This window comes from Cetorhinus maximus, chromosome 3, assembly GCF_964194155.1.
Source record: "Cetorhinus maximus chromosome 3, sCetMax3.hap1.1, whole genome shotgun sequence".
In the NCBI taxonomy this organism is placed as follows: Eukaryota; Metazoa; Chordata; class Chondrichthyes; order Lamniformes; family Cetorhinidae; genus Cetorhinus; species Cetorhinus maximus.
In genome coordinates this window covers 68882373-68954461 of record NC_135881.1, presented here as the reverse complement: position 1 = coordinate 68954461, position 72089 = coordinate 68882373, and positions in this window count along the sequence as shown.

Sequence of the window (72089 nt, the reverse complement as noted above, 5' to 3'; positions counted from 1 at the left end):
TCTTGTAACCATGTCCCTGTAATGGCTATCATTTACTAATTTATTTCTACTTGTACTAGCAATGTATCAATCTTGTTCTGAATGCTAGAACATTCAGATAAAGAGCTTCTAATTCTGTCTTTTTACTATTTTTCCTATTCTGACCTTATTTGCTGGTGCACTCTTATGTTTATACACTCCGTGCCTTCCTGTCACCGTTTGCTTGTCATTACCCTTATCGCTGCCCTGCATTATTGCTTTGTCCTTTCTCTTTAACTTTCCAAATCTACCACACGTGAACCCTCCATCACCATTATTTACTTTAAAGCCCTCTCTAAAGCCCCAGTTATATGATTCATCAGGACACTGGTCCCAGCACAATTTAGGTGAAGACCATCCCAACAGAGCAACTCCCTCTTTCCCCTGTACTGGTGCCAATGCCCCAAGAATCAAATCTCATTTCTTCCACACCAATCATACATTTAGCTCGCTGACCTTATTTACCCTGTGCCAATTTGCTCAAGGCTCATGTAGTAATCCAGATATTATTACCTTTGCGGTCTGCCTTTTAATTTAGCTCCTAGCTGCTCATAGTCCCTTAGTAGAACTCCTTTCTTAGTCTTACCTATGTTGTTGGTACCCACATGGACACAACAACTGGATCCTTCCACTCCCACTGCAAGTTCCTCTGCAGCCCTGAGATGTCCTCAACCCTGGCATCAGACAGGCAACACAGCCTTTGGGACTCACACTCTCCCCTGAAGAGAGCAGTATCTATCTCCTTATTTATACCATCCCCTATTACAATTATGTTCTTTTAACTTTCCCAACTTGAATGCCCCCCTGCACTATGGTGTCTTCGTCAGTTTGCTCATCCTCCTGCAGTCCCTGTTCTCAACCACAAGCTGCAAGAACAGTCTACCCATTTGAGAAGTGCAAGGGCTGAGGCTCATTCATTGCTACTTTCTGGGTTCCCATACCTGACTCGCTTGCCATCACACCCCCTTGTCCCTGCCCGTTGACCAAATCTGAACTTCTTAACCTAAAGCATGTGACTGTCTCCTGGAACAAACCACCCAGATAACTTTCCACCTCCTTGACGCATTGCGGTGTCCAAAGTTTGGACTCCAGCTCATAGACTCTGAGCTGAAACAAAAATAAAAATACCTGGAAAAACTCTGCAGGTCTGGCAGCATCTGCGGAGAGGAACACAGTTAACGTTTTGAGTCCGTATGACTCTTCATCAGAACTAAGGAAAAATAGAAAAGAGGTGAAATATAAGCTAGTTTAAGGGGGGTGGGACAGGTAGAGCTGGATAGAGGGCCAGTGATAGGTGGAGATAGCCAAAAGATGTCATAGACAAAAGGACAAAGAGATGTTGAAAGTGATGATATTATCTAAGGAATGTGCTAATTAAGGGTAGAAAGCAGGACAAGCAAGGTACAGATAGCCCTAGTGGGGGTGGGGTGAAGGGAAGGGATCAAAATAGGCTAAAAGCTAGAGCTAAAACAATGGATGGAAATACATTTAAAAATAATGGAAATAGGTGGGAAAAGAAAAATCTATATAAATTATTGGGGAAAAAAAGGGGGATCGGAAAGGAGGTGGGGATGGAGGAGAGAGTTCATGATCTAAAATTGTTGAACTCAATATTCAGTCCGGAAGGCTGTAAAGTGCCTAGTCGGAAGATGAGGTGCTGCTCCTCCAGTTTGCATTGAGCTTCACTGGAACAATGCAGCAGGCCAAGGACGGACATATGGACATGAGAGCAGGGTGGAGTGTTGAAATGAATATTGAGTTCAACAATTTTAGATCATGAACTCTCTCCTCCATCCCCACCCCCTTTCCGATCCCTCCTTTTTTTTCCCATTCTCTTAGTTCCTTTGCCTTCGTCACATCTGTTCTGATGATGCCACTTTCAAAAACAATTCCTCTGACATGTCTTCCTTCTTCCTTAACTGAGGTTTTCCACCCACTGTGGTTGACAGGGTCCTCAACCCTGTCCAGCCCATCTCCCGCGCATCCATCCTCACACCTTCCTCTCCCTCCCAGAACAATGATAGGGTCCCCCTTGTCCTCACTTATCACCCCACCAGCCTCTTTTGGCTATCTCCACCTATCACTGGCCCTCTATCCAGCTCTACCTGTCCCACCCCTCCCCCTTAAACCAGCTTATATTTCACCTCTTTTCTATTTTTCCTTAGTTCTGATGAAGAGTCATACGGGCTCAAAGCGTTAACTGTGTTCCTCTCCACAGATGCTGCCAGATCTGCTGAGTTTTTTCAGGTATTTTTATTTTTGTTTTGGATTTCCAGCATCCGCAGTTTTTTGCTTTTACTCTGAGTTGAAGTTCCTCGGGCTATAGACACTTAATGCAGATGTGGTTGCCTTAGATCACACCAGGCACCCACTTGCTACAGCTGCAACAAATTATTTACTCTGCAATCTTTGTTGTGCTTTATTTAAGTAAGTAGGTTTCAAGTTTAGAAATATCACTCAACAATTATTTGTAGTTATATTAAGTAGTTTAACTAGTTAAGCTATAAGTTAATGCAAAATTTTTATCTCCACTGTACTAGATAAACCTTCTGCCCTATTAAGTTAATACCCCTAGTTCTGCTCTGTTCTTATACTCTTATTCATACCCTTTCTGTTATAGTCACCCAATTGAAATATTTAATTTCCCAACTTAAGAGTTTAGACAGAGAAGAGGAAAAATACTCACCAACCAATTACCTACTTCTCTCTAAGTCACACTTAGATTTTTTTTTTCAAACATAGGCCTGCTAGCTCTTTTATGCTCCCTGTTGGTCTTGTTCTAATCACACTCTCCCTGCTGCTGCCATTCTTTTATGCTACCCACTGGCCTCGCTGTCACTGCTTCCAATGCTGTTTTATGCTCCACGCTTTGCATTTTGCTGAGTTATTTCTGTTGCTTAATTCAAATTATTGGATAAGAACTTTCAGGTTGCATTATCAGGACCTGACTGTAATATGTTATAAGGGCTGGTTAACAAAATGAGCTTGATAAACATCGAGGAGAAAATGATGAAGTGATGTCATTTGTAATTTTAAAACACTGTGAGGCAGTGGTAATGTGAGCAGAAAGATTTATTTAACTTGTGCTATGGTTATAGCAATTCAGAACGTGGGTGTGTTATTCACAAACAGCAGTATAGTCTAGTGATTGGAGGAAATTAAAAGCAGTTAATGTTGCATTATTTGATAGTAGGAACCAGGGAGTAGGAGTTAAGTATAGCTACTCAAACTGGGCAAAGGTGGGAAGTTGTGTTCCACAGAAATTGGTGCTAGGACCACTATTGTTTACAATTGATTTGGAAGCAGAAGTACAATTGAAAAATTTGCAGACCAAACCAAATTGTGGAGTATAGTTGACATAAAGGAAGACTGTGACAGAATACAAGATATGGGTGGGGATTTCCAGCCCCGCCCACCACCAGGATCGTCTGGTACCGCCAAAAATCAATGGACTTTTTGCTGGGCCACTGAATCTCCCGCAGCGGGTCACACCATGATAGAGCCGGAAAATTCCAGCCATTGATAAACTAGCAGAATTAGCATGTATTGGCAAATGAATTTAATGTAGATAAGTATGAGGTGGTGCCTTCTGGTAGTAAGAGTATAGAGTAAGAGTAAAGAGTTAAGTATACTGATTGAATAATAAAAGTCTAAAGGGGATAGAGGAGCAAAGGGATCGGGATGCACATTCACAAATCACTAAAAGTAAAGACGTAGGTTAGTAAGACCATAAACAAGCAAGCCAAGCTCCGGGGTTCATTTATGGATCAAATTGAAATGCGGAGAAATTATGTTAATTTGTATCAAATCTTGGGAGTACTGTGCATAATTCTGATCTCCATATGATAAAAAGAGTGCAGATAGTCTAGATACATTTAAGAGGAAGCTAGTTAAGCACGTGAGGAAGAAAGAAACAGAAGATTCTACTGATAGGGTTAGATGAAGTGAGTGTTTTTCAGGAACATTAACACCAACATGGACCGTTTGGGCTAAATGCCAGTTTCTGAACCATAGACATGATGTAACTCAATGTATGGATTAAAGGGTGACAAAATGCCAAATATTCATTGAAAACTCTGCCTGGAATTTTCTTTGGAGACATAAGCTGAAGTCAGGCCTGAAATTATGCCCATTACTTAACCTATTTTGTCAATGCCAAGTTCCTGCCAATCACATTAGCATATTCACGGATGTAAAAATGGGAGTAAATCAGCATAACTGGTCAGCGTTTTTGGAACATAACCAATGGAGTATCAACATGTTAAGATGGAGCACTATTGTTATGACATGACAGCTGATGTGTGCGAGGCGAACTAAATAGATGAGGGAAACTTGATCGCGCTATCACAACAGTTTTGCAATTTATATTTATTTCGGTTTGCGTGAACAGAATTTGGAAGTAATAAGTCCACCAAGACTTATAGAGATTTTTATCATTAAAATATTTATTAACAAAAGAAAAGATTTCAAGCATATACATAAAACTACAAATTGCTTCTATAATAAATCCTAAAATTCCTAATTAACCCGACTCCCAGTTTCACCCCCTTTAAAACAACAGTCCAAAAATAGATTTTAGATTTTAAACAGATCCAGCAAATTAACACAATACCCTGGAAAGTGGAATTCCAAATGGCTTTCTCCAGCTTCAGTTTCAGTAGACAACATACTTATTCACAAAAACTGGAAGCTTCATTAAGGCTATTTCACACACTTCTGTTAGATCTCACAATGCCTTCTCCTGACACAGAGCCTCATTCTCCTTCAGATTATGTTTCTCTCTTTTTAATAAATTCTATTATTTCATATGTCTTTGAAACTGTTATCTTCCTCGCAATGTAAAAACTTTCATGTTGCTCCTACTTATTGTCAGTAACCTTTGGGAAAAATAAACAGATTCCTTGGCCTTGCTTATCTGGCTAGTTGTAAACAGACTGAGATCCTTTTGAAATTCAAGTCTCTCTTCAACAATCTAAAAATGCAAATTCCCTTCACACCTTACATGCTAAGCCAACATCCATGTTTACTCATTAGCATATCAAGCATCTAGCTTCTTTTGATGAGTTAAACCTTGCAGTTTAAGTGACTCCAAATGTAATTAAATCACACACAGACAAACCTAACTATACTTACCCCCATAAACCTACTTTACAATAAACCAGGAAAATATTATGAAAATTATTATACTTTCATGACACTATCAAACACCTTCAGACTGAGACCAGGTAAGTGAGGAGTGCAAGGTAAGTGGCAGAAATTGGTCATAAATGCTTTTCATTACTTCATTTAAGTTGCTCAGTAGAATCTCTATCATCCCAAATCTTACAGAAGACTGGTGTTGATTATTGCGAATGGCTGTCAGGAAGAAGGCCATCATGGCTGGTGACCTGCAGGGGTGGAGACCAAACTTCTGCTCTCTGACCCTTATGAAGAGATGGCAGCAAAGTATTCGGGTGGCTGTGCAACTGCAGTCACAGTCAAGGCTGAGGTGGGGGGGGTGCAAGTTGGGGGGCGGGTGGGGGTGGTAGCGGGATAGAACGTTGAGCTAGATGGATACCTGTGTATTTGCTATTTTTCAATGCTCCTAGACATAGGCCCAGCCTTCTCCTAGAAGACCACTCCTTTGCCCCACCATGGAGCATTTCAGCATAGGCAGAGCAACCTGTTTCTCTTCTCACTGCTCATTCATGGCGCCAGAAGGCAGCCATTGTAGAAGAAGGTTGGAAAAGGAATATAGAAGGTGAAAGAAAGAGGGTTGGAGCAGCTGTCAGAGGACCTGGAAGGCTGACCCTGGCATTGTTATGCAGCTTGTCCCCATTGAGCTGCCAGATGCACTGGTGATCCAAAGTCAGTGCGTACACTCATCTGTCTTGGAATTGTGCCCTACCATCCCACCCACTCCCCCATCTTTATATCAGTTCAAAGCAGAGGCAGATAATACCACCTCTCCAGAGAGATAGGCTGGAGGGTAGCCATGGATGAGTGAATTAATGGAGTCTAAGTTAACTGTTCCAGGTCTGAAGAGGTACCAGCTGTTGGACCATCGAAAGGACACAAAGACTCTGAAATGCTTCAAAGTAGCATGGAGCTTCTTGAGTTATGGTCTCTGAGCACACTGCAACGCTGAGCACCAAAATTACAGGCTGTGAGAATAAACGCAGCCAGCGGCTGACGCATCGCGAGCGGTCAGGCCTTCCACTGTAATAGAAGCTTAGGCTCTGCTCTTGACAATTTGAGTGACAGGCTGGATGGTGCCAGGAATTGGGGCTTCCAGCCTCTTACTGAAACCTTGCAGGATCTGACAGCTGCTTCATTTCAGTCATCAGGCTGATCACTAGGGCTGCAGAACAATTGTGGAAAAGCAGAAAGTGTGACCCAGTGGTTGCTGTTGACATCTCTGTGGGTGTCATAATCAACATTCCAACTCCAGTCTTCCAACAACAGACATGGTGCCACACTGCTATTCAAAGATGGGCAGGGGAGCTTCCTGGCATCTTTGTCAACATTTATCTCTCAAGCAATATCATGAAAAGAGATTACCTGGTCAGTTATCTCATTGCTATTTGTAGGGTCTCGTGGTGCACATATTGGCTGCTGTTTCCTACACCACAACAGTGACTACACTTCAAAATTTATTCATTGGCTGTAAAGTGCTTTGGGATGCAAGTCTTTTTTTTCTCTTTCAAAGGGGATATCTAATATAATAATGCAGCAGACTGATTAGGTTGAATGGACTACCAGGGCAGGATTTTTCTCTCCAAATGAATGCGGGAATCAGTTCTCAAAATGTAGAAGAGTTTTTTCTTGCAGGAAAAATAATTTTCATGTGCCTTCCCAAAACCATGGCATTATTGTGTGGCCATTTCATGGGTCGGGAAGGCCTTGGTGAAATTTTTTTCAATTATTAATTCTTCATGAGATGTGGGCTTTGCTGGCTGGCCACCATTTATTGCCCATCCCTAACTGCCCTTGGGAAGGTGGTGGTGGTCTGCCTTCTTGAACTCCTGCAGTCCATGTGGTGTAGGTACAAACACAGTGGTGGTGTTCCCATGTGTCTGCTGTCCATGTCCTTCTAGATGGTAGCAGTTGTGGGTTTGGAAGGTGCTGTCTAAGGAGCCTTGGTGAGTTCCTGCAGTGCATTTTGTAGATGCTACACACTGCTGCTACTGTGTGTCGATGGTGGAGGGAGTGGAAGTTTGTGGATGGGGTGCCAACCAAGCGGGCTGCTTTGTCCTGGATAGTGTCAAGTGTCTTGAGTGTTGAAGCTACATTAATCCAAGCAAGTGGAAAGTTTTCCATCACACTCCTAATTTGTGCCCTATAGATGGTGGACAGGCATTGGGGAGTCAGCAGGTGAGTTACTCGCTGCAGAATTCCTAGCCTCTGACCTACAATATTCATATGGCTAGTCCAATACAGTCTCTGGTCAATGGTAACCCCCAGGATATTGATCGTGGGGGAATTCAGTGATAGTAACGTCATTAAATGTCAAGAGGCAATGATTAGATACTCTCTTGTTGAAGATGGTGATTGCCTGGCACTTGTGTGGCATGAATGTCACGTGCCACTTGTCAGCCCAAGCCTGGATATTATCCAGGTCTTATTGCATTTGGACATGGGCTGCTTCAGTATCTGAGGAGTCATGAATGGTGCTGAACATTGTGAAATCATCAGCAAACATCCCCACTTCTGACCTTATGGTGGAAGGTAGGTCATTGATGAAGCAGCTGAAGATGGGCCTGGAACACTACCATAGGGAACTCCTGCAGTGATGTCCTGGGACTGAAATAAGAACATAAGAACATAAGAGCTAGGAGCAGGAGTAGGCACTTCTGCCCCTCGAGCCTGCCCACCATTCATTACGATGATGGCTGATCTCATTTCAGCCTCAACTCCAATTTCCCGCCCTCTCCCCATAATCTTTCAACCCATTACTAATTAAAAATCTGTCTATCTCCTCCTTAAATTTATTCAGTGTCCCGGCATCCACTGCACTCTGAGGTAGTGAATTCCACAGATTCACGACCCTTTGAGAAAAGTAATTCCTCCTCATCTCTGATTTAAATCTACCACCCCTTAGCCTAAAACTATGGCCTCTCGTTCTAGAATGCCCCACAAGGGGAAACATCCACTCCACGTCTACTTTGTATATCCCCTTTAGCATCTTATATACCTTAATTAGGTCTCCTCTCATCCTTCTAAACTCTGGCGAGTATAGGCCTAAACTGCTCAATCTCTCCTCATAAGACAAGCCCTGCATCTCTGTAATCAATCTAGAGAACCTCCTCTGAACCGCCTCCAGTGCAACTACATCCTTCCTCAGGTAAGGGGACCAAAACTGTGCACAGTACTCCAGGTGCGGTCTCACCAATGCCTTGTACAGTTGCAACAACACTTCCCTATTTTTATACTTTATTCCTTTAGCAATAAATGCCAATATTCCATTTGCCTTCCTTATTACCTGCTGTACCTGCATACTAGCTTTCAGTGATTCATGCACAAGGACACCCAGATCCCTCTGCACTGAAGCATTCTGAAGTTTCTCTCCATTTAAATAATAAGTCACGTTTTTATTCTTCCGACCAAAATGGATAATCTCACACTTATCCACGTTAAACTCCATCTGCCAAATTTTGGCCCATCCACCCAAACTGCCCACATCCATTTGTAAATTTCTTATTTCTTCATTGCAACTTACTTTCCCACCTATTTTGGTGTCATCTGCAAATTTAGTTATAGTACCTTCTATCCCTGATTCCAAGTCATTAATATAGATTGTAAATAGTTGGGGCCCAAGGACCGAACCCTGCGGCACCCCACTAGTCACAGCTTGCCATCCGGAAAAAGACCCATTTATCCCGACTCTTCTCTCTGTAGGTTGGCCAATCCTCTATCCAAGCTAATATATTACCCCTAACTTAGATGTGATCTTATCTTATGTATTAATCTTTTGTGCGGCACCTTATCAAAGGCCTTCTGGAAGTCCAGATATACTACATCTACAGGATCCCCATTATCCACTTTGCTTGTCACATCTTCAAAGAACTCTAGCAAATTAGTCAAACACGATTTACTCTTCATAAAACCATGCTGACTCTGATGGATTGCATTTTGACTTTCCAAATGCCCCATTACCACTTCCTTAATAATGGATTCCAACAATTTCCCAATCACAGATGTTAAACTAACTGGTCTATAGTTTCCTACTTTCTGCGTCCCCCTGCCCCCTTTTTGAATAAGGGCGTTATATTACCATTTTCCCAATCCACTGGAACCTTTCCAGAATCCAGGGAATTTTGGAATATTATAGCCAATGCATCCATTCTCTCTGCTGCCACTTCCTTTAAGACCCTGGGATGTAGGCCATCAAGTCCTGGGGACTTGTCAGCCTTTAATTCCAATAGTTTGCTCAGTACTTTCTCTCTAGTGATGGTGATTGTTCTAAGCTCCTCCTTCTCTATATCCTCTGCACTACCTGTTACTATTGGGGTGGTACTAGTGTCCTCCACTGTGAAAACTGAGGCAAAATATTGATTAAGCGTCTCTGCCATTTCTGCGTTCTCCACTATTAACTCCCCAGTCTCGTCCTCCAAGGGACCAACATTCACTTTAGCTACTCTCTTTCCTTTTATATACTTGTAGAAGCTTTTGCTATCAGTTTTTACATTTTGCGCTAGTTTTCTTTCATAATTTACCTTTGTTCATTTTATTATTTTTTTAGTAACCCTTTGTTGAACTTTAAAAGTTTCCCAATCTTCCAGCCTGCCACTGACCTTTGCAATTTGGTATGCCTTAGTTTTTGCCTTTAAGTTATCTTTAACTTCCTTGCTTAGCCATGGATGCTTTTTCCCCCTCTTACCATCTGTCTTTCTCATGGGATATATTTTACTTGGGAGGAATTGAATATCTCCTTAAATATCTGCCACTGTTCATCAACTGTCCTACCTTGTAGTCTTTCTGCCCAGTCCACTGGGGCTAAATCTGCCCTCATATCTATGTAGTTACCTTTATTTAACTCCAGAACACTAGTGTGGGACTCAAGTTTCTCACTCTCAAACTGAATTTGAAATTCTATCATGCTATGATCACTCTTCCCTAGAAGATCCTTTACTATGAGATCATTAATTAATCCCATCTCATTACACAAAACCAAATCCAGAATAGCCTTCTCCCTGCTTGGTTCCACAACATATTGCTCCAAGAAACAATCTCTAATACACCCAATGAACTCTCCTTCAAGGCTACCCTTGCCAATTTGATGAGTCCAATCTGTATGCATAGTAAAATCATCCATGATTATTGCCATGCCTTTCTTACCTGCTCCCAGTATTTCCTGGTTTATACTGTGCCCTACTGCTAAACTATTGTTTGGGGACCTATAGATTAGTCCCACCAGGGACCTCTTCCCCTTGCTATTTCTTATTTCTATCCAGACTGACCTCCAACAATAACAACCATCTTCTTTTGTGCTAGGTATGATTCCCACCAGCGGAGAGTTTTCCCCTGCTTCTGAGGTTGGGTTCCTCATCATGAGGGCTATAGGGAAATTTTATTTCCTCCTGCACACTATTTTCGTGTGCTGGTGTGGGTTTTGGAAGCCCCAAATAGATGTGTCTCCTTAAAAAGTTCATGACCACTAGGGGAAACCTGCTGAGGAGCAGGGAACGTTCTGACAGGCAAGTGCAAAATGTTCTGGCATCTTCAAATTTCACTGTTAGGTACTGCATTGTTATGCGTATGCACTATTAATACAGCGATTCATTATAGGGCTCTGTCCTGCAAAGATAAGTTGACCGTTACATTGACCAGCATTGTGAAGTGTTGACATGTACGACAGTACTTTTGCCATTGGAGAAAGTGCCACAATGCATTCAAAATGTAGAAAAATGTGTTGGTAAACCCTCTTGTTGTGTTTGGTTCTCTGTTTTAAATGATGTGACAGCTCTGATTTAGAAAAAATTGTCTTGTTATTGAATGCAAAATCAAAACTAAGTGCCTGCGCCTCTCCGTTGATTGACATGCAATCTACTTTGAAATAGAAATGTAACATCATCTGTTCTTTAAATTTCTGTGTCTTGTAATGGTTTGTTTTGATAGCTGTGGCTATTATGAATGCTTTGCTCAGTTCCAGAATTTGGAAATGACCTGAGCTTAGCAGGTAGCCTCTTAACATAGTTGCTCAAGGGAATAATTGACAGTTTAAAGAGGCGGTTATAACATATTCTGCTGTTGATGTGATTTCGAGTGCATGGCTGTTCTTTACACAACTTAACGGCCATTTAAGCAATTAAGCATTTTTCTTTAGGAATTTTTTTTTCTTTGTAGTATCAATTACATATTTCTGAGTGAGAGTTTTATTAGATTGTATAGTCCTCAGGAGACACGTAACATGGTGGATACTGGGTTAGTGGCTATGGAAGATGCATGTTGGGGCATGGGGATTTGAGGGGACATGGGATGGCCCTGGGGATCTGAAGGGCCATAATAAGCCATGGGGGATCCAAAAGGCATGAAAGCGGCATGGGGGATGAGGGTGGAAGGAGGGGGCATGGAGGGGGAATGGAGGGGACATAGAGAGGGAATGGGGTGCATTGGGAATATGAGAGGACATGGAAGGGGCATGGTGGATCTGAGGGGACATGAGGTGAATTGTGGGGAATGAAGGATGAGATTTATGGGGCCTTCAAACCATGTTAGAGCTGGATTGTTGTCTCCGAAAACTAAAGCAGGTCTTCTAACCAGCCCACCCCCAAACCCCCCACTTCTCCCACACTCCATCGCAGCTCCCAAACTGCAGTGAACCTGAACCTAACTTGAAAGCACAATAATCATGGGCAAAGCCAGTTATGAATCAGGTGTGTGTTTTGGAAGTTGGGATAAGGCCTTTCACCAACGAACACAAAAATTCAACTCTGGGTGTGTTAATGGTCCTTCAACAATTGAAGTTTTCTTTCTATTGCTTTTGTATTATTGGAGCTAATTTGTAACTTTAGCACCTGGCAGGTCTGCCCCTCACATTCCCTGATGCATTCTAAAGACAGTGAGCAACCTGCCCATCAGGTTTTCGCCCAAGCTGCAGTGTAGAAAATGATTTACACTGTGTTCAATTACTCATTTTAGTTTAATTGCTGCAGAGATGTAAGCAAATGATAAATCTTTAAACTTCTTTTTATAGGGTGGAATCGTCCCAGATTTGCATAAAGTCTGGTAGTAGGCAGTAAAAAAGTTGTTTTACCAGCCGGCCGCAATGGCGGGTTTTCATGCTGTATCATCACATTTCCGCCTCATTAATTATGGAGCCACATGAAAAACGCTGTCTCACTGGTGGGTGGCCTCCGATTTGCCCGCCACACCGCTACCTCGCCATTTCCTCATGCAGGGCGCCACATTTAAACTGCAGACGCAAGCACACTTCTCAATGTTTGCAGCCCAGGACTTCTCCGGTGAAGACATGGTCCTGAAAGCCAGGAAGAGTGCAGCCCCCTAGTTCAGTAGCACATTCCTGGATACAGGAAGCTCAGCAATCTCACCACTCCGGCTTGGGAGGCAGTGGCAGAGGTGATAAGTGCCAATGCTGCACACAAGAGGTTGGCCATCCAGTGCAGAAAACAGATGAATGACCTCATCTGTGCCGCCAGGGTAAGGCAACCATTTTATCACTCTAATCACTCACACTCACAAGGCCATCATGCATTCACTTGCATCTCACTCACTGCCAACTCAAAGGACATCAGCACTCACTCTCTCACACACCCTCACATCTCCATCTGGCCTCATCTCCTCTGGAGACTGCCTCCTCAGCCCTCACTATCCTGAGGCCACTTGCACATATCAACATGTACCCCCCCACAGATACCCTGGGATACCCCCCTTCCCCAGTACAGCCCTCACCCTGCAGCCTCTGCCCTTGCCTGATGGCACTTCGCCCCCTTCCCTAAGCAAGCCCTAGCCCTGCAGCCGTTGAAAAGCCCCCCCCCCACCGCCTTACAGTTGATCTAGTAGGTAGAGACCTGCCCATGAGCCCCCCTAAAAGTGATGCAGTGCTGCCTGAGAAGCCTGGCGCTGTTGACCAGTGCTACCTGAAGCAAGGTAGGCAAACAAACCTCAAAATCCCAAGCAGAGTGTACCTTGCCAGGTACACATCATTTATGTACAACTGTGAAACACTTCGACGTGATTGTGCCCGGATGATCCAGAATGGGGGATAATTCCAGCGAGTAGGGCTTATAATGAGATACTAAAGTATTGAAATCAGGTTCCTGACATGTGGCAGTGGGAAACACGACCCACCATTGATAGGTGAAGTGGACGATCGCAAACTGGAGTCACGATGGCATGAAACCGATTTTTGGCCTTCTTGCCATATTGTCCCCCTTTGCCTGCCATAATGCCCGACACCAATGGGGCCAAAAAGTTCCAGCCATAATCTTTGAATTATGAATAATTAAACTACAAATAAGTTTCAAACTGACATTACAGAGACTAGAGAGTAATTGACAGCATCTGCTCACTTTACCATCTTCCCCATTGCCAAGGTGCTCTGCTGTGGAACTCAATTGAGCCCTGTAGCTGCAAATAATAATGACATTGCCTCTTTTCTTTTTTGTCTTGGTCTGCTTGTCTGTCTTCTTACCTCGCCCTCTATCATCTTCCACCTCCAAACCTCCACATGCCTCTGCTTATCTTCTGTGCTTCCTCATTAACTGCCCAGTCTGTCAGCAGCCTGTTGAACTACTGCTTTAATTGTAACTATGTGCCAAAACAAGTTGTCGCTTCAGGCCCCAGCTAATTTGAAGAAATCCAGATAAACTCACACATGTGTCGTCTCATCAGTTCATTTCATTTCAATGGCCTATGTGTGCACATCTCTAACATCCTTACTCAGCCTTTGTTATGCTAAATTGATTGCTCTTAAGTGCTATTTGATAGTATGTTCAATATAACAATGAGAGCATTCCTTTCTTTTATAGTTACAGTTTTCTTGTCAGTTTATTTTTCCATTTTAGAAAAGATTTATTATACTGAAGTAGCGCTAGGAAGTTGTGCAATGATCAGGAACTGTCATTCCTGTACGTTCAATATAAATACAATTTTAAAAATATGAACATATGAGTTAGGAGCAGGAGTAGGCCAGACAGCCCCTCGAGCCTGCTCCGCCATTCAGTAAGATCATGGTTGATCTGATTGTAACATCAACCCACATTCCCACCTGCTCTCAATAGCCTTTCACCCTCTTGCTTATCAAGAATCTATCTGGCTCTGCATTATAGATATTCAAAGGCCCTGCTTCCACCACCTTTTGAGGAAGAGTGTTGCCCAAGAATTCCCTTCTGAGGCAATAATGTTTGGTTATTGAGTGCTGTGTGTGCACAGAGTTAGATGAATCCAATAATCACAGTGGCTGGCTAAATAGAGTGGCAAGAAGAATTTGGTGAGAGTTGGAAATCAGTGCAGTGTGGGAAGGAGATGAGAAGTAATTTAAATCAAGGGCAACAGTAAATAAGTAAATAATCGAACTGGAGGAAATAGGAAAAGTGACACCCAATCAACGCAAAGAGAAGAGAAACAGATCCCGAAAGAATTAAGTGCAGTATGTAGGATCAGTATCTAATACCTCTTTCTGTAGTTAGGATCTTTAGTGATTAATGTAAAACCTGGGATCTAGTTTAACTTTTGAGTGGAGACATCAGGTCTAAAGCTCTGTTTGTATACCTGCATTTCTAATGTGTTTTACAACTCTTAAAGGAAGTTAAAGCAAACACAAGAGTAGAAAAAAACTGCTGTTGTCTAGCAACAGTGGTCCAGAGAAGAAGGCTCACCCACAAACACATACACACACACAGGAAAAAACGACAGTTTGAGTGCAGTGGGAAGAAGTTGCCAGGACAGGCAGGACATGAAAAGGGGCAGATAGAAAGTTCAAAACTAAAGAAAGTCCCCAAAATCTAGAGGAATCGAACAGGGGAAAGTCCCAAGAAGACCTTCTAGTCAAAGAAAGGACAGGAACTTGGATAACATCCTGTTAAGTGAAGTTAAGAGTGAGGAGCACAGGAAGGCTCCAAGCTTCAAGCATGAAAGGAAGGAAAGCTGCAGGAAGCAGATTTAAAGCAAGAGACCAGAAAGTCCAAAGAGATGGCACAAGGTCTGTAATTCTTTGTTTGTGGAAGAAAGCTTGAATGCATGCGGTGATCCAGGGGAGAGGAACATAGGAAGGAGAGTTTGAAATCCTGGAGATAGACCCTTGCGGAAAGCGTCTGAGAGAAAGTGTTGGTTTGGGAGAAAATTCCAAAGCAAGTTCTTAGAAAATGGAGATTGGAAACCCTCATGTGAAAGATGGAGTTCAGTGAGACTGGTTGGCTCACAGTGTGACAAGCGTCTCGGGAAAGCTGATGAGAGATTCATAGCATTTGATGGAGTAGCATCTGTCACTCGATTTCACAGTGTGGTGCCTGATCACAGGTCACCAATTGGTTTACATGGACTGGGTACTTACTGTGAACATTACAGTATAAGATAGTTTTTGTAACTTATGTTACCCTTACAAATCTGTATATGTCTGTAAAGGTATAGCTCTGGGTGAAGGAGTATTGTAATATAGTTCATCTTTCCTTGTTAAATAAATGTTTTATTTTTGTTAGAAGTTCATCAGCTGACTTCTGTAACTCTATTCAGTAGCTACTCTCCACGCATCTAAACAAAAAGTAAAAGTTAGGATCTATCAACCCTGGGATTAGGTTTGTCCAGTAGTAACATCAGCTGGGATCGTAACACACTATCTACTTACTAATTTATTAGATATCAATTTTAAATTCACCTATTTCACAAATCTAGAGCTCAAGTGACCAATTAGTTCAAGAAATAAATGACAGTTAATTAACAAATAAATAAATTAATAAAGGCATGACAGTGCAGACAATGTGTTGGGATTGTAGTATGTGGGAGTTTGTGAACAACAAGCCTGTCCATGGCTGCCACAAGAAATGTCACTGCCTTGAGACATTCCGACTCAGAGTCATTGAGCTGGAGTTTGAACTAGCAACACTTTGACACATAAAGGAGAAGGAGGAATTACTGGCTAATTTACTCCAGAGTACAGTCGCATACCAGCTGAAAATACAGATGCAGGAAGGGGAGAGGGTGTATCTCAGCAGTGTAAGGGCAATGCAGGAGAGGTAGCGAAGGAGGCCTAGAAGATGCTGCTCCTGTCCAACAGGTATAAAGTACTCGTTAGGCGTGAAGATAAGAAGGTTTGTAGGAAGGATAACCAGAATGCCAATCAAGACACCATGGAGAAAATGGCTGTCCAAGGGAAGGAAGTGCAGCATAGAAAAATGTGGTAATGATAGGGGATTCTATAATTAGGGGAACAGATAGTATTCATTTTCTAATCAAGACAAAGGGTCCCAAAGGGTATATTATCTACCCAGTGGCAGTGTAATGAATATCCCAAGATAACTGGAAAAATATCTGGAAAGTGCATGAGGAAGAATCCAGTTTTTGTGCTCCAATAACAGGAAAGAGTGATAAGGAATCCAGCTAAGGGAGTATCAGGAGTTACAAGCTAAATTAAAAAGCATTAGCTCACAGGTAATAATCTCACAAAAGCCAAGTGCAAAGTGACATAGAGGTGAACAGGTTAGGTAAGTCATATGTTGACTAAAGGAGTGATGTGGATAGAAGGTATTCAAATTTTGAGACACTTGCACCAGTACAGGAATAGGGAGGAGTTGTAACATTGGGATAGGCTGCTTCAGAACTGGCTTGGGACCAATGTAGCGGAAATGATAACTAGGGCTGTGAGTATGACTTTAAACTAATAACATGGGTGGGCGTAACTGTTAGCAATTACAGAAGCCTAACAATAGAAGAATCAGGAAAAGAGAGTAAAAGGACAAACCTGAAGGAAGGAATAAGGATGACACAAAAAGCCAAAGATTGGATTGAGCTTTGGAGCACAAAGTCAAATACTATTGTCAGGAAGTTATAATAATTTCCACAGGACAGAAGTTTTCGCTCGGTAGGCGGGCATGCGCCCGACCCGCTCGAGCATGAAATGACACGCATTGACGTCAGCTGAGCGTCAACGCACAGTCGTGCAACAGTTCGATCGACAGCATGCGCTGGAGCCAGCAGCATGCCTGCCGATAATTAAAAGGCCTGTTAAGGTCATTAAGTTATCAATTAACGTAAAATTTTCGCTGGTGAAAAGGCCAAGCGGCCTTTGCATTTTTTTGGAAAACTCATCCAAGGGTGGGATGAGGTTTCCAAAAGCAAATAATAACAAAATAAAAACTTCAATTTTTTATTAATAACATGTCCCTGCTCATGTGACCAAGTCACATGAGGGGACATGATTTATTACATTTTTATTTTTAATGTTTTTTTTATATCTCTTCATCTCCCTGAGGCATGGAGCTGCCTCAGGGAGATTATGGAGTGCTCACTTGCATGCATGCGCGAAGTTTGCGATCGGCCAGCTCAGACCCCTGCCCCTCCACCCCCACTTGCACGGGCAGCGCTTAGCACTGCTGCTCGTGTTTCAAGCTGGGAGGGCCTTAATTGACCCACCAGCGTGAAACCGCGGTGTGGTGCTGATCATGGGCAGTGGTCAGCTTCCCAACTGCCCCTGCTGAGCAGCCCTACCAAAGGTAATGTTATTGGAATTTATTGTAAAATAGAGTAATAATGGGATGTGTCTATGGGGAGAATTTTTAGGTCGGCAAGGTGGGGTGGAGCCCGCTCGCCGACGCATAAAATGACACGGGGTGATGTCGGGCGTGCGTCCCGACCTCACCCCACATCATTTAGATTTTCAGGTCAGCGAGCGCAGCCGAGTCGGGTGTACACCCGCCGACCTGATTCTTAATAAAGGAAACTACGGTGGTATGAGGCGCGAGTTGGCTATGATGGATTGGGAAACGTTACTTAAAGGGGTGACAGTGGATAGGCAACAGCAAACATTCAAAGAGCGCATGGGTGAACTGCAACGATTGTTTATTCCTGTCTGACGCAAAAGTAAAACAGGAAAGGTAGCCAAACCATGGCTTACAAAGGAAATTAGAGATAGTATTAGATCCAAGGAAGAGGCATACAAATTGGCTTAAAAAAAACAGACCTGAGGATTGGGAGCAGTTTAGAATTTGGCAATTCATAATGGGGAACATAAAAACTGACTGTAAAAAGTTCTATAGGTATGTGAAGAAAAAAAGATTGGTGAAGACAAATGTAGGTCCCTTACAGTCCAAAACAGGGGAATTTATAATGGGGAACAAAGAAATGGCTGACCCACTAAATATATACTTTGATTCTGTCTTCACAAAGGAGGACACAAATAACATACCAGAAATGTTGGGGAACACAAGGTTTAGTGAGAGGGAGGAACTGAAAGAAATCAGTATTAGTAGGGAAATGGTGTTGGGGAAATTGATGGGATTGAAAGCCAATAAATCCCCAGGGCCCGATAATCTATATCCCAAGGTACTTAAGGAAGTGGCCTTAGAAATAGTGGATGCATTGGTGGTCATCTTCGAGATTCTGTAGACTCTGGAACAGTTCCTACAGATTGGAGGGTAGCTAATGTAACCCCACTATTTAAAAAGGGAAATAGAGAGAAAATAGGGAATTATAGACCAGTCAGCTTGACGTCTGTAATGAGGCAAATTCTAGAGTCCATTATAAAAGATTTAATAGCTGAGCACTTAGAAAACAGTGGCAGAATCGGACAGAGTCAGCATGGAATTACGAAAGGGAAATCATGCTTGACAAATCTACTGAAATTTTTCGAGGATGTAACTAGTAGAGTTGATGAGGGGGAGCCAGTGGATGTGGTTTATTTGGATTTTCAGAAGGCTTTCAACAAAGTCCCACATAAGAGATTAATGTGTAACATTAAAGTGCATGGGATTGGGGGTGGTTGAGATGGATAGAAAACTGGTTGGCAGACAGGAAACAAAGAGTAAAAATAAATGGGTCTTTTTCTGAATGACAGGCAATGACTAATGGGATACCGCAGGGATCGGTGCTGGGACCCCAGCTATTCACAATATATATTAATGATTTAGATGAGGGAACTAAATGTAATATCTCCAAATTTGCAGATGACGCAAAGCTGGGTGGGAGGGTGAGCTGTGAGGAGGATGCAGAGATGCTTCAGTGTGATTTGGACAAGCTGAGTGCGTGGGCAAATGCATGGCAGATGCAGTATAATGTGGATAAATTTGAGGTTATCCACTTTGGTAGCAAAAATAGGAAGGCAGGTTATTACATGAATGGCTATAAATTGAGAGAGGGGAATGTGCAACGAGGCCTGGGTGTCCTCGTACACCAGTCGTTGAAGGTAAGCATGCAGGTGCAGTAAAGAAGTCAAATAGTATGTTGGCCTTCATAACCAGAGGCTTCGAGTACAGGAGCAGGGATATCTTGCTGCAATTATACAGGGCCTTGGTGAGACCACACCTGGAATATTGTGTGCGGTTTCGGTCTCCTTATCTGAGGAAGGATGGTCTTGCTATAGAGGGAGCAGAATTTTCTGCCCGACCCAATCCTTGCCGGAGAAGCGGGACCCGCCGCCATTTTACGTGGGCGGGCCAATTAAGGCCCGCCCATCGTGACGTCCAGCGGTAAGTGCTATGCGCTTCCTATGCGGGCAGGAGGGGGGGGATTCCCCAAAAGTGAGAGTGCGCTCTTTTGCGCATGCATACAAAAGAGCGCACATCTCCCTGAGGCTAAGTGCTGCCTCAGGGAGATCGCTGACACTTTTAACATCAGTAAAAATAGAAAAAAAAATTCCTTAACATGTCCCCCTCATGTGACAATGTCACATGAGATGGGACATGTTCATAATTTACATAATAACTTTATTAAAATGTTTAAAACCCTGCATGAAACCTCATCCCGCCCGCCACTGGATGCGGTTTCATGTTTTATCTATTTGCCACCAGGGTTCCTGACCGACCCGCCAACCTTAAGGTTGGACGGGCAGGTCCTTTAATTGTTTAATTGATCCTGTCAATGGCCTCAATTGGCCATTGACAGGTCGGTGGGCCGGCAGCTGATTTTGCTGCGGGCCCGCCTTCCTGAAAATTTAAATGGGGCAGGATGACATCGGGGGTTCCGCCCGACATCATCCCATGTAATTTTACGCGTCAGTGAGCAGGCCCCGGTGCTTACCAGACTGAATCCTGGGATGGTGGGACTGACATATGAGAAGAGATTGAGTCGGCTAGGATTATATTCACTGGAGTTCAGAAGAATGAGGGGGGATCTCAAGAAACCTATAAAATTCTAACAGGACTAGACAGGGTAGATGCAGGAAGGATGTTCCCGATGGTGGGGGAGTCCAGAACCAGGGGTCACAGACTGAGGATACAGGGTAGACAGGGTAGGACTGAGATGAGGAGAAATTTCTTCACCCAGAGAGTGGTGAGCCTGTGGAATTCGCTACCACCGAAATTGTTGAGGCCAAAACATTGTATGTTTTCAAGAAGGAGTAAGATATAGCTCTTGGGGCGAAAGGGATCAAAGGATGTGGGAAGAAAGCGGGAGCAGGGATCCTGCCCTATGTGTGTGTCTGTGTGTGTGAAAGGCTTAATTGGATTAAAGGCAACTGGTGAAGGCTTTGATGTAAACCCGGTAAACATGGGAGAAGTTTAGAATATAAGGTACGAAAGGACATTTGCATTTGTAAATAAGCTAGACTAGCTTGAATTCAAAAGAAGGAGTGAAATGTTACACCTCGCCAGGAGAAGTTATGAAACAGTCTGTTTGTTTTTCCCAAAGATTACTGTTAAGACTTAGTGCTATGAGAGGTTTTTATTATCAGGAAGGTAATGTCCAAAGATGTGGTGAAACAATGGGTACTTGCATTCAAAGGGGGAAATATGTATAAAGGAGTGAATGCTGTGTGTAAGGGTAGGCATTCTAAGATTCAATAAATGTGAAATGCCTTCAGCCTGTATGTACCAAACTGCTACCTCTAGGGACTAAAGTTAAGAGAACTCATTTTGAATCCAACTATTCAGGGTATCTTTGCCTAGGTCTTTTAAAATCTATGTGTCTTACTGTTGCCTTAACAAAAGTGTAATTGGGAGTTAAATTAATTATGGAGTTTATAAGTTATTGTAGCAGTAATTTGTAGATATATGTATGTGCTTACAATCTTTTCTTTAATTTAGTTTTATAAAAACTTCTTAAGACTTGGTGGTCTTATTATTACTAAATTCAAAACCCACATATCGAAACATACAAATTGAAAATTAGTTGTGACAATTGTTTCAAATTTCTCTCTGGGATTTGAACAGTTCAGCATTTACCAACTGCTGTGTCATAACACTAATAAATAAAAAGAGTAATAATAAGTAAATACAACTGATACTATTGGTACAGCAATAAACATGATTTTCAAAACAAAATGGATGAACTGGAGGCAATAATTTGAGAGAGGATCTGGGTATCGTAGGGATTACTGAAACATGGCTACATCCAGAACAGGATTGATAACTAAATATTGCAGAATATAAAATATTTAGGAAGAAAAGGAAAGGAAGCAGTGGCAGAGTAACTGTACTAGTTAAAGTTAAAATAATTGTAGTAGAAGAAAATGATATAACCATCAGGAAGGTAGATACCCACAGAGTGAGTTAAAAGATAAAGATATACTATAGACCACCAAATAGTGAAAGTGAATTGAAGGACGAATTATGCAGGCAAATCCAGAAGTGAACGGCAAGCATGGAATAATAATCAGGGGAGGTTTCGACTACCAACAAACTGGCAAGGTGAAGTGGCGACAGAAGATAAGGGAACTAAGTTTTTAGAGTATATATAGGTTCCTTTCTCAATTAATATGTTAAGAAGTCCAAGAAGAGAAAAATCACTATTGGATCCTGTAAGGAGTATGATTCAGAATAGACAGGAGAAGTAAGAGAAGGAGTAGTTACATTGTGAGGTGCTAGATTAGGATCAAGTTACATAAGTAAGGCAAAGACTAAGGTGATAGATTGGAAATTAGCAAATTATGAGGTCACAAGGGCGGAACTAGAGAAGGTAAACTGGGAGAAAATTTTGAAAAATGGAGACAGAAAAGCATTGGGAAATCTTTCAACTGGTAATCAGTAGAGTTCAAGAGAAATGTATTCCACTTAAAGCCAAAAAAAAACACAATTTAATCATGGCGCACTATGGATGAATAAAAAACTAGAGGGAAAACTGAACCTAAAGGAAAAGATACATGGGAAGCACTGGCATCTAAAGTCTGCAGTGCCTGGTCCATGGTCTGCATTGACTCAGTTGATTGCCACCATTTGTTTTCCATTGAGTGGTCAGTCTATCCATCCTCCTGTCATGTCAATCCACAAATGCTTGAGCTGTACTTTTCCAAACTCTCTGCTATTATGACCTCGCAAATATGTTGTTATCCCTCTATTGTTATCTTTTTTATGGATGGCCCCCCTCCAGCGTTAAGCATATACACCCAGCTGATTCTCCACAGAGATTCTCCCTGCCATCACTCTCTGTTCTGAACTGTGCATCAACCAGGTGAAACTCAACCAACTCTCTAATAAGACTCACCAAAGTCCTCATACTTGTGCTGGGATTTGATAAGCATATGGCCTGTGTCAGGAATCAACTCCTCTGAGGAATGTCATCTGGGCAGTCCACAGACTGTTAATCTTCATGTGAAGACCCTGGAGGAGAAAAGAGACAAATATGAATAAGGGCAATGTAAAAATAGTGCTACTTATCATAATTAAGATGATGAACATATTTTATTTGATACTGAAATCAAGTCAGCCTGACTGAGTCTTGTATGGTATTTGGATTGGAGATATTTAATGCTGTCGCTATGCATCTGTGACATCTAAGTTTCTCCATCTCTATTAGGCAAGGATAAAGAAATACTATGAATCGCCATGGCCTCATCCTCTAGCAATTGCAACTAACTTTCTATGGCAGCCCACCTCAAGTGCTCTTCCTCTTCTTTTTATTCTATATTTGCTTCTCCTGAAAGGGGGAATGACAGACCTATTAGTGTCTGAAAGGCATGTGTTCACCCATTACAAGCAGTGCATTCAGTGAGGGAGACTATGACGCAAATGCATTACATTGCATAAACATTGGATTGAGTGTCCATGGTGGATGGATATATAGGGAGGTGAGGAAGTGCAATGTAAGTGCAATGCGAGAGCTGTTCAAACTTAAATGACTGTGAGGAGTGATGTGATAAAGTATATTTGACAAGACAGAGTGAGAGTGAAGGGGTGTGCAGCATAGGACATAGGTGAATCTGCAACAGTGCTCATCTTTCCTGACGTGATTAGGCCATTAAACCAACTTTTAAACTAATAACATTCTCAGCCACTCTAATCATGTCTTCTTGATGACAGCAATAGGTTTCTTCTTCCCATTGCTGGGGAGGATTATTTCCTTCCAGCTCCTCACTTTCCCAGCAGTATATTAAGCACAGCATTATTAAAATGGGGCACAGCCTTTGAATGTACTGAATCCATGTCCAACTTCACTGTCTCTTTTCAAGTGCTCCCAACTCCTCCAAATTCCATCTTTGAATTGGCCCTATAAACAGTCAAATTGAGATTACATCATGCAGATGTTCATCACATCCACTCATCCACAATGGAGACACAAAACACAGAAGTAAAATGATAATTAGGTGTCCTTGCTGAAATCAGGCATTCCTACATGCATAAACTCTTCCATGGGTTTCAAGATTGCTATCACCACTACCTCACTCCCATCAACCATCACCCCCTGCTGAGAAATTGCCTCTGCATTGTTAGCAGTTCCCAGCTATTAGATTAGGGAAATTATGCATATTAATAAATAATTGCAAAAATTTAAGGAATAACAAAATATTTTTCATCCTGCAATATCATTTTCTCTCATACCTTTATAAGGACAATGCATATGCTTATTTTTCTTCTTCAAGTGAGAAAATATTCATCAATGATTGCTTACATTTAATTAAAGAAATATTCATCCCAGCAGTGCCACAGGAGGTCAAAACAAACTATTTTTGGTAAAATAAGAAAAAGTATCTAACAAGCGGATGACAGAACAGGTAGCCTGATTACTGAATCTTATAGATTTGCAGTTAGTTTGAAAGCACACTCCAACAGGGGCATTGAACACTGGAATTTCCTGCTTTTGTATAGCAGAGAAGCTGTTAAATAATATGTCTTTGTTGTTATAAAAGATGAACAATTCGTGGAGTGAGGCATAAAAAATTCAGCAGGTGGCTTTTCTTCTGTGACATTTCTGCCAATGTCACCAAAATAACCTGACAACAGGAAAATGTTATTTTCGCACTAATCTCTGTATCATAAATGCTTTGGACAAACAGGGCCTCTGAGTCTTTCAAATCTTATTAAATGGATCTAAATTAAATATTAATGATGCATCAGGGAACAGTTCATAAATGTGGTTGTATCTCCTGACATCCGTGGTCTCCATTTCCACAAACCCAATGTGCAAAGATATAATGCTGATATCACCAGCATCCATGCAGAAAGATCTCAATTCATGCTGTAAATGGACACCTATGTTTACTGAGCTCAACAACCGCACTATTGACTGGAGACATTTGAAATCTACCACACAAAAATCCAATTCACTGTATTGACAACACTGTGACTTTGGAGCTTTTTTGCCTGCATTGACACGAGAACAAATTTATTCGGAGAACTTTAATGGACAGGACAGGAAATGGATATGTTGTTACAATGGCATGTTTCATGATATATTTGATGTTTCATTATTTCCTAAATACCTTTGTGACATGCCACTTGCAAATGTATATTAATAAATTTTTATCATAATTTTTTTGGGAAATGTATTAATTGTTTTCCAAAGGTTTTACAGATACTGTGTTATGGTATAATGGGATGTTTATAATCGATTTCTAATTATAATGCCACTGGTTTTAACAACGAATGAAGCACCCTCCATAATCAGATGGGAGCCTCATGCACATGCACAAATACTAATAGACAAATGCATGACGTCAATAGGACCTCAATGGCCTTTTAACCGTGGTTGGAGCTCCCACCACCTCTCTAGTTGGCCTGTCTGTCCAATATAACTGTAACACTTCCCGCTCAAAGACTTGGAGGAGCACTCCTGCTTCTTAAAGGTAATGAAGAAAGCCACAGCCTCTCTTGTCTTTGGGTTTCCCCCTACCCATCAACAAGACAATGCCAGAAGAAACCCCCATGACTTAGCTCATGCTAATGACCCTTCCTTTAGTGCCAGCAAAGGCCACATTTCTTTCCATGTCTGCTAACCTTTTTTCTTTATTCTTTCATGCAATGTGGGCATCATGGGCAAGGCCAGTTGCCCATCCCTAATTGCTCTTGAGCTGAGTGGCTCGCTAGGGCACTTCAGAGGACAGAGTCAACGACATTGCTGTGGGTCTGGAGTCACATGTAGGCCAGACCAGGTAAGGATGGTAGATTTCCTTCCCTAATGGACATTAGTAAAGTAGATGGGACTTTACGACAAACGATGACAGTTTCATGATAACCATTACAGAGACTAGCTTTGTATTCCAGGTTTATTCATTGAAATTAAATTCCAGCAGCAGCCATGGTGGGATCTAAACCCATGTCATCAGAGCATTAGCCTGGGCCTCTGGTTTACTAGTCCAGTGACATTACTCCTGCTGCACAATCTCCTCCTATCTACATTTAACTTTCTGCCACATTCATCCGAATTCCTTCTCAAGATTAAAACCCATCCCACTTTTACATTATTCAAAGGCAGCCAAATAAAGATATGTGGCTCTTCTTCAGTGGGCTGCACTTCTTACCTGGTGTATCTGGAACAACTAAAATATGATTCTAAGATTCAAGATTATGGATGTCTGTTCCTTTAAAACAAATGGAGGCAGCCAGTCCCTTCGGCTTTCTCTCTATTTAAGCAATCAGGTTTCTATATTGCACAAGAGAATACTACAGTGATACTTCCTTTTTATTCATTCACGGGATGTGGGCTTCAATGGCTGGGCCAGCATTTATTCCCCATCCCTAGTTACCCTTGAGAAGGTGGTGGTGAGCTGCCGTCATGAACCGCTGCTGTCCATGTGGTATAGGTACACCCACAACTGTCAGGGAGGGAGTTCCAGGATTTTGACCCCGCGACAGTGAAGGAACGATGATATGTTTCCAAGTCAGGATGGTGAGTTACTTGGAGGGGAACTTTCAGGTGATGGTGTTCCCATCTATCTGCTGCCCTTACCCTTCTAGATGGTAGCAGTCGTTAGTTTGGAAGGTGCTGTCGAAGGAGCTTTGGTGAATTTTTCTAGATGGTGCACACTGCTGCGACTGTGCGTTGGTAGTGGAGGGAGTGAATGTTTGTGAAAGGGGCGCCAATCGAGCCAGCTGCTTGGTCCTGGATGGTCTTAAATGTTCTTGGAGTTGCATTCATCCAGGCAAGTGGAGAGTATTCCATCACACTCCTGACTTGTGCCTTGAATATGGTGGATAGGCTTTAGGGAGTCAGAAGGTGAGTTACTCATCAAGAATTCCTAGCATCTGATCTGCTCTTGTAGCCACAGTATTTATATGACTAATCCAGTTCAGTTTCTGGTCAATGGTAACTCTCAGGATGTTGATAGTGGGGAAATCAGTGATGGTAATGCCATTGAACATCAAGGGGAGATGATTGGATTCTCTCTTGTTTGAGATGATTATTGTCTGACGTTTGTGTGGTGCGAATGTTACTTGCTACTTGTCAGCCCAAGCCTGGATATTGTCCAGGTCTTGCTGCATTTGGATATGGGCTACTTCAGTATCTGAGGAGTTGCAAATGGTGCTGAACATTGTGCAATTATCAGCGAACATCCCCACTTCTGACCTTATAATGGAAGGAAGGTCATTGTTGAAGCAGCTGAAGATGGCTGGGCCGAGGACACTACCCTGAGGAACTCCTGCAGGGATGTCCTGGAGCTGAGATGACTGACCTCCAACAGCCACAACCATCTTCCTTTGTGCTAGGTATGACTCCAACCAGCCGAGAGTTTTCCCCGAATCCCATTGACTCCAGTTTTGCTAGGGCTCCTGGATGCCACACTCGGTCAAATGCTGTCTTGATGTCACTCAGTGGCTTTTTTTAAATATTCGTTCATGCGATGTGGGAGTTGCTGGCTAGGCCAGCATTTATTGTCCAATCCTAATTGCCCTTGAGAATGTGGTGATGAGCTGCCTTCTTGAACCATTGCAGTCCATGAATTGTAGGAACACCCACAGTGCTGTCAGGAAGGAAGTTCCAATATTTTGACCAGTGAAATACAGTGAAAGAACGGTGATATAGTTCCATGTAAGGATGGTGTGTGGCTTGGAGGGGAACTTGAAGGTGGTGCTGTTCCTATGCTGCCCTTGTCCTTTTAGGTGGTAAGGGTCACAGGTTTGGAAGGTGCTGTCGATGGAGGCTTGGTAAGTTGCTGCAGTACATCATGTAGATGGTACACACTGCTGCTACTGTGCGACAGTGGTGAGGGGAATGAATGTTGAAGGTGGTGGAGGGGGTGCCAATCAAGCGGGCTGCTTTGTCCTGGATGGTGTCCAGCTTCTTGAGTGTTGTTGGAGCTGCACTCATCCAGGCAAGTGGAAAGTACTCCATCACACTCCTGACTTGTGCCTTGTAGATGGTGGACAGGCTTTGGGAAGTCAGGAGGTGAGTTACGTGCCACAGAGTTCCCAGTCTCTGACCTGCTCTTGTAGCCACAGCATTCATATGGCCAGTCCAATTCAGTTTCTGGCCAATGGTAACCCCCACGATGTTGGTAGTGGGGTATTCAGTGATGGTAATGCCATGGAATGTCAGGAAAATGGTTAGATTCTCTCTTGCTGGAGGTGGTCATTGCCTGCTACTTGTGTGGTATAAATGTTACATTCCGCTTACCAGCCCAAGTCTGGATATTGTCCAGATCTTCCTGCACATAGACATGGACTGCTTCAGTATCTGAGAAGTCACTAATAGTGCTGAACATTGTGCAATCATCTGTTAACATCCTCACTTCTGACTTTATGATGGAAGGAAGATCATTGATGAAGCAGCTGAAGATGGTTGGGCCTAGGACACTACCCTGAGGAACTCCTGCAGTGATGTTCTGCGACTGAGATGATTGACCTCCAATAACCACAACCATCTTCCTTTGTGCTTGGTATGAATACAAAGAGTTTTCCACCGATTTCCACTCATCTTCAGGTTTGCTCAGATTCTTTGCCGCACTCAGTCAAATACTGCCTTGGTGTCAAGGGCAGTCACTCTCTCCTCATCTCTTGAGTTCAGTTCTTTTGTCCATGTTTGGACCAAAGCTGTAATGAGATCAGGAGCTGAGTGGCCCTGGCAGAATCCAAACTGAGCACCAGTGAGCAGGTTATTGCTGAGTAAGTGCCACTTGATAGTACTGTTGACAACACTACCCATCACTTTGCTGATGATCGAGATTTGGCTGTTAGGACGGTAATTGGCTGGGTTAGATATGTCCTGCTTTTTCTTGACAGGACAAACTTGATCAATTTTCCACATTTTCGGATAGATGCCAGTGTTGTAGCTGTGCTTTAACAGCTCGGCTTGGGCGTGGCTAGTTCCGGAGGACAAGTCTTCAGTACTATTGCTGGAATTTTGTCAGGGCTCATAGCCTTTGCAATTGCCAGTGTCTTCAGCCGTTTCTTGATATTATGTGGAGTGAATCGAATTAGCTGAAGACTGGCATCATTGATGCTGGGGACCTCAGGAGGAGGATGAGATGGATCATCCACTCCATACTTCTAACTAAAGATGGCTGCAAATGCTTCAGCCTTTCTTTTTGCACTGATTTGCTGGGCTTCCCCATCATTAAAGATGGGGTTATTTGTGGAGGCTTCTCCTCCTGTTAATTGTTTAATTGTCCACCACCATTCACGACTGGATGTGGCAGGACTGCAGAGCTTATCTGATCCATTAGTTATGGGGTCACTTACTTGCCTATTGTATGCTGCTTCTGCTGTTTGGCACACAAGTAGTCCTGTGCTACTGTTTCACCAGGTTGACACCTCATTTTCAGGTATGCCTGGCTCTGCTCCTGGCATGCCTCCTGCAGTCTTCATTGAACCAGCATATGGTAGAGTAGGAGATATACCAGGCCATGAATTTACAGATTGTCGTTGTATACAATTCTGCTGCTACTGATGGCCCACAGCATCTCATGAATGCCCAGTTTTGAGTTGCCAGATCTCTTTGATATCTATCACATTCAGCTATGGAGCTGGCTTGCAACTCCAGCGCAGTTGGGCAATGTGTGGTTGATGAGCCGATCTTTGGAATGTTTGAGCTACGCTTTTGATGTCTGGACCACCTTGCAAGAGCCCAGCAGTCCAAACTGCCTGTCACAATCATGGTCTGCTACATCCTGTACAACCTCACCATCATAAGGGCACATCCTTTGCCATCAGGTATAAAGTGAGCAACTGAGAAGTATGAGGTGGAAATGGAGAAGGGAGTGGAGGAGGAATGGGAGGAAAATAGGCAGCAACCAACCCTTTCTCACCAGGCTGTCTGTGATTGGCTCATCCAACTGGTATGAGTGAATGTATCCCCAATTCCCCATTCAACAATATTCTCACACCTTTCCTTTCCTCTGTCACTGATCAGCACAGCATCCTTTCATCACAATGCTGAAATAAAAGCCACCACAAACCAACTTTGTCAATCAAGCCATCCAATATTCCAGACAATGGTCAATTAATCACCCAATATATTCCTTTGTTACTTCCCTGTCCTGGTGCTCCTGCACAGTGCTATCCCAGTGACTGGGAACATAGCTAGGGCACAGCTTGCATATTTAAGCAGATGCATGCAGTTTAAGGGTTCTTGGAAAAGCGAGTGAAATGGCTAGCATAACAACAGAGAGGGTGAGCATTCAGCTCCTCTCAGGTTGATGTGAAAGTGCTTCTGTCACAAATTAGAAAAAAGGCAAAGTAATCATTGCAGTGCCAGGGAGGAAGCTGTCATGGGTGTAAGGAAAATAAGCAAATTTACATAATTTTTAGCTTGACCATCAGAGGTGCAATGGGTCACTGCATGCTGAATCATTCAAGGCAAAGGTTGCGGACAAATCACAAATCACAACTCCTGCATCAGTAACAGATCCAGATAAAGTTTAACCCAAACTGTCTTAATAAACCAGTTCAGCTGGGATGTTATTCCCAAATATTCATTCTGCATTTGTGCTTATGAGAGGCCTAAATAATCTCTGATGCAGGACTGAATCATAACTTTTAGGCACCAATCCAAACATTCCTGTACACATCTTATTTTAAAACTGTTTCATGATAATTTGATGTTATATTAAATCAACTTAATTCAACAAGAAATAATGCAGCTCTGTGAAATGAATATGAGGCGCAGGGCAGTATGAGCAATCAGAATTCTTTTGGTAAGATAATGTGATATGAAGATTAATATAACACAGAACAGCTTTGAAAGATTTGTTTAAATAGTGGATGGACTCTACGTGCTATTCCTTTATCTAATTTTATTAACTGCTCAGGAAATCAGCAACAAGGAAACCCCATGCTGTGTTATTTACAATTAGAGTATAATGCATGTCAGCCTAAGATTACGTGTCTGGACTACAAAAAAATCTTTCTATCTAAAGGTCTTTTGTATCTGCACATTTCATAGAAAAGGTTTCATTTGAAATAAAAAGATTTGCAAAACCTACTATTCAAAGGGATAAACCCCTTACAAGCCTGTAATTTCCTACTGCTGGGACTCACCTTCACTGTCATGAATTTGAGATAAACATTTCATAGAGGGCCTCTAGTTTTCTATTCCATGTTGTGTGAACATGGTGAGGCAGCTCCAAACAATGGTTTATATCTTCACTGACACATAATTGAAACTTCAATTCTTGTTTGTATTACCCATATGTAATCTTAGAAGTTGTTTCTCTAGTTAGTAACTGTATTTGGTGCTCTTGGTTGTAAATTTGTTTTTGACAAATTATGTTTTTCCTCTTATCTTTATAATGCTCTCTTGCCCATCTTCAGTTAACAAGGCAGACAATCTGTTCCCAGGATTTAGGCCATGTTGTTCTAAAATTGGCTCCTAAAAGGTATCTGGTTGTTACTCAGTTTGAGGCATCCAGCAGTGTAAGGTTAATCAATAATGCCGAGAACCTCCTGTCTTGGTAAATTGAGAATTTGAAATCAGATTTGAAATCTGAAAATAAAAAACCTGTTATCAGTGAAAGTGACCATGAAACTGTCATAAAATCCAACCTATTCACTAATGTCCTTCAGAGAAGGAAACCTACTGTCTTTACCAGTCTGGCCTTTCAGTGACTTCAATTCCACTTCAATGTGGTTAACCCTTAACTGTCCTCCGAAGTAGACTAGCAAACCACTCAGGTGTATCAAACAGCTACTAAAGAAAACTACAGTTCAAGAAGAACATTCACCAACACCTTCTCTGGGCAAATAGGCATTGGAAAAAAAATCACAGCATTACCATATATATGATGCTCATATCCCAAGAATGAATAATTATTCTATAGTTCAGGTACCAGGAGAGACTGTAAGGACAACGCAACAAGAATGCTGGAGTGAGTGATTTGGTGGTTAGGCAAAAAGGTCAGTTGAGTTCAACCAAAAAGATTGGTATTTTTAGGCCAAGTGGCTTTCTACTCCTAAAGTTTCCTTCATTGCTTTTTTTAAGCATTTGCCAATTTTCCATTCTCTCTTCTCTCTTGACTCCTTACTTGCATGTAATGAAAAGGGTACTCGCAATATAACTGAATGACAACTTCACATATATGAGCCCAGAAGGTACATGTACACAGGCAATTTGGCCAGAGGGGCATAGCACCTGTCCTCACTTCGGCTCATGTATACCTGGACAGTGGTCTCTGAATATCAGTCAAGAGTGGGAAGTTAAGCCAACTTGTTTTCCCTTCCCCAAAGTCGGGGAGATGACACTAGTTATAATATCACAATAGTGGCCTGACTGGAAATGGCTAATTCAGGATAGATTCAGGATCAAACAAGTGAAAAGGGCAGTCAGTAGAGCGCATACCTCTGCCACACTGTGCTTACTCAACTATGCAGCTCTTCCTTTAGGCTTTTTCCTGCCTGGTTGATGCTCTGTAACTATAAAGCTAAAAAATATCTTTGTATTAAGAGCTACCATCTCACTGAGGAAGTTTCAGACCAATCTGCATCCAACAACCTGTTCTGAAAACTCTGCTCACAAATTCCACCACAACAGCTGAGACAATCCACAACATTCTAAATAAAATGACCCACAACATTCAATTTAAAAAGGTCAGTTCACCCTATCTCCCAATGTTAAAGCATCTTTTAAAAACTCCAGGATCCAGATCTGCATCTTCGTCAAAAACCAATCAATTCTTCCTTGCGCCATACCCTATCTGTGTACCACGTTTTGTTGAAATCGGTCCATTAGTTTTTGAGATCTATAGTTTACAGATGAACAAGGGTGAAAATATTACCTAAGCCTACCTTCAGTGGCAGAGGAAACCAAAGACTTTCCTGATCTTTGTGACATAGCTACTTGATTAACTGAGCTATTATCTTCCATGTCATTGAAATCAGTGATTTAAATTGTTGAATTTTTTTAGAATACAGGTTTGTGTATCAGCTTGATCCTGCCCTGCATAATCCGATGGGCTAGTGTCACTTCAATACATGAACTCTTTTAATTAATTTAATTCAGTTTGTGGGAGCCACTAAGAGGACCACGTTTTTGTCCACCCCTTAACTGCCCTGGAAAAATGAATGACCCTCCTTTTAAATGACCTGGGACTCACTTCCTATGAGGGTGGTGGAAGCAGATATGATCAAGGATCTCAAAAGGAAATTGGACGAGGGTGTGAGGGAAATAAGCTTTCAGGGTTACCGGGCTAAAGAGGGGGAATGGGACTGATTGCATTGTTCTACGGAAAGCAGCTTCCTTCTGTGATTTAACGACTCAACGGGCTGAATTTTATAGTGCTCCCAAGGACAGGATGGCAGGCAGCTGTGGGGGCATAAAATTAGGTGGCCTATTTTATCACCCACCTGCTTCCATATTACCCTATGGTGGGGGAGACCCATACCAAGTGTCGAGGCCATCCAGTAAAAGCTGGCGCCCTGAGAACCAGATCAGGGGGCCAGCTTCCTGTTGAGCACCTTGTCCCCCATCAGAGGCGCAATGTCACCTATTTTCCCTCCCCACTCCCCCCTCTCCCCACCATATCAATTCCGGCCACTATCCTCCTTGCTGGGGCCTGCCAGCCTGGCCCCAGCGAGAACCCGGATTCACCTTTGTCTTGCCCAATGAAAGCATGTCCTATTCATAACTTCAAACACTGACTGTGTTTGTACGGAAGCTTCCGGAACTATCTTTTATTTATTAAAATGGGCAGTCACAAGGTGGCTAAGATGGCTGCTGAGGGTCAGGTGACTTTTGCAAATTCAACACAGACTCTCTCAAGCTTTCAGAAAGTTTCTAATTGAACCATTCTGGGCAGGGGCCTCCCACTTGAACGGACATATTCAGACAGACCCCGTCTATGAACTCATACCTGACATTCATTGTGGTTTACTCCAAACACAAAATCAAGGGCTTCCAGACTTCATGTCTCCAATTTTGCAATTTAACAAAATGAGAAATGCAAAAAACCAGTTAACCACAAGTAGATGTAAATGGCCATCATTTTATAAAGAATGGCTTTTAACTTTAAACCATTCTGCAAGGACAATAGCAGTTGATCATGTGACTGAAACTGGCCACAAACCTTGATTATACTAAGATCCAGAGAGAAACAGTCAGCCTGCAAAGAACATCACTGCAGAATATCAGCTGCAGACCAAAGCAGTAATGCTGAAGCCTTTTTAAGCTTGGAGGCTATTGTCTTTTAAAAGCCACCCAGTCTGAATCATAATCCAAGTCCACCTGTAAAGAAACCTGACCTACTGGTATGAAAATCTATAAGTGACTAACTTCGCGACCTGCTGAAAATCTTTTTCATTGAGGGAATCCTGTAATAATCCTTTTAATATACAACTCTAGCTATTGAAACCACCTAGACAACTCTTTTGGAATGAAATGTCTCTTTACCAGATCCACAATGCCTACTTTTCCTACAATGAGCCAAACATGTGAACTATGAACTATTCTTCTGTTTACAGTTTGTAAAAGTGCACAATTCTCTTTAACCGTATCTTCTAGAGTGTGTGTGCACGAGGGACATAGCCTTTAGACTTTTGGGGTGAATGCTTGAATAAATAATCCTCTTTATTTAAAACTATGAAAGCTGGATGCTGTTATTCAAACTGACCACACCGGGGGGAGGGGGGGTGTGGGGTGGGGGGGGGCGTGAGTGGGGGGGGGTTCGGAAGCACACATATATTTTCCTTTTCTAAAAACAACACAGATTATGGGCAGTAAGGGAAAAGGCACAGAGGTTTCAGATCCATGCGGAACTATTCCGTAACAACCTATTTCTGTGCTCCTTGCTCCTTTTCTTCAGGAGACTCACTGTAGTCCCAGCAGTGGCCACCACTCCCAGGGCACAGCTCTCTGAGATCAGACTCTCTCTCAGATGGGGTGTAAGTCCTGCCTCAAGCCAAGCTTTAGAGCGAGACAGCCAAGCAGAGCTGGGCTCGCCCCTGGATTTTACGAGAGGTCACTGCCCCCACATAAAATTCAGGCCTATGACTCTATGGCTTGTACCTCAGACCAGTTCAATTTAATTCAATTTCACTTCATTGTCCATATGGAAATTCATTTTGGGTCCATTGCTCATTCATTTAAAAACCCATAAATTAATAATTACAATAAAAAGAAACAGAATTACTCTATCACAGATGCTTAATTTAAATTAAAATGTGTATTAAAAATCTATTCCAATGCATTAAAATAATCAAGTCCCATCATGAGTGCATTTCCTCATTCATTCATCAAACTCCTTTTAGAAGTTCTTGTAGAGAAGGGCACAAACGAGTTCAAGAACCAATTTGTCCTGCATCTGAGGGACTGTAGCCTTTTTCCCTGAACGCATCCAGCGGTAATACTGCGACAAGGGGTGATTCTCATTGCCATCACTCTGTACTTTCATCAATATTCTTAGAGAGCAGATTTTGTAAAGAAAAAGCTGCTCATCAAATACCCTTCCTGCCTATTCAATAATCTCAGTACCCTTAAAGAGTCTACTTTCCTAAATCCGCAGCAGGCATTCAAAAAGGATAGCACTCTCAATTCCAGCCGTGTAGAAGAGTTTCATGGCTGTGGGATGTACTTGAAAGGATTTTAATTTTCTGAGGTAGCACAATCGTGTATGTCCCTTGGCCACCACATCTGTGCACTGTTCCCTCCAATTCAGCTTATCTACTTTGAGACCTAAATACTTGTAGTTAGTAAGTATTTCAATGTCCACACCATTCTTCTTCACGGGAACAATATCATTAACTGGCTTTTTCCTAAATTCCACAACGAGTGCTTTTGTCTTTTTCTCATTCAGTTTAAGAGAATTGTTATCGCACCATTTTACGAATTTCTCCAACAAGTTCCTACAGTTGACTTTGTTATGAAGATCTTTCATGAAACTTTTTACAAAATTATTTTTTCCAATAAGCATAAATCATCAAATTGATTGGATTCAATTTTATAATTTGTCAGGATCTGATTTAATTTTTTATTGATAGCAGAAAACAGGCAACAGTGGATTGACTGTCCATTATACAAACACCGCCATATACGCCTCACCTACTCATGATACACTCACCCACATATACAACCCATGCCCGTTATACACCCCATCTGCCTGTTATACACCCAGCTGCCAGTCATATACCCCACCCGCCCAAATTAAGTTGAGTGTATAACATGCAGATGTTTCACCACCGAAAGTTAAAATCAGCCCTTTGATCTCATAGCTCTGGCTATTGTCCTGATTAGAAAGATAACCATTAGAGAGCATCACAAAATAACCACAGCTTGCAAGTGGAACTCCTTTGACGAATGGGGATGGTGAGAAAGTAACACTTCACAAGCTGTATTATTGATTTGGAAATTTCTAATTGCCACATTTAAGAATATGGCAGTTAATGAATAGTTGCACTTAATAAATATCTCCCTGCAATTTCCTAAGGTTACACTGTTCTGCAATGCAGCATCAAACATTCAACATGAGAAAAATAATTGTCAGGGCTGCAAAAACATTGAGTCTCACATTGATTCACTCTGTGCCTCATAATGATTTGCCTTTTTGTTGCCTTACAGCTATTTACTTATAAATGATCTTTGTTGCCTGATGGCTACTTGTTTGAGAAATAATACCAACAATTTAAATGAGTGTAAACAAAGGAACACTCATTACATTCAAAAATAAACAGTGCACAATTACTCGGTCAGGTAGCTGCAACACAATGTAATACAAGATGTCTTACAGGTGTGTCAAACAACAAGGAAGTATTGAGGCAGAATTTTCCTAGTGAATAAGGAAACATTGGAGGAGCAGATGAAGGTGTAAAAAAACAGGTATTGGCAATTTTTTTTCAAATATCAAAAATAACTGGGCTCTCTGAGAATATTTAATCTGTACGAAGAACATTGTTTTGAGCTCAAAGACTGCAGTGTTTCTTAGTAGGTCTTTATTGAATGGACTGTAAGATAGCTGCCTGCAGAGAAAGTCCCTCATAGCAGAGGTCACATGATTACAGCAAGCCAGATAAGACATGTAGTAATGAGGCATTTCAAAGCTCAAACATCCCCCTTTTCATAACAGACGAAAGCCACAAACATCCCCCTTTTCCTAACAAGCAAAAGGCAAATTTGAATGCATTATCATGTGTAATCATATACCCACAGTGCCACAACTGTTCTTATCCATTAATAAACGGTTCATTATTCTCATCAGTCACTGCACATGAATCGCATAGTCGTTAAATCATGCAGGTCTCTTAATGGTACGCATGCACGTTGTCATTGGCTGTTCATCTGGGTGATGTTCCTTCTCCGGGGAGTGTCGTTCCCGTGGCACTTGGTGTTGCCATGGCAACTGTTGTTCCATTTCCATTGTTGGGGACAACTGGACCTCTGGGCATGATGATTGTTCTGTACTCTGTGCATCTGGTGAGATCACATCTTTCTGATCAGCTGCCTGCAGTGAAGGAACAGCTTCTCTAGTTGTTCGTATATGCCTGTGGTTGTGCTGGTATATTTGGTCATTCACCTCCACCGCGTACAATCAAGGTGACAACTTCTCCATGCATGTCCCCAGTTGCCATGTGGGCTGATTCCTTTTGAGAGCATTAAAGGTTTGTAACCTGACTGGCTCTCCAATGCTCAACTCTGGCAATAGTTTGGCAGTTTTGTCAAAATGAAATTTGGCTTTCTGCTATTTCACTTTGAATTTTTTCACTCACAGCTATTACCAGTTCTAGTTTCTGGAGCTTTATTGCTACTGGAAGAGTAGCTTGGGTGTGGTGTGACTTTAGTCTTTGGACTGGACTTCTTTCCATGCCTTCACTCGATGTGTTTCTGCACTTGAGGATTGCCTTGTATACATCTATGCTAGATTTTCTCGATTTCTTGATGATTCCTTTGGCAATTTAGATTACTGCCTCAGCCCTTCCATTCAACTGCCGATATTGCAGAGATGGTGTACAGTGTTCAATTTCCCAATACTTTGTGAAATGGCTGAATTCTTCACTCATGAACTGAGGACCATTGTTGCTCATCACAATGTTTGGATTGCTGTAACGGCTGAAGTGTGCTTTCAGGCATTCTACTATTTCTCTCTATTCCTCTCATCATCTTTGAAGCCAGTTGGTCTAACTCCCAGTTGTCAGAATAGTCAACAGTGATAAGATAATCAGTTCCTGCTAGAGTGAAGAGGTCTATTCCCAGCTTCATCCAGTCTGTCTGGGATGTCATGCGTCATCAATGGCTCTCTCTAGCAGTTATATTAAATTCTGATCATGGTCAGTTTTGACTTCTTCCATTGTGTCTCCACATCCATAGAGTAGCAGATATCTACTATGGCTTCCACGCTGGGAAGATTGCTGACTATCTCATGCTGTCTGCGTTTATACTCTTCTGGAGCCATGGAAATGCCAAATGGCATGAGCAATCATATGTATCTCCTGAACGGCATCCAGAATGTATGTAGAAAGCTGCTGCTTTCATCCAGCTTCGCTTGCCAGTAACCATCCTTCGCATCTAGGGTAGTTAAAATATTTGCCTTAGCCAGTTGTGGAAAAATTCCTTCAATGGTTGGCATGAGGTATTGAAATCTCTTCAGCACTTCTTTTTTAGATCGTTTGGGTCTAAACATAATCTCAGCTTTCCAGGTTGTTTCACTGCTACCATGCTGCTAATTCGATTTGTAGGAGCTGTCGCTTTCTTGGTTACTCACTTTTCCAGCGCTCCAATCTGTTTTTTAGGCTTGACTTGAGGACAGCTGGAACTCTTCTCAGCAAATGCTAAGTTGGTCTTGCATGCTCATCTAGTTCTAGGTGATATTCTCCAGGTAGACATCCCAACCCTGTAAAAATGTCTTTGTACTCCTCTAGGATCTGTTGAGCGTTGAACGAATATTTCACATCCGTCTTCACCCAAGAGAATGAGGATGAATGTATGGAACTCAGGGAAAGAGACTGCGAGGTTCTTGAGCAAATTGATATAGGGAGTGACAAGGTATTGGAGGTGTTGGCAGGCTTAAAAGTGGACAAATCTCCAGGTCCAGATGATTTGTGTCCCAGACTGCTAAAGGAGGCAAGGGAGGAGATCGCAGGGGCTCTGACCCAAATTTTTAATTCCTCTCTGGCCACGGGGGAGATGCCAGCGGACTGGAGAACAGCTAGTGTGGTTCTGCTATTTAAGAAGGGTTGTAGAGATAAACCAGGGAACTACAGGCCAGTGAATCTCATGTCAGTGGTAGGGAAACTATTGGAGAAAATTCTGAAGGAGTGAATCTATCTCCACTTGGAGGGGCAAGGTTTGATCAGGGATAGTCAGCATGGCTTTGTCAGAGGGAGGTCATGCCTAACAAATTTGATTGAATTTTTTGAGGAGGTGACCAGGTGTGTAGATGAGGGTAGTGCAATTGATGTAGTTTATATGGATTTCAGCAAAGCCTTTGACAAGGTCCCACATGGGAGACTTATAAAGAAGGCCAATGCACATGGGATACAGGGTAATTTGATAAGGTGGATTCAAAATTGGCTTAGTTGTAGGAGGCAGAGGGGTGATGACAGAAGGCTGCTTTAGTGACTGGAAGCCAGTGTCCAGTGGCGTACCACAGGGATCTGTGCTGGGTCCCCTATTATTTGTCATTTATATAAACGACATAGATGACTATGTGGGGGGAGGATTAGTAAGTTTGCGGGTAACACAAATATTGACCAGGTGGTTAACAGTGAGGTTGAGTGTCTTGGGCTACAGGAAGATATAGACAGGATGGTCAAATGGACAGATAAGTGGCAGATGGAATTTAACCCTGAAAAGTGTGAGGTGATACACTTTGGAAGGAGTAATTTGACAAGGAAGTATTCAATGAACGTCATGACACTAGGAAGTTCTGAGGAACAAAGGGACCTTGGCGTGTGTGTCCAGGCATCTCTGAAGGTGGAGGGGCATGTTAGTGGGGTGGTGAAAAAGGCATATGGGACACTTGCCTTTATCAATTGAAGCATAGATTACAAAAGTAGGGAGATCATGTTGGAGTTGTATAGAACCTCAGAGAGGCCATAGCTGGAGTACTGTGTGCAGTTCTGGTTGCCACATTATAGGAAGGATGTGATTGCAGTGGAGGGTGTGTGAGGAGATTCACCAGGATGTTGCCTGGGATGAAACATTTAAGTTATGAAGAGAGGTTGGATAGTCTTGTTTTTGTTGGAGCAGAGAAGACTGAGGGGGCGACCTGATCGAGGTGTACAAGATTATGAGGGGCATGGACAGGTGGATACGGAGCAGCTATTCCCCTTCGTTGAAGGGTCAGTCACAAGGGGACATAAGTTCAAGGTGAGGAGCAGGAGGTTTAGGGGGATGTGAGGAAAAACGTTTTTACCCAGAGGGCAGTGACGGTCTGGAATGCATTGCCTGGGAGGGTGGTGGAGGCGGGTTGCCTCACATCCTTTAAGAAGTACCTGAATGAGCACTTGGCATGTCATAACATTCAAGGCTATGGGCCAAGTGCTGGTAAATGGGATTAGGTAGGTAGGTCAGGTGTTTCTCACATGTCGGTGCAGACTCAAAAGGCTGAAGGGCCTCTTCTGCACTGTGTGATTCTGTGATTCTGTGATTCTGTTCAGTAGTCAATGGTTTGTGTGCTGTGACATGTTGCAAATCTCTGTTGACAGTTTAAGGTTACCAGTCCAAGCTTTCAATTTTCTGCAGGTAAGATGAGTGGCTGTTGCTTACCATCTATGATCTGGAACTCAAGATCTTCATTCTTGCTATTGCATTGGGCTGTCAGACTAATTTGTCCTCTCGGTATGAGTATCGTGCCAACATATAGTCTCAACCTTACTTTCCAGGGCTTCGTTTTTGGATCACCATGTTAAGCCACTTTGCACAGGTCTGTGAAGGTGACAATGTTGCATGATGCACCCATGTCTATGTGACACTTGTTCACTTGATACTCTCCATCTGCAGTCATCATTGCAACAGTCACAAACCATTTATCACCTATAGAGTTGACGGAACCAACCTGTTGTATTGTGTGTAATGCTTCATCAGACACTTCTGCTGATATTCCTGCAGTGGCCTTCTGTATAGCTTTGTTTTGCTTCATTCTAGCCAAACGTTTTTGTGCGGCATGATTTGGCTTCTTGGAGATAAAACACTGCTTTCCCCATGCTGGACAATCCTTCTTTTCTTCTGTATAATGTCCTTCACAGTATTTGCATGCTGCCCATTGTCCATGATTGTTCTGCTCTTTCGACCTGGAATGTCTCTCAGCATAATGTATTTCCCGGTCTATTCTGCCATACATGTGCTATAGCTAACATTTTACAACCTCCGTATTTCTACACACATCTATTGCTTTCTTGAGAGTAAGTTTCTTCTCTTTCAGTGACTTGCTCTCACTGAAGGATCTCTTATGCTTAAGATAATTCCATCTTTAATAAGATCACCTTTTAGTTGCCTGAATTCACATGATTCTGCAAGCTGTGTTACTGCAGTTACATCCTGATCAATGTACTCTTTTTCACCTTGGGCACTAGTGTTGAATACATAGCATCCATAAGCTACATTCACTTGGGGTTCAAAGAGTGCCTTCAAGGTTTTCAAAATCTGTCATCTGTTTCCTTTGATCGTCGGATAGATTTAGGGCGGAATACAATTTGTAGCAGTCTCTCCCCAGCAGTGTTAGAAGTGTGGCTCCTTGTATCGGCTACGGCTTGTTAATCAAATCTGTTGCAATCTCATAGTTTTATCATTGCAAGTTCTGTCATATATCGCCTTTGATTTCTACAGGAACAGGGAGAGAAAAACTTACAGCCATTTTGACTCACCCAGCATTTTACTTGCAGCCTTCGGTTTTGTTTGCTTTTCCTTGTCCGGTTTCAATCTGTGGATGCTGGAAAACAAAACAAAAACAAAAATACCTGGAAAAACTCAGCAGGTCTGGCAGCATCTGTGGAGAGGAACACAGTTAACGTTTCGAGTCCGTATGACTCTTCAACAGAACTAAGGAAAAATAGAAAAGAGGTGAAATATAAGCTGGTTTAAGGGTGGGGTTGGGACAAGAAGAGCTGGATAGAGGGACAGTGATAGGTGAAGATAACCAAAAGCTGTCACAGACAAAATGACAAAGAGTTGTTGAAGGTGGTGATATTATCTAAAGGAATGTGCTAATTAAGGGTAGAAAGCAGGACGAGCAAGGTACAGATAGTCCTAGTGGGGCTGGGGTGGGGTGAAGGAATCGAAAAAGGCTAAAAGGTAGAGATAAAACAATGGATGGAAATACATTTAAAAATAATGGAAATAGGTGGGAAAAGAAAAATCTATATAAATTATTGGAAAAAACAAAAAGGAGGGGGAAATTCGGAAAGGGGGTTGGGATGGAGGACATGATCTAAAATTGTTGAACTCAATATTCAGTCCAGAAGGCTGTAAAGTGCCTAGTCGGAAGATGAGGTGCTGTTCCTCCAGTTTGCGTTGAGCTTCAGTGGAACAATGCAGCAAGCCAAGGACGGACATGTGGGCATGAGAGCAGGGTGGAGTGTTGAAATGGCAAGCGACAGGGAGGTCTGGGTAATGCTTGCAGACAGACCGAAGGTGTTCTGCAAAGCGGTCACCCAGTCTGCGTTTGGTCTCTCCAAAGTAGAGGAAACCACATTGGGAGCAACGAATGCAGTAAACTAAGTTGAGGGAAGTGCAAGTGAATGCTGCTTCACTTGAAATGAGTGTTTGGGCCCTTGGACGGTGAGGAGAGGTGAAGTGAAGGGGCAGGTGTTGCATTTTCTGCGGTTGCATGGGAAGGTGCCATGAGAGGGGGTTGAGGTGTAGGGGTGATGGAGGAGTGAACCAGGGTGTCACAGAGGGAACGATCCCTACGGAATGCCGCCAGGGGGGTTGAAGGGAAGATGTGTTTGGTGGTGGCATCATACTGGAGTTGGCGGAAATGGCGGAGGATGATCCTTTGAATGCGGAGGCTGGTGGGGTGATAAGTGAGGACAAGGGGGACCCAATCATGTTTCTGGGAGGGAGAAGAAGGTGTGAGGGCGGATGCGCGGGAGATGGGCCGGACACGGTTGAGGGCCCTGTCAACCACCGTGGGTGGAAAACCTCGGTTAAGGAAGAAGGAAGACATGTCAGAGGAACTGTTTTGGAAAGTGGCATCATCAGAACAGATGCGACGGAGACGAAGGAACTGAGAGAATGGGATGGAGTCCTTACAGGAAGCGGGGTGTGAGGAGCTGTAGTCGAGGTAGCTATGGGAGTCGGTAGGCTTGTAATGGATATTGGTGGATGGTCTATCACCAGAAATTGAGACAGAGAGGTCAAGGAAGGGAAGGGAAGTGTCAGAGATGGACCATGTGAAATTGATGGAGGGGTGGAAATTGGAAGCAAAATTAATAAATTTTTCCAGGTCCAGACGAGAGCATGAAGCAGCACCGAAGTAATCATCGATGTACCGGAGAAAGAGTTGTGGAAGGGGGCCAGAGTAGGACTGGAACAAGGAATGTTCCACATACCCCATAAAGAGACAGGCATAGCTGAGGCCCATGTGGGTACCCATAGCCACACCTTTTATTTGGAGGAAGTGAGAGGAGTTAAAGGAGAAATTGTTCAGTGTGAGAACAAGTTCAGCCAGACGGAGGAGAGTAGTGGTGGATGGGGATTGTTCGGGCCTCTGTTCGGGGAAGAAGCGGAGAGCCATCAGACCATCCCGGTGGGGGATGGAGGTGTAGAGGGATTGGACGTTGGGGCCAGGGAACTGGAAATTGTTGATATGATGTAGGGTGTCAGAGGAATCACGGATGTAGGTGGGAAGGGACTGGACAAGGGGAGAGAGAATGGAGTCAAGGTAGCAAGAAATGAGTTCCATGGGGCAGGAACAGGCTGACACGATCAGTCTGCCGGGACAGTCCTGTTTGTGGATTTTGGGTAGGAGGTAGAAGCGGGCCATCAGAGGTTGGGAGACTATCAGGTTGGAAGCTGTGGAAGGAAGATTTCCAGAGGAGATGAGGTCAGTAACAGTCCTGGAAACAATGGCTTGATGTTCAGTGGTGGGGTCATGGTCCAGGGAGAGGTAGGAGGAAGTGTCTACGAGGTGACGCTCAGCCTCTGCGAGGTAGAGGTCAGTGCGCCAGACAACAACAGCACCACCCTTGTCAGCGGGTTTGATGACAATGTCAGGGTTGGACCTGAGAGAAGGGAGCGCAGAAAGTTCAGAGAGAGACAGGTTAGAATGGGTGAAAGGAGCAGAGAAATTGAGATGACTGATGTCACGCCGACCATTCTCAATGAAAAGATCAAGAGAAGGTAAGAATCCAGAGGGAGGGGTCCACATGGAGGGAGAATATTGGAGGTGGGTAAAAGGATCCGTTGAACGGGGAGAGGACTCCTGCCCAAACAAGTGAGCACGGAGACGAAGGCGGCGGAAGAAGAGTTCAGCATCGTGCCGAGCCCGAAATTCATTGAGAAGAGGGCGTAAGGGTATGAAACTAAGTCCTTTACTGAGCACTGAACGTTCAGCATCGGAGAGGGGAAGGTCAGGGGGTATGGCGAATACACGGCCGGGGCTGGGATTGGAAGACGGGATGGGGACAGAGGGACAGGCAGGGGTGGAGGGTCCTGGATGGGTGTTGGTGTCGATGAGTTGTTGGAGCTTGCGTTCCTTTGCTCCTGAAAGAAAGAGACAAAGTTTCTTGTTGAGGTGTCGGATGAGACGAAGAATAAAATGAAACTGGGGGCACGTGCAGCTTTGAAAAAGGGTGCGGCGGTGCTGCTGGAGGGAGAGGTCGAGTGTGTTCATACGGCGGTGCATGGCACTGAGTGTGGATCTCAGAATGCGACGAGAACAGCAGTCCGAGGAGCGTTGTATGTCCCGGAGATACCTGTAATCCTGGGTGGGTTCGAAACATGAGGGATGGAACTTCAGTTGATATCCACGTGGGGTAAGTCGGAGACGGAGACAGTCACTGAGGAAGGAAATATGGCTGTGAAAGCGGGTTTTAGTAAACACCTTGTCAAACACCAGGAGAGAAATGGAAAGCAATGAAGGTGAACAAGGCAAAAGAGAGATACGAAAATCCTGATGGAGTGAAGAGCAATACTTCTTCAAGGTAGGCATTCCTTGAAGAGAAGTGGCAGTCAATTAAACACTAAGGTAAAAGCAAAAAACTGCGGATGCTGGAAATCCAAAACAAAAACAAAAATACCTGGACAAATTCAGCAGGTCTGGCAGCATCTATGAAGAGGAGCACAGTTAACGTTTACTGTTATGTTCCTTCTTTTGGGTCACTTTGCTCAGTGAACACTGTTGCACGCCCATCTATGGTAAGTGAGTTGGTAAACAAGATACTGCAGATGCAGAGATGAATGTAAGATGAAGCACATGCTATTTGTTAACACAAATAACAGAGCACTAACACGTGTGCTTCTCCAACTAGACCCCATTCTAAACTACTGATTAACATTGTAGCCTGCGCTACATAACAATTGGATAACACAGTCACGCGGCCAATCTGCTCACATTCTCTCAAAGTTGTATTGCACCTCAGGTTACCGCATTTACTTACTTAGGTTTTGGCATCATCAGTGTGAACAGTTTGTTCAGATCAGCCTTATATAATTTTGAAAATATCTTTCAGGTTACCTCAAGTACTTTGTCTCAAGTGAAAACAAAAGGTGCCGGAAAAACTCCAAAGAAGTCATATTAGTTTATCTGTTTCTCTCTCCACAGATGCTGCCAGACCTGCTAAGTCTTTCCAGCATTTTGTATGTATTTCAGATCCGCAGTATTCTGCTTTTACTTTGTCCAAGTGTTCGCTCTTTATCTGTTAGCTGAAACATTGACACCGACCTTAGGGCAGGTTTTACGAGCATTGGCAATGGGTTTTGCCAGTGAAACCCGGCTTTCCCCGCACGCTGTAGGGTCCTTTTCTTCAGCAGATTTACTCCTGAAGCCAGCTGGTCTGGCCGTTAGGTCAGGAACATTCCAGAAGGACCGCAGCCCACGAGTAGGTTTGGAGGCCTGCAGAGGACGGGGTGCGGGATCTCGGGGGTGGTTGCCAAACCCAGGGGGAGGATACAGTACTTGAGTAAGGGGTAGTCTCCGATTTGGAGGCTGGGGGAAGGGTTCGGATTGCGGGCCAGGATGGGGTGTGGTTTGAGTGGAATCTGATGCCAGGAGGCACAGGAGTCCAATCTTTAACTCCGGAAAGGCACAACCGATCACGCTTTGGATGACATTGGGAGCCCAATAGCGGTGAGGATGAAGCCTGTTGGGCTTAGAGGAAATACTCCTGCTCCTCTTGCCTAGAAGGAGTGCTGTGAAGATACTGACTGGGCTCTTCCATGAAGCAGTCCCTGGCTCTCTTTAGCCGCCAGGTTTCCAGCGGCCTTGGAAACCCGACGGCCTGTGTTAAACCTGGCAGACAGATTAAAGATCAGGCACACAGCCTTATTGCAATATTGAAGTGACCAAATCATCCATTTTGTTGTGATTAAAATTACCCCCATTGAATGCCAACATATTGTTTAAACCATGAAAAATATCACAGCTGAGCCTAATTTTGTCCTCAACTGATGGCTGCACTTCCCAGTTTACTTAAACCCAAGGATTTTAAAGCTAATTATAATTTCCTTACTGCCACTTCCACAAGTGACTAAGTTGAGTGAGCAAACTTTCCCAGTATAAGCTTTAAAATTCTTTGTTTTACTTTTGCTTCGAACATTGTATTTTGCACCTCAGAATGTTGAAAGAATCACAAGGCTGATTATTCAGTATCGGTGGCCTTTGCTTGGCTGAGAAAATGCCTATTTTCCAACAGTCCAGTTATTCTTTTATGCAGTAATAGTCTGGTTTCATTGAATGACCCCTGATCACCCCCAAGCTTAATCTTTGGGAGAGAGAATGAGAGAGCGACAGGCATGTCACTACCCAAAACAAATGTATTAAAACAATTGAACAAACCCAATACAGAATTCTACATAAAAAGGTTGGTTTCCTAGTAGAAAGAGATACAGCTTCTGCTCCCCTCCCTGTGAGCTAGATCCCCTGTGCCCTGAGTCTTTTCAGCACCCTGAATGTCTGATTTCCTATTGGACTTTTCATTAAGTGGCTCTTTCAGCTGCTTGACAATGCAATTCCTGCCTTAAACTGGCAATCAATGCAAAGATTGTCAAAAATTATAAGTTATTTATTTAGAAGGTAGCACATATGCACAAAAGATAGTAAAACACATTATTATACATGTAAATTAATAATTTAATACTAAACCCATTCCTTTCCCTTTGAATCTCTGTACATATGAACCACACAAGCAAATTTTCCTAGTCAAGATTTCAAAGTCGATGGAAGATATAGAAAGACTCTAATATGTGCAGACATGTATGTATTTCCATAGTCCCTTCTATCAACCTCCCTGTAGGTATTTTAAGTTTTAATGCTAAACTAGAATACCATTTCAGAATCACCCAAAGCTTGATTATTTTATAGCAGTTATTATACAAAGAAGTTATAATTCTTGAAAACAAATAACTCATCTTTGACATGTGAAACTTCCTGGTTCTCAATTTTAATAAAGGTCAATGGGATCTCTTTATTCAACAAAGCTCTATTTTAAAATCCATTTTGACAAACTGAACATTGTCTTTCCAAATGTGCAATTGAGGTTGAATCCTGCTTTGTCAGGTGAGAAATTGGATCCCCTCACAATAGTTCCTAAATTAATAACTGCAATGTAATACACCACAGAAAAGGAATAATTGAATATATTCCATGCAAATTGGAAACCTGTCAATAAGTTGCCTTGTGCATTTCAGGCAAGAAAAGTTACATATTTAAGAACCTTATTAGTATTGTTGACAGGGATCTGTTTAGTTTGTTCCATAAAATGTCTATTAAATAAGAATCCTAAAAACATAATAGTCAAAGATGAGAAAGGCCATTTGGCCCATTGGACATATCCTTCCTGCATTTCAACATTCCCAGCCCATCTTCTAATTGCAGCTTCAGCTCCCTAATATCTCTGATTCTAATACCATACCTGGTAGATTATTCCAATTGTCTTATCATAACTTTTGAGTGAAAAAATAAGATCTGCTTTAAACTTGTTTTTTATTTAAATGTATGCCCTATTCATCTGTCCTTTCTGATATTAAGATAATATTCTGGTTTCATCTTATCTATGTTACTCAATATTTTATAAACCTTAATGAGATCATTCATTAACCACATTCTCTTTAAATTGTAAAACTTAAATATCTCTAATCTAGATTGAAAAACAATATAAATATTGTTCCCAGTATGATGAATCTGCTTCAAAAGTAATTGTCCTTCAGATAGCTACACAATAAGAACACATCATAGGATGGAATTTTAGGCCCACAGGAGCTGGCTGACAGGTTGGGGAGGGGGATGTGGGTGGCGTAAAATCAGGTGCCATGTTGGTGCTGTGCCCATCGCCTACCAACTTCCACTGATATTTTACCAGCGGTAGGGTAGGTGTCAGTCGGCACACCCTCCCGCCCGTGGACCAATTCAGGCCTGTCACCATTGGTACACCAGCAGCAAGAGGTGCTGCCAGATGAATCCTGGCAGCCTTTTTGAAGGCTGAATGAAGAATTCCTCCTGTTCTGGCACCCTGTGCCCAAGGGAGGCCCTGCCTCTACCATGATACTCGCACACTTGGAGGCCGAGCTCCAAGCCATCAACAGCGCTTTCAACGTGCCATACAAGAGCATGGACCTTAAACATCCGTAAGACAAAGGTCCTGTACCAACCTGCGCCCTCCACACCACACTGCCTCCCAGTTATCAAAATCCACGACAAGGCCTTGGACAACATGGATCACTTTCCATACCTTGGAAGCCTACTGTCAACAAGGGAAGACATCGACGACGAGGCTCAACACCGCCTTCAGCCAGCGCAGCCAGCGCAGCCATTGGTCACCTGAGGAAGATAGGTCTGAAGACCAGGACCTCAAATCTGGCCAAGTTCATGCAGTAGTGATACTAGCCCTCCTATATGGCTCAGAGATGTGGACTCTGTACAGCAGGCACCTCAAAACTCTGGAGAAGTACCACCAGCGCTGCTTCTGCAAGATCCTGCAAATCCTTTGGCAGGATAGGTGCACCAACATCAGTGTTCTCACTCAGGCCAATATCCCCAGCATCAGAGCATTGACCACACTCGATCAGCTCCGCTGGGCAGGCCACATCGTCCGCATGCCTAACACAGGACTCCTGAAACAAGCCCTCTACTCGGTGTTTTGACACAGCAAGTGAGCCCCAGAAGGGCAGAGGAAAAGCTTCAAGGACACCCTCAAAGCCACTTTGAAAAAGTGCAACACCCCCACTGACATCCACGAATCCCTGTCCCAAGACCACCTGGAGTGGAGGCAAAGCATCCAGGAAGGAGTTGAACACTTCGAGTCTCATCACCAAGGGCTAGCTGAAACCAATTATTGACAGCAAAAGGAGCATGTGGCAACCCAGGCACCCCACCCATCCATTTCCCCCTACCACCGTATGCCCCACCTGTGACAGAAACTGTAGTCCACGCATTGGATTCTTCAGTCACCTGAGAACTCATTTTTAGTATGGAAGCAAGTCCTCCTCGACCTGGAGAGACAGCCTAAGAAGAAGGTAACCCCCACCCTTGTGTAATACCCAACCTCTGCCCTCCCAAACCCCTGCCAGACTGGCCCCAGCAGAAGACCTCAACTTATCTTCTCATCCACCTCCATTGATGATTGCCTTTGAGGATTCGATGCAGTTCCAGCAGTTGCCACTGCTCCCAATGGTGCTGCTGGGACTAGACAGCTGCCAGCCTCTGATTTGGTGGCAGCTTTCAGAGGTGGGACTTCCTCCCAGATGGGAGTGGAAGTTTCTCCTTGAACCAATTAACAGCCTGATGCCTGTAAAATCAGCTCAGGGTGACACAGCCAGATGGTGGGACAATCGCCTCCACCAAAAATTCAGCCCATAAAGTGAAATAGGCCAAATTAACAGATGCAGATTCCTTCAGCTCAAACTACAAAAAGCTATTAATGCTCATTTTAGAACAAAAATTGTGATGATTTGATATCACAACCAAATGTAATATTTTCCCTTCCTCATCACTTCACTAAATGAAGCCTAACCACAGTCTCCCTTTTCCTACTTTTTAACTAACAGACTGGGGTATGTTCCACCAGCTCAGAATTATTTTCCCATTACAAGGAGGCACAAATAGAGATCATAAAGTCCCATCACATATGTTGACACTGGGTTAATAGAGACATTGGTTACAATATTAGGTGTGATCCAGTAAAGCAGTTAATTTTAACAAAAGCAGAAAAAAAGCAGACAGTTTGGGATGTGTGTGGAGTGCAGAAGGGAATAACTACAGAGGATTCAAGTCAGTGAGGAGGAAAAATAAAAGTTTGACATACTGCAATTTGTGGGGAGACTAAATGAAGGAAAAATGTCAATGGGGTCCAGATAATGGAGAGTGCTGGGTAATTGGTTTCAACTGAAAGTGTGGGAGAAGTGATTTTAGATAAGTTAAACATTTCCGGAGCTTGCAGGAAAAGATCAGGTGATGCTAATACCCACCCCTGTTCTAACTATTAACCCTAAATAGATTCAGTCAGACAAAAATCCTTTCAAATATAAAAACAAAAAACTGCGGATGCTGGAAATCCAAAACAAAAACAGAATTACCTGGAAAAACTTAGCAGGTCTGGCAGCATCGGCGGAGAAGAACAAAGTTGACATTTCGAGTTCTCATGACCCTTCAACAGAACCAAGTAAAAACAGGAGAGTGGTGAAATATAAGCTGGTCATAGGAGAAAAAAATCCTTTCAATCCTTATTTTTGGATGGCCAAAACTTTGAGACACCTTTTTTAACAAGAATATTTACTTTATTACTTTTGATTAACTGCATATGTGCAGAACATGTATGGAGAAAGTTAGTTCAACAACCACAAATTAACACATTTGTCTGTGGGCTATAATTGAAGTAATGAACATTAATGAAGAAAAACAAAAAGAAATCGAGCAAAGTCGTGAACTGAATAAAAAGGAATATCAAACTTTCTTGGCTGAACGTCGACATAACCTTAACAAAGTTCTTGAAGTAGCTAAAGAGGATTTGAAATGCTTTCAAAAAAGGAGGTAGTGTTAAACCTTCATCTTCTGGAAAAGATAACCGAAGGGTTAAATCAGGGAGAAGAACTCAAATGTTAAGAATGATCCTGAATTTAAACAGGATGAGGTGATTCCAATTGCTATGACGAACAACTCAGACGTTTGGTTGGTTGAAACATTTTTCAAAGAATTAGATATTTAAAAAGCATGCAGATATGGAAGAAAATGGAGATCAGGAATTAAAAACTGAAGAGTCGTTCAGAGTCTGTTTCAAGCAGTGGAAACCCTGATGACAATTCTGCGTCTAATGTTAAAGGAAAATAAAGGAAATTGCTGAATCCAGAAGGTAAGAGGTTATATGATGGGGACTCCTCCTTGGATTCTAATTCACATTGTCAGAAGCTGGATGGTAGCTTCCAATCAGCAGCATGGTTCTTGATCAAGTTAACCAGACCAGACAAATGTAAAACCTTTGGATCCCTCACAAATGCTAATCCAAGGTCCTGCCTGTATAAAGTCCAATACATATTTTTTTAAAAAGCAATATGTAAAGTGCAAAACCAAGAACCAAAAGCTGCTGCAGTGGAGTTTCATGCTACAGTCATTCACATCAAAAATTCAGTGTTATAGGCCAAAACAACGTAATTGCTGATGCCCTGTGAGTTTAAAGAACAATGGGTGATAACAATATCTTATAACCAAATATGTTCACCTGGCGTTATAAGATTGCAAAATTATACTGTAATAAAGCTCATTTTGTAAATCCTATACTGTGTATCATTGTTACCTGTGTAAAATGTAATGCACTAGTTGTTATAGTGCTCAGGGTGTCAAGAACTTTCTGTATTTTGAAAACATTTGTCAAGAGAACTTCATTATGGCAAAAGTGTTTTCCCAAGCAGGTAAGTGCAATAACCTTTGACCCAGAAGCAGCGCAATAAGGAAAAATTGTAATTTCTTTAAATTATCTGTGGAATCTGTAACAGTTTTTAAGAATCTTTGAAAAGGACCTGATTTTGCATCAATCGTAAAGGGATTAATTGTAATTTTCTTGAATAATAAGAAATACTGGTCCGTGTGACCTTGTAACCCTTGACCTGGAAGCAGAACCAACAGGAAGGAAGTTAACATATGAAAGCCGGATGGCTGGCAGACATACAGGAGAGCTGCAGCAGGAGAAGTATAGAGAAGGCCCATTTACAAGGAGCTGTGCATGTAATAAAGTTACAAAGTTGGAAAGCTGAAGGTGGGGATTGTGAATTGGACAATTCCATGGCTATGCCCCAGTTTTGCCAGAGCCAAACAGGCTGGATAATGAGGTTTATTAAAGGATTCAGTAAAGGAATCTCTGGGGAATCCATACTATCAAGACTGTCGCAAACCTAGCTAGGGAGGTTCTGCAGGAGTGAGCCATTAGCGTAATGACTGTCTCCAGGGCCTAGAGCTACTATTACAGGTGACTCAAAGACCAAATCCATTGAATGAGAAAAGTGAGAGATCCTTATGTTCTGGAGGCCAACTGTGAGATTGCACGTGGTGTCATATTTGTGCGGGGAATGATATAAATGCTTGTAATCATGTGAGATAGTCTTTGTATCTGCTATTCCATGTGTAATTTGCAGTTCATACCAACCGTAATTTGCCTGTTAATTCAAGTTTAATTTGCGTTGATTCTGATTCATGCTAAAGTAATGTTACAAGAAGTGAAATCTTGCTAGTAATTTCTTCATTTGAGGGTGATTTGGTAAATTTGGTTATTTTGGTTTATCCCCCACGGGGATTGTAACACCCATGCAAGAAAGCCTAGCACTGACATCCAATAGAGTTGCAATGAATGCCACATCAACACCAGATCAATGATTGAGCAAGTAATCAGTATGCTGAAGAAGTTCTTCAGGTGCCTTGACTGATCTGAGGGTGTCTTTCAGCATGAAGCAGTCAACATCTCCAGGATGGTGTGGTTTTCAGTCATCTGGATAGCATTGTGTAGCAGCGAGGCAGACCTGCAGCAGGATCAAGCCAAAGAGTTCAGATCCTCCTTAGACGATTTGGAGGGGAAGACTTGGAGACCAAATGTCTGTCCTAATCAACCAGCTGCCCTTGCCTTTGTTTTCAGGTCTGAACATCTTGCACCTTGCTCCCCTTGTCCCCATGGTAAGCATGCCAGCCAGGTTTATTGTCAGGCAGAATTCGAAAAAGATCACATGACCCTCTCCATTCTTCTTTAATTTAAAAGCGACAATCCCAAAACGTAATCATTTTCTTAAAATCTCACAATCATAGTGCCTACCCCCTATTACTGTGGTAAATTTCTACTACAACACTACTAAAATGTAATATGGTAAACACCTTGTCAACTAACTTACTGCATGCAGTACAATAACATTCTCTACGTTGTTGTCACATCATTAAATAGTCTGTCTTGGCAGCATTATAAGGCTTAACCGATCGCAGCCAATCTTGTGACAATTAGGACTTAAAGTTCAGTGTATAGGAGTTCTTGGAATTCCAATTTTCTTCCAAACCAAGAGTTCATTTTACTACTGGTGGCTTCACTTCCAGGCATTAATCATAGCAAATCTCTTTCTCATTTTGAGTAGGTTTTACAGTTTTTCCACGTTCTGGGTTCGAAAATTGTACATTTGGTTTGATCTGATTAACTTTGTCAAAAACAGCATTGCTGATTTCTAATAATTACTCATGCCTTCTGGTACTAACAGGTGTGTATCATAAACCCAGAAAAGATTCTCTGTCATATTGCTTCTTACCCTCTGAATTCCTTTGTTCTTCCTTAAAACCAAACACTGCGCTGTCGCCAGCCTGTAAACTTTCTAACAGTCTTTGAACCACCATGTTTAGGTTTTAACTCAATATCTCCATTCTCTTTCATAGCTGCAGGCTTTTTTATGTCCAAGTCTGTGAAGAAAGTCTCAGCCAGTCATACAGCTGAATTGCCCTCCTATTTAACTGTAGGATTACTTTTATCTTTAAGTTTGTTCCCTTGATACAAACCTTCAGTGTACTTCTGCATAAGATGTAGGGTTAACTGCTTCCTTAGATGCCTTATTAACCTCATTAAGGCCACATTGATGATCAGTGAAAAAATCTTGAAACTTTTTTTAGTCAGTTTGTGAAATGATCAAATTCATTTTTGTTTTTCATTTTCCCATTCAGCACAAACTTTTTCCAATTCTTCTCTCACAAGAATAATTGCTTTGTCATTCTAAAGTTTTAATTCATGTTCAAGAATACAAGTCCTTCCTTGTAGCTCCATGGTACCTGCATTAATTATGACTAGCAGTGTCACTCAGTTTTAAAGCAGAATTTTCTTTTGTTCCATCATCAGCTTTAAGTGTTGGTGCTGTCTGTTTTGACACCTGTTGCTTAGGTTCTGCCAGCAGGTTTAATTCAGACAGTTTTAATTCATGTACAGCTGCTATTAACTTTTGTCAATCTGACATCCCAGTGTCTCTTTAATCTCAGCAGTCTGAACTTTTGACTCTTTGGGTGCATCTTTAGTTGAAACAGTAATTTCTACTGCAGGAATATAGATAGTGCTGGATTTGTGCATGTCACTTAATTTATTTTGGACATTTTCAATTCCCACACTTTTACTGGACTTCTGAAGAAGTCATATTCAACTCGAAATGTTATCACTGTTTCTTTGTCCACAGATGCCTCCAGACTGAGTATTTCCAGCACTTCCTGTTTTTGTTTCACTGGACTTACCTGACATCACTGGAGATGGCAGCACTTTATTTCCAGCAAGGTCATTTTCTAATATAAAATTGACACCATTAATAGGCAACTTTGACACAATTCCCACAACTACAATACGAGAAATTAAACCACCTTTTAATGAACTTTATACAATGGAGCATTTTAACAACCTATATTAATATGCTTAATCAATATATTCGTAAATAGCGTACATTCTAGAGGGAGTTTTTCTTCACCTACCACCATCAGCGATTAAGCTGACCCCGTATCTCTAGGAATATTAATTTTCTTGGTCTGCTAACCAGATAAATATGTGGAGAATTTCCCGTTGAACACAAAATCCTTATGTTTTACTTAGTTCTGTTGAAGAGTCATACGGACTCGAAACGTTAATTGTGTTCCTCTCCATGGATGCTGCCAGACCTGCTGAGTTTTTCCAGGTATTTTTATTTTTGTTTTGGATTTCCAGCATCCGCAGTTTTTTGCTTTTACCTTATAATCCTCTGTGTTCTGGTCTTTTCCGATAGTAAATATTCAAAGCTACTGGTCTGTCACAAGTGCCATCCATTGGTTGAACATTTTCTGTAGTCACACAATATACATGCACAAATGCTATTGTTTTGCCTTTTAATTTCCAATAAACTGCCTTCGGATGTCTTTTCTTATGACAAAAATAAATGTTGGTCCCATTGAATCATACTTAGCTTCCATACTATATTTTGCACTATGAGGAGAATCTGTCTTTTCATTTCTACTGCCTTCCTCCCTAACCAGCATTTTGTTCATTATCAGATCTCTTATCTCTCCAGTTTCAGTGTGAGTTTACAAACAATGGTGTGCTGCTACTCATGTTTGTGACACAATCGTAGTCATCAGCCATCATTGCAGCTTAGAAACTTTATAGTTTTATAAGTGAGACCTTATTCCTAGAGGGATAGCATTTTTAAATTCTTTCTTTAGCATCACCTCTCTAAAGTTTTCAAAATCTTGATCAATCTTCATAGCTCTATACCGCTTATCAAATATCATTCCCTTTGCTCTATTCCCTTTTTGCTCAAATTCCACAAAAGGCTGATTCTGCCTCCTCCTTAAGTTTCTAAACTTTGACCTGTAAGCTTCTGGCACTAACTCAATGCATTGAGAACAGCATTTTTCACCATATTAACTAGATTGCACATCTGGAGGCAATGAATACATTTCTAACGTTTTCTTCACGAATATGATTTGAAATAAGACCATCCAACTTTCCCTCAGCCACAAAAACGTTGCAGAGATTTTCTCCAAACAACACAAAATACATTTCAACTCCTTTCACTGAATTTAGGCACTAGGCGAATATTCCTTGCCAAATCAAGGCCAAGAGTTAAATCTGACTCATCATCAAGTTTCCCTGCTACCCCCTGTTCTTGTAATCATTTAAGCTTTTTTTTGTTGAGATCAAATTTCGTTACTTCTTTTTGTTTTCTGGAATACAAGGTTTCCTTTTCTAAAGTTTATTTTTCTCTTTATCTTCTTCAAGATTCCAGGTTTTCCTATTCTTTGAAATTTAAGTTAAAGGTAGCAAAATGTGAAAACTTTTTCAAACTTGTTTCTCGTTTCCCTTTCTCTTTTTCCTCTCTTTCCCTTTGGACTTCTTTCTTTCATGCTCCATATGGTCTCATCATACATATCCTCCTACAGTGGCCACATACGCTGCACTCTAATCCTTTCAGCTTTATCATTGCAGGCGCTGAGGAACAAGATTCACTTCACACCACTGTGCAAGTGGAGGAGGACAGTGAGGAAGAATGCACTGCATTTTTAAAATTCATTTAAGGGATTGCTCATTCCTAGCTGCCCTTGAGAAGGTGGTCGTGAGCTGCCTTCTTGAACCACTGCAGTCCATGTGGTGTAGTTACACCCACAGTGCTGTTAGGAAGGGAGTTCCAGGATTTTAACCCATTGTTATGACCGATGCAGTTGGTACAGCTGAGTAATTTAAAAATCCCAGAGGGAAACTTTAAACAACTGTCATAACCTATAATTTTAAGTGTTATGTTTGAGATGTGACTCTAAATTCAGAAAACAGACCACCAGTTCTCGAGGTTTTACATTGAACTAAATAAAACATTTTATTAATTTACACAGGTCTCCAATTTGCCCGCCACGCTGTTACTTGCCACTTCCTAATGCCAGGTACCATAATTAAATTGCAGCCGTGCACACACTTCTCAATGCTTGCAGCCCAGGACTGCACCGGTGAAGACATGGGCCCAAAAGTCAGGAAGAGTGCAGCCTCCTGATTCAGTCATGCTTCCCTAAAATGCCTTTTGGATGCCATGGAGGCCAGCTGCAATGTTCTCTACCCCTGCTATGGCCACAGGAGGCCCATCTGTCTCACCACTCCGGCTTGGGAGGCAGTGGCAGAGGTGGTCAGTGTCAACGCTGCACACAAAAGGTCGGTCATCCAGTACAGAAAAAGGATGAATAATCTCATCTGTGCTGCTAGGGTAAGGCAGCCATCTCATCACTCTAAACTCACACACCTACAAGCCCATCACACATTCACTGGCACCTCACTCATTGCCAGCTCAAGGGACATCACCAATCACTCTCTCACACACACCCTCACATCTCCATCTGGCCTCATCTCCTCTGCAGTCTGCCTCCTCAGCTCTCACCATCTTGAGGTCACTTACACAGATCAACATGTGCCATGCCCCACACACATCCTGGGATACCCTCCTTCCTCAGTGCAGCCTTCGCCCTTTAGCCTTTCCATTGCTTGAGGCCCCTTCTCCCCTTTCCCCAAGCAAATCCTAGCCCTGCAGCCATTGAAAAGCCACTCCCACCTTATCGCTGATCTCGTAAGTAGAGACCTGCCCGTGAGCCCCACTAAAAGTGATGTGGTGCTGCCTGTGAAGCCTGGCGTTGATGACCATGAGTGCTGGCTGAAGAAAGATAGGCAAACAAACCTTGAAGTCCTGAGCGAAGTGCAGTTCACCAGGTGCACATCACTTATGCAGTTGTGAAACACATCGGCATTCAATCACACCGATGTGCCCGGATGATCCAGCGTGGGATGATGATTCCAGCGAGCAGGGCTTATAGTGAGATGCTAAAGTATTGAAATTAGGTACCCGACATGGCAGTGATAGGAAACAAGTGGAGCAGATGATTGCAAACTGGTTTCACGATGGCATAAATCCGCTTTTTGGCCTTCTCGCCATATTGTCCACTCACGCCCGCCGCCAATGGGACCAGGCGATTCCACCCTGAATCTTACCCCTTTCTCCTTCATTCTATCATAGATCAACAGAATAGATTTATTTCCTCTTAAACCAATTTACAATTTGTGGTTACCTCTTGTGTAAACTTTAGAGGGCGTGGGAGGAATCAATCACAATAGCAGGTCTCAGCCTTGAAGTAACAAAGTTAGGGTAAAAGGGGGAACCTCATCAGGCCAGTGGAAGCAGCTTTGGAGGCAGTGGGGTAGGAAACATTTGAGAGTTGCCTGTCAAGTCAGCTCTCCAACACGTTCCTGCCTCCATTTGATCTTGCTGGAGGTGGGTTGCATGGGAAACAGCAAACGGTTCAATGGAGACAGGCAGCCAATCAGGGCACCAAAGTGGAGAGTACTTAGGTGCCATTTCCAAAAACTACTGACGCTGCTGAGACTGAAGGGAAACTCCTCCATGTGAATGGTCATGGCCCAGACTGTGGGCTTTGGATTCATGTAATTCAATAATGAGGCCAGTGAGATGAGAGAGCCCTGGCCCTCCAGCCTGCAACTGGGTGGTCAATTCCTAATTGCTGCCAGCCACCTGACTAAACAGAGGACTTGTCTAACGTTGGGAAATTTCCACAGCTTTTCCACCTTGGTGGGTTCTTAATTAACCCCAATTGACTACACCCTGCTGCCGGAGTGTGCAACACGGCGGAGCTTTGATTCATCAGTTGATGGAGTGCGGTAGGTGGTAATCAGGAGATTTTTATGCCCATGGTTAACCTGATACCACAAAACTTCATGGCTTCAATGCGGAGGACTCTCAGGGCCACTCCCTTCCCACTGTTTGTCACTGTGCCACCATCTCTGGTGGGTCTGCCCTGCCAGTGGGATGGCAATGGAGGAGTCTGGGAAGTTAGTTGTCAACACAAGTTGAATGCTACACATGGTCAACCAAAACATAAAACAGTGAACAATCAATATATTTTTTAAAAAACAAGATATCTCACTTAGCAACTTTTGCAACCAGAATCTCATCACTAAGGTAATCACACTTTAGTGAGGTACAAAGAGCTTATTGAAACTTCTCAAAGACCCAATTTTCTTTGAAATAAGCAGAGCCTTCTAAATCTAAAGCAAAATACTGCTGTTGCTGGAAATCTGAAATAAAAAAGAAAATGCCGAAAACCCTCAGCAGGTCAGGCAGCATTGTGGGAATAAAAAGAGACTTTAACAACCCTGATTTTAATCTTGCGATGAGTTATGTTGTGAGAGGAGGGTTCAATAGCCTATAGGAAAATCAAATGTTTCAATACATCTAACAGCGCTTTTTTTAACTCAGCCACTACCTATCATAATACTTCCAGGATTCCCATCCAATCAGTGGCAGCAGGTATGATTTGTTTGTTTATTATTCGTTCAGGGGATGTGGACTTCGCTGGCTAGGCCAGCATTTATTGCCCATTCCTAATTGCCATTGAGAAGGTGGTGGTGAGCTGCCTTCTTGAACCACTGCAGTCCGTGTGGTGTAGGTACACCCACAGTGCTGTTAGGAAGGGAGTTCCAGGATTTTGACCTAGCAACAGTGAAGGAACAGCGATATATTTCCAAGTCAGGATGGTGAGTGACTTGGAGGGGAACTTCCAGATGGTGGTGTTCCCATCTACCTGCTGCCCTTGTCCTTCTAAATGGTAACGGCCATGGGTTTGGAAGGTGCTGTCTAAGGAGCCTTGGTGAATTCCTACAGTGCATCTTGTAGATGGTACACACTGCTGCCACTGTGCATTGGTGGTGGAGGGAGTGAATGTGTGTGAATGTGGTGCCAATCAAGTGGGCTGCCTTGTCCTGGATGGTGTCCAGCTTCTTGAGTGTTGTGGGGTTGAGTGTTGTGATACAACCTCAACTCCCATATTTAAAGGAACAATCCAAAGATGCAAGTTAGGAGTTGGAAAGAAGAGAGAAACAAGTGTTAGAATGGAGCCCAGATGGGCAAAGGCTTCAGCTGTTTTGTGATACCTCCTTGGATCTGTTGTTGGAGATGTAAGCATTAGGAGAAATATATTCTTCCCCAGCAATGGAAGAAAAAACCAGCAGCTAAGACCAAGAAGGTGTGTTTGAAGGTAGCAGGGGTCAGCAGCTAGAGTGTTGAGACAGTCTCTTAGGTTTGTTAGAACCGTATCTTCCAGGACAATATTTTCTTTTAAGATTTGGAAGGACTTTGTGCTATTTGGGCACTTGGAAGCTGATTTGGATTTTTTTTTTTTAAAAGGGTTTTAAGTTCACTTTGGAATGTGAGAAAGCATGTATTTTCCACGAAAGCACTGACCTACATAGCAATTGAGGAGGAAAGCAATTTGCTATTTGAATTGCAATCACTTTAATTGATGGGAAAAAAAACCGTTTTAAGGGCAAAGGTCTAGTGATTTACTGGAAATCACCTGACGGAGGAGCTTTATGTTTTGAATTTGTTTTTTTGAACTCAGTTGGGCATGAACTGAGCAAGTGATGCTGCCCAGCTCGCACTATCCAGCCAAGAATCCTCATCTCAGTGGAATGGAATGTGTCTGTCTTTGGGAACCCGAGAGGCTGAGTCGAAAATAATTGATCTGGATCTATTTTCCTCTACACCTAACTTCCTTTGGTGAGAACCTCCAGGCATCTACTGGGACTAGCAATCTGTCTTCACATGAGGGAGCTCCAGATTGACAGTGTTGAAACCTTGCGAACTTTGCTCTTTGTTTTAAAAAGTCTTTTCTTCAACTGTCCATCTCTACAGAGACTCTATCTGGTTGTCCTTAGATTGTGTGCTTGCGTGTGTGTGTATGTGTGCATGCTTGTGCGTGTGTGTGTGTGCGCTGGGGAATATTAAGTGAGATAGATAGTTACATTTCCAGATTACAAATTATGTGTTAACTAGTTCTTGCAACTTGTTTGAAAACATAAGTTTTGTTTTATAATAAATCAATCATTCTGAGTTTATTGAAAGAAGCCTGATTAAAGTCTTTTTTATTCTGGGTCTAACAGTAGTGAAGGTAAATCATTGACCATTTTGGTGTGTGAATTAAACTTTTCAACTAATGATGCAACCTCTGGAGTAGTGAGGCTAGAGAAACTGCACACTCCTTCCATCCGGTCTTAACAGGTACCGTGCATAAAGTGTTTTAATGAACTAAACACGTCAAAAAATGTTGAGTGCAGTACTGTATTCACTTAAATCCTGCTGTGTGCATCGCCCCAGACCCTCGCTCTGCCTTGTCAAGCCTACTCCATCATATGACTTCTCACAACCACTTACCTTACAGGAGCACTCCTCTTTCACCCATGTTTATCTATCCACCACTCCCACTCACCCTTATCTTTACGCATTGTCATGCCCTTCCCCCATAGTCACCCTCATCAAATGAACTCCATCCACAAGATAAACACATGTTATTACACTCACTCATAGGTCTTTGCTTTCCGTCCTTGCAAGAAAAGGGAACGCAGAACACTAGGGAGAGACAGTGAGGGCCGATGGCAGATCACGCAGTGCACAACTGCAGAGGAGGAGGTGATGGAAGTGAGGCTTCAGTATCCCTGGCTGTCATTGATAGGGCAACAGGGAGCCCCCAGTTACCTGTTAAGTAAGAGTCTCACCCACACATCACATGGCAGTCAATCATACTGACTTCGTTTTAACAGTACATGAAATTTAGGGTGGAACCTTGCCAGCTCTTTGGAGGCTTATGCAGGCTAGGAGCAAATTTTGAAACTCCATGTAGACTGTTTTATAAAGCTATAAAAAGATTAGATTTGTTTTCAGGTACTTCTCCATCACAGAATAAAGTTAAAACTTATTCTCCATTACATCTGCTACCTTTAGGGATAGAAGCAAGATTTTCCCACCAGAACAATACTTCAACACGGAGTAAGCTGAACTTACATCAATTTACAGTACGACTCAATAGCAGACATTTGACTTTCCTTTGTTCTTAAGTATTGTAAATACAGATCTACTTGGAAAAGGGGTAACTGTGCAATTGCTTCTGTTTTTTGTAGTACATTTGTTAACAAGTTTGCACCAATTTCTTTTCTGCTTTTTAAAGCCGTGCAAAATTAATAGTCACTTGAATAAATATAGCTTAATTAAGAAAAGCCAGCACAGAGTTGTTAAGGGAAAATTGCATTTTACTAACTTGCTTGAATTTTTTGATGCAATAACAACAATGTATGATGAGGGTCATGCCATTCATCTGGTGTACACGGACTTCCAAAAGGCATTATGATAAAGTGCCTCACAACAGACTTGTATGCAAATTTAGAGCTCATGGAATAAAAGGGAAAGTAGCAACATGGATACAAAATTGGCTGAGTGACAGGAAACAGAGAATAGTCAAGAAAAGTTGATAGTGGAGCTCCCCGAGGATCGATGTTAGGACCCTTTCTCTTCCTGAAATATATTGTGCCCTGGTGTACAGGGCACAATTTCAAAATTTGCGGATGATGAAAATCTTCGACATATTGTGAACCATGAGGAGGATAGTGTTAAACTTCAAAAGAACATAGATGGGTTGGTGGAATGGGCGGACAATTGGCAGATGAAATTTAATGCAGAGAAGTGTGAAGTGATTCATTTTGTGAAAGAACATAGAGAGATAATATAAAATAAGGGGTATAATTCTAAAAAGGGTGCAGGAGCAGAGGGACCTGTGGATATATGTGTACAAATCATTGAAGCTGGTAGGACAGGTTGAGAGAGTGCTTAATAAGGTGTATGGAATCTTGTGCTATATTAAAAAGGGGGTATAGAGTACAAGAGCAAGGAAGTTATGGTAAACCTGTACAGCCTCAATTGGAGTATTGCCTTCAGTTCTGAGCACCAAACTTTAGGGAGGATGTGAAGGCATTAGAGAGGTTGCAGAAAATATTCACAATGGTTCCAGGAATGAGGAACTTCAGTTTGTAGATAAATTTGAAAAGCTGGGAATGTTCTCCTTGGAAAAGAGAAGGTTGATTGAAGATTTGATGAAGGTATTCAAAATCATGAAGGGTCTAGGCAGAGTAGATAGGAAGAAATTATTCCCATTGGTAGAAGGATCAAGAACCAGAGGGCACAGATTGAAGGTAATTGGTCAAAGAAACAATGGAGACATGAGGAAAGCTATTTTTACACAGAGTGGTTAGGATCGGGAATGCACTGTCTGAGAGTGTGGTGGAGGCAGATTCTATCGATGGATTCAAGAGGGAATTGGATTATTATCTGAAAATGAAGAATTTGCATGGCTATGGGGAGAAGGCGGGTGAATGACACTAGGTGAATTGCTGTTGGTAGTGCACACCTGATGAGCCAAATGGCCTCTTTTTATGCTGTAAACATTTTATGATCTTAATCTATGATCATCTTCAAGTCTTCAAATCCCTACACATCCAGGTCCCAGCCTGTATTACAAATAATTCAAAGGCTTACATCCTCTTCTGCAAAGTCAAGTCTTCTTATCCTGGTCTTTTGTGCATCATCCCTCCCTTCTTCCAACTACTGGTGACACCTGTTATGATCCCAGCTGAGGTTACCCCTGGACAAACCTGATCCCAGAGTGGAACCCAGCTCGATAGATCCTGACTTTTAATTTGTTTGTTTAGATATGTGGAGAGTGGCCATTGAGCAGAGTCACCAGAGTCAGCTAATGAACTTTTAACAAAAGAATAAAACATTTATTAAACAAGAAAATATGAACTATATTATGATACTCCTTCACCAACAACTATACCTCTACAGACGTATACAGATTTGTAAGGATAACACAAGTTACAAAAGCTATCTTATACTCTAATGTCCACAGTAGGTAAACAGTCCATGTACCAATAGGCACCATGTGGTCAGACACACCACACTCTGAAACCAAGTGACAGATGTCACCTCAGCTAGATGCTATGATCTCTCCTCAACTCCTCCCACCTGCTTGTCACACCGTGAGCCAACCAGTCTCACTGAATTCCGTCCTTCACACGAGGATTTCCAATCTCCACTCTCCAAGACCTCGCCTTGGAATCTTCTCCCAAACTGACATTTTCTCTCAGATGCCTTCTGCAAAGGTTCACCTCCAGGGTTTTGAACTCTCCCTACAATGACTCCCTGGGTAACCACATGCATTCAAGCTATCTTCCATGCACTCTCCCTCACCAACTCAACTGTCAACAGTACACCACTGCGTCACATGCCCATAGCAAAGAGTTACAGACCTTCAGTTGTCTCTATGGACCTTCTTTCCTCTGCAAGATGTCCTCACTTTAAATCTGCTTTCTGTAGCTTTTGTCTCTTTCAATCTGAAGCTTGGAGCCTTTCTCTCTGCCCCTCGCTCTTAACTTCAATTAACGGGGTCATTTCGAGGTTCCTGCCCTTCCTTTGACTAGAAGACCTTCTTTGGACTTTCCCCTGTTTCTGTCTCACTCCTTTGGCCTTGGGACTTTTTGGCTCTTTTGGAAAACCTGCAGCTCCCTCTCCCAGTGTCCAGTCTCTCTGGGGTCCTAGCTTCAAACTGAACTTAAAACTGCTGTTTCTTTAGTTTCCCTGTGTGTGTCTGTGAGAGGGACCTGCCTCTCTGGCCCCCTGTTTCTCGGCAGCAATCCAATTCTTCTCCCCTTGTTTGTTTACCTTCTCTTTCGGAGTCGTAAAACTCCTCATTAGAAATGCAATCACCTTTTCAAAATGAAACTAAAACTCTATTTGAACTTTCTAAATACAGATATAGAAATACAAATCAAACTTAAACTTTAAAGCTAAAACTCATTCCTAACACTTACAAATACCAATATAATTCACTTAAATCACCTCTATTTCATAACACACCCACTCAGCTAATTCAACTTCACTCCCAGAATTTCCTCCCTAAACCCCACCACTTTTTTACTTCTCTCTCCACTTTTAAAAACCTTTAAATAACCAGTCTTTCCAACCAAGCTTTTCAGTCACACTGCTAGAGCTGTATTTTCAATTGCCGATGGGGTCGGAACTCAAGAGCAATGGGTTCAAATAAAGTCAAAAGTACTAGACTCCTGTGCCCAGACCATTGGGTCATCAGGACAGATTCAACAAAAATGATGCTGAAATATGTGACCTCCTGGAACAAAATCAAACAATCTTCATTGGCTGGTAGAACAATCCAAGGTCGCAAGTCAAGAAGGCAACATTCCAATTGCTCAAGGCCTATGCCCAAAGACAAACTCAGAAGATAAATGACATGTGGTGGGATGAGAAAGCCTGAGACATCCAATAATATGCTGACAATCATACAAAGCTATTTTGAAGCTATAAACCAAGGTCAAATGGACAAGAATGCCCTTCACTCATAGGATGGAGTTTCTCTTCTTAATGATGAGAATGCCATCCATCATTGCTGGAAAGAACATTTTGAACAACTCCGTAACCAGCAATAAAACAAATGAAAAACAACAAAGCTTCTGGCCCCATTGGTATTCCAACTGAGGTGTTCAATGGTGGAATTTGCTCACATCAAGACTCCCTGAACTTATCCTATTGGTTTAGGAGAAAAATAATTCCTTCCATTCCCACTGCCCACTGCCTCCCCCCCGCCGCCACCACCCCCTCCCACCCCCACGACTTCAAGAATGCAACAATTGTAACTATCTTCAAGAAGATAGATAAGTCATGCTGTGGAAATTATTGAGGCACTTGCCTCCTGTCCATAGCAGGAAAAATCCTGACATACGTTCTCCTGAATTGCCTGCTCCTTATAGATGAGAACATCCTCCCAGAGACACAGTGTGGCTTTAGACCTTCCAGGAGAACATCTGATATGGTCTTTGGTGCCAGACAAATCCCAAAAAAATGTCAAGAGTAACACCAGGAACTCTTCAGTTCTTACATCAACCTGACTCAGGATTTGACTCAGTAAATCTCAAGACTGTGGAGTGTGCTCAAAAGATTTGGATGTCCAGGAAACGTCATCACAATCCAGCAATTGCTTCATGATGATATAACTGCAAGTGTTTGAGTGGGAAATCTGAAACAGACACTTTCAAAATCCGACCAGGGTCAAGCAAGACTGTATGATATCCCTGATACTATTTACAATCTACTTGGCAGTGGCTATTCAACTCAACAAAGACCATTTTCCTCAGGTATTAGTATTAAGTGCCTACTAGATGGAAAACTCTTTAAGCTCAGTTGCCTTGTTGCCAAACCTAAACCGATCAACATAGATATACATGATTTACAGTTTGCAGAATACTGCAGCGTTGCTGCCCACCCTGCACCAGAATTGAAAACCACTCTTAATTTCTTCAATTCTGAATACAGGAAACTCGGCCTGTCCTTGAATGGTGACAAAGCAAAACGCATATATCAACCCACACCTGGTCAGCCAAATATTCCACCTCCCAAATATGTTGAAGGAGACAGTGTGGAATAAGTTTAGCACTTCCCATACCTTGGCAGCCACCTCCCTCGAAAGGCCACCATTGACGAGGATACCCAACACTGGATCAACTGCGCCAGCTCAACCTTCTACAAACTACAGCAGTGAGTGTTTAACAACAAAGACCTCGGCAAGTCAACAAAAGTCCTAGTGTACAGAGCAGCTGTTGTCACCACACTCCTGTACTTCAGTGAGACCTGGACTGTATGACAGCGGCACATAGAGTGCTAGAGAAATTCCATCAGCAATGCCTCTACCGCATCGTCTAATTCAACAGGAGGATCATTGAACAAACGCTAGTTCCTTCTTGAAGCCAGTTCTACAAGCATTCAGGCACAACTCCTGCAAAATCAACTTAAATGGACTGGACACCATGTCCAGATGGCCAAAAACCATCTTCCCCCCACCAAGTCCTGTTTTCTCAACTCTTGACACCCAAAGTCCCCGGGGGAGGACAAAGAAAATGCTTTAAAGACACTCTGAATCACTCCTTGAACTGCAGCAGCATTAATATTAATGACTGGGAGCTTGCCACTAATCTTTCAAACTTATTCATTAAGCTGCATCATGCTTTGAGTCCAAGCGCCTTAATGATGAGGCAGAGCGGCAGCAGAGAAGGAAAGAAAAAGAAACAAATCCTATACTCCAGATCCTACTACTTTGTGGGACTTCCTGCCCCATGTACCAAAAGATATGCATGTCAAGAATTGGCCTATTCCACCACATGAAGGCCCTTGGCAGAAACTCACAAACCTGGATAGATGTAATGCTCAAATCAAGGGACAACTAACTTCAATGACAATAGGCGCAGATGTGATTTGATTTTATAATGTTAAAAAATTTCAGGAGCTAGTGGTCTTGCATTGGTCAGTGCACTTTACCTTCCATTTGACCATTTGGCAATTTTGTGCTTGGTGAGGCTGCAGGCGCCCTGAGGTGCTGCCTGCTCTCTTCTGCAAGGCAGTAACAGGCCCCACCATGGCTCTCACCTTCCAGTTACACTTGGTACCACTAATTAGGCACTGAGCTCATCTCTGGCTCAATCAGGGTGTTTGCATTTCAATATTATGTCATAGGAATAACGCAGTTGCGGCACTGGGTTAAGACCCAGAAATTATCCACACCAACCCCAATTTGAAAATCATGCTACTTATCTCTTCCCCATTGTCCAATGCTTTTAGTTTATCTTTTCTCCCTTCTCCATAAAACCATAAGGTATAGGAGCAGAAGTAGGCCATTCGGCCCATCGAGTCTGCTCTGCCATTCAATGAGATCATGGCTGATCTGATAATCCTCAACTCCACTTTCCTGCCTTTTCCCCATAACCCTTGATTCTCTTACTGGTTAAAATCTGTCTATCTCAGTGGTGAACATACTTAATGACCCAGCCTTTATAGCCCTCTGCGGTAAAGAATTCGACAGATTGACTACCCTCTGAGAGAAGAAATTCCTCCTCATCTCTGTTTTAAGTGGGCACCCCCTTACTCTAAGATTATGTCCTCTGATCCTAGACTCTCCCACAAGGGGAAACAACCTCTCAACTTCTACCCTGTCAAGCCCCCTAAGAATCTTATATGTTCCAATAAAGTTGCCTCTCATTCTTCTAAACTCCAATGAGTACAGACCCAACCGACTGAACCTCTCCTCATAAAAAAATCCCTCCATCCCCTGGATCAACCTAGTGAACCTTCTCTGGACTGCCTCCAATACCAGTATATCTTTCCTTAGATAAGGGGACCAAAATTGTTCACAGTATTCTAGGTGTGGTCTAACTGGTGCCTGCATAGTTTTAGCAAGACTTCCCTATTTTTATACCCCATTCCCTTTGAAATAAAGGCCAACATTCCATTTGCCTTATCTATTACCTGCTGAACTTGTATGCTAGCTTTTTGGGATTCATGCATAAGGACTCTCAAATCCCTCTGTACTGCAGCTTTCTTCAGTCTTTCTACATTTAAATAATATTCAGCTCCTCTATTCTTCCTGCCAAAGTGCATAACCTCACACTTTCCCATGTTATATTCCATCTGCCATGTTTTTGCCCACTCACTTATGCTGTCTATATCCCTCTGTAGGCTCTTTGTGTCACCCTCATCACTTGCCTTCCCACCTATTTATGTGTTATCCGCAAACTTGACGAAAGTACATTCATTTCCCTCATCCAAGTCATTAATATGTATTGTAAATAATTGCGGGCCCAGCACTGATCCCTGTGACACTCCACTAGTTACAGATTGCCATCCTGAAAATGGACCCCCCTCCCCCGCCCCCCCCCCCCCCCCCCCCCCCCCCCCCACCGCCCCCCTACCCACACATATCCCAACTCTCTGTCTTCTATTAGTTAGCCAGTCCTCTATCCATGCTAATAATTACCCCCAATGCCATGGCCTCTTATCTTATTAAGTAGCCTTATGTGTGATACCTTATCAAACGCCTTTTGGAAATCCGAATATATTATATATACTGGTTCCTCCTTATCTATCCTGCTTGTTACCTCCTCAAAGAATTCTAATACATTTTTCAGGCATGATTTCCCTTCATGAACCCATGCTGACTCTTACAGAATCACAGAATCACACAGTGCAGAAGAGGCCCTTCAGCCCATCGAATCTGCACCGACACGTGAGAAACACCTGACCTACCTACCTAATCCCATTTACCAGCACTCGGCCCATAGCCTTGAATGTTATGATGTGCCAAGTGCTCGTCCAGGGACTTTTTAATGGATGTGAGGTAACCTGCCTCCACCACCCTCCCAGGCAATGCATTCCAGACCGTCACCACCCTCTGGGTAAAAAGGTTTTTCCTCACATTCCCCCCTAAACCTCCTGCCCCTCACCTTGAATTTATATCCCCTCGTGACTGACCCTTCAACTAAGGAGAACAGCTGCTCCCTATCCACCCTGTCCATGCCCCTCATAATCTTGTACACCTCGATCAGGTCGCCCCTCAGTCTTCTCTGCTCCAACAAAAACAACCCAAGTCTATCCAAACTCTCTTCATGACTTAAATGTTTCATCCCAGGCAACATCCCGGTGAATCTCCTCTGCACCTCCTCCACTGCAATCACATCCTTCCTATAATGTGGCAACCAGAACTGCATACAGTACTCCAGCTGTGGCCTCACCAGGGTTCTATTCAACTCCAACATGACCTTCCTACTTTTGTAATCTATGCCTTGATTGATAAAGGCAAGTGTCCCATATGCCTTTTTCACCACCTCACTAACATACCCCTCTGCCTTCAGAGATGTCTGGATACACACACCAAGGTCCCTTTGTTCCTCAGAACTTCCTAGTATCATGCCATTCATTGAATACTTCCTTGTCAAATTACTCCTTCCAAAGTGTATCACCTCACACTTTTCAGAGTTAAATTCCATATGCCACTTATCTGCCCATTTGACCATCCCGTCTATATCTTCCTGTAGCCCAAGATATTCAACCTCAATGTTAACCACCCGGCCAATCTTTGTGTCATCCGCAAACTTACTAATCCTATCCCCCACATAGTCATCTATGTCGTTTATATAAATGATGAATAATAGGGGACCCAGCACAGATCCCTGTGGTACGCCACTGGACACAGGCTTCCAGTCACTAAAGCATCCTTCTGTCATCACCCTCTGTCTCCTAAAACTAAGCCAATTTTGAATCCACCTTATCAAATTACCCTGTATCCCATGTGCATTTGCCTTCTTTATGAGTCTCCCATGTGGGACCTTGCCAAAGGTTTTGCTGAAATCTGTTTGATTAGATTATGCATTTCTAAATGCTTTGCTATTTCATCCTTTATAATAGACTCCAACATTTTCCCAATGATAGATGTTAAGTTAACCGACCTATAGTTACCTGTTTATTGTCTCCCTTTTTGAATAAGGGTGTTACATTGGCAGTTTTCCAATCGTCCGGGACTTTTCCAGAATCCGAGGACTCTTGGAAGATTGCTAGCAGTGCATCCACTATCTCTGCAGCTATTCCCTTTAATATCCTAGGATGTAACCCATCAGGTCCAGGGGACTTATCGACCTTTAGTCCCATTAGTTTCCCTAGTACTTTTTCTCTAGTTATAGTTATTGTATTTATTTCCTAACCGCCCCAACTTTTGCCCCCTGATTATTTAGTATTTTTGGTATGCTATTAGTGTCTTCTACTGTGAAGACTGATCCAAATTATTTATTCAACTCCTCTGCCATTTCCTGGTTCCCCATTATTATTTCCCCAGCCTCATTCTCTAAGGGGCCTATATTGACTTTGGCCTCTCTCTTCCTTTTTATATATTTAAAGAAGCTCTTACTGTCCGTGTTTATATTACTTGCTAGTTTACCCTCAAAGTTTATTTTCTCCCTCATTATTTTTTTGGTCATCTCGTTTTGGTTTTTAAAACTTTCCCAATCCTCTGGTTTACCACTAATCTTTGCCACATTGTTTTTTCTTTCACTTTGATACTATCCTTAATTCCTTGGTTAATGATGGTTGGTTTATCCCCTCCCTACATCCCTTCTTCCTCACTGGGATATATCTTTGTTGTGAGTCATGAACTATTTTCTTAAACGTCTGCCATTGTTCATCAACTGTCTTTTCTGCTAATCTCCTTTCCTAGTCCAATCCAGTCAACTCTGCCCCCATTCCTTTGTAATTACCCTTATTAAGTTTAGCGCAGTTGTTTCAGAACTAAGTTTCTCACTCTCAAACTGAATGCTAAATTCCGCCATGTTCGCCTTCAATCATCTCTGGGTAATGGAGGCAATGTTAGGGCAGGTGAAAAATGAGTCCATGGAAAAGAACACAGGGCAAGGTGTAAAAGGGGCAATAAAAACAGAAAATGCTGGAATTATGTAGCAGATCAGACAGCATCTGAGAAAGAGAAACAGCATGAGCGTTTCGGATCGTTGATTACCCATCATCGGAGTTCTGTCATTGCACAATAGTTGTCCTCCTGCTGAGATAGCAGTAGTAGCATTACTTCTGCATCTCATTTATTGAGTGAGGGTGACAACATATCAGCCAAACGGCACACAATGCTGCAAAATGAATTTGCCAGCTCGCTGATCTTCTAACCCACCTCTGCTTCTGTGGCAAATTCCAGCCTCTTGAATGCAGAAGTAATAAGTACTTTCTGAAGTCTAAGTTCTACTATGTAAATCTATCACGGTTGATACTTAAATACATTTTTAAGAGGAATTAACATTTCCTCAAGGGTTACAAAACAACTGTATGCTATTTTAGGTAGTCTCTTGGCAATAAAACATGCTGTACATCCTTTTAATGCTTTCTATAATAAGTAGGTTAGCTTATGTTATAAATCATTTTGGTGACAGCACTGCATTAAATTGGTTTTTCAGCTGTTCCCTGTGTACAACAGTACAGTTGGGACAGGCTGTGTCTACTCGTCCTTAATCTTAATAAGACTCCAATGGGAAAATAGGAGAGAAAAAAAGGACATTATCATAGCATTCTGCGGAATCTTACGAGTGGAGAGTTGCACTGCAGCTGTAGAGTAAAGATAACCCTAACTATATCCTCAATATTAAAAGTCACATTTGTTTTTAAAAGTCCCTTTCGTGATTAATTCATCATCAAAGTGAGTTAGTGCACGTCTAAAGGACAAATTATGCTGAATTTAATGTCTTCCATCAAAGACCAGAGCAAGACGAGACTTCCCACTTGCACGTGTAAGATTTAATACAGGCCCCATTCACACTAGAAAGCATTCAATTCAGTGCACAATGATGAAGTTGATTGAGTAAATGCCCTTAAGTGTATCATTGTGCACTGTACCAACAGAAAATTATAAATATATACAGAATTTAGCTGCTTAAAACTATAGTATGAGAAGTCCCAAACAAGTTACCCGGGACCGTAAATTGACATTAAAAATCTGTTCCTCTCAGTAATTAACAATTTGCTAATGAAAT